This window comes from Protopterus annectens, chromosome 14.part0 (assembly GCF_019279795.1).
Source record: "Protopterus annectens isolate FY-2018-M chromosome 14.part0, PAN1.0, whole genome shotgun sequence".
In the NCBI taxonomy this organism is placed as follows: Eukaryota; Metazoa; Chordata; order Ceratodontiformes; family Protopteridae; genus Protopterus; species Protopterus annectens.
Genome location: NC_056748.1, coordinates 990,763,108 through 990,835,196, shown reverse-complemented (window position 1 = coordinate 990,835,196; position 72,089 = coordinate 990,763,108). Strand labels below are relative to the sequence as shown.

General features: G+C 38.4%; 1 protein-coding gene across 1 annotated transcript; it reads left to right on the top strand.

Annotated features, from left to right (window-relative positions):
- The first annotated feature begins 14,347 nt into the window (after window positions 1-14,347).
- LOC122789380 (homeobox protein MSH-C-like) lies at window positions 14,348-40,163 on the top strand. The gene is made up of 2 exons (XM_044056783.1): window positions 14,348-14,886; window positions 37,922-40,163. Exons 1-2 carry the CDS (start codon window positions 14,427-14,429, stop codon window positions 38,335-38,337), a joined length of 876 nt encoding a protein of 291 aa, XP_043912718.1. The 5' UTR covers window positions 14,348-14,426; the 3' UTR covers window positions 38,338-40,163.
- The last annotated feature ends 31,926 nt before the right edge of the window (window positions 40,164-72,089 follow it).

Genomic DNA, 72,089 nt, shown 5'->3' with positions numbered 1-72,089 from the left:
CTGTATAGTTAACTATTAAACTGTATTCTTCTTGTTTTAATAAAGTATTCTTTATTTAACTTTATGTATTTTAATCACCCATTAGCTTTTTAAAATTTAATTAATGTTTTAATTGATATAAGGGTACTTACTGTGAATAGTTTCTTAGTCAGACTGCCGTGTTATACATTACCGTTATTTTTAACAGTTTATTTTTCTTATTTTCAAAGCACAGAATAGTAACTCGAGGTTTCCGGTCATGATCTGGAACAGTGAAGGGTATTACTTGACTACACTTGAAAATATTGTATATGTGAGGGACTGTAAAAGTTTAATCATATTACAGCTGCTATAAATAAGCACTTTAAGGCACATACCTCAGAGTGAGATGAGAGGAGGGCCTAGGAAGTTTGGGCCTAAAACGGTTCTCCTCAGTGTTTCTTCAGGGGCCATGGGTAACACTGTATATTTCCTATGTGCCCTTAAGGCCAAGCTTCACTATTAATGAATTACATTTAACATAATACAGGAACCTATTTTTACATCATCAGGAAGCACTTGCCTTAAAGAAAAATACTTGCAGCAGAAAAAAAATGTCAAATGCTACAGATAAAAGGCCATTAACAGAGCAGAGCAGAACAAAACATTACTTAGATAAACAAAAATTAGACCATCCAGGAAAATGCAATAGGGAAGGTGTTACAAGAAAAAGAACAAAACACAAGGCTATCAAAATGCCTAAAAAAAGAAGCATGGAATTGTGGGAAGAAAACAAGATGTGATATGGTGCAGTGTTTATGCAGAAAAGAAAGCTATACTAAGCAATACAACAACTGTGGCTTCAAAAATATTTAAAAGTATATACAGGCAAAGACATATGGATATGGTGCATTTTATAAAGAAGAGAATATCAACACAAAAGTGGAATGCATAAAGAAGGAAACAATTTAGTGGTGTGGAAAGGCAGCAGATTTAAACTGAGCTGGCAGACCAAATGAGAAGTGAAGGATTTAGTGTGGAGACACTGATACAGATAATATCCCAACATAAGTCAATAGGTCCTCAGGAAACAGTACAATGGACAGAGCAGAACACTTTTACTAATGATATAAACTTTCTGAATCTTAATCAAGAGAGTTAGCTGATAGTCCAGTTAGGATTACACAGAAAGGGTAAAAAAATGAGAAAGAACAAAAAGGATGCTGTAAGTCTAAAAGAGAAAGAATTAAGAGAAGACCTGATTGATCTACTAGAAATGGATGGACATATTAATATAGGTGACACAGAGAGACTACAAAAGGTGTTTAAGACCCAGAGACTTAGAAGACTGATAAAACAGCGTGTGACCATTAAGAGAGATCCATGTGATGTAACATAAACAAAATACACTATCGTATCTAAGCTAATAACATATAAAAGCATTATTAGAAATTGCAGAACAAAAGAAAAGAATAAAAAAAGGTAGAATGCCACCATGGACATATTGATTAGATAGAACTATAAAGCAACTATGTCAAGAAGCAACGATATTAGGAGAATATAAAAAGGAATAGGTAATCAACACTCCTAGAAGGATAGACATGATTAAAGCAGCACATAACATCGAAACAGCTGAGCAGCTGACTTGTACCATCTCATATAACAAACTAAAAACATCAGCACAAGCAGTAAAACTCAGAATGTATACAGAAAATATAAAGGAAAAGTACAAAACAAACAATTTATTGATGAACCAAAAAAGTTTTAAAGGGAAATGAGAAAACAGAACAACATCAATAGTAACCCCACCTAAAAATCAATACATTGTGGAAATGTATTTATGAAAATTCTGTTAAATATAACAAAGATGCTGAATGAATATAAGAGGTAAAAGAAAGAGTAAGAACTATTAACACAGACAATATAAAATGAAGTGAAGCAACAGCCATCAGAATTGACACAAAATAAAAAAAAAGTCTCCTAAGTGGAAACCTCCTGGTCCAAATACTGTACAAATCTTCTGGCTAAATGTATTGGCATCTTTGTACAATGACTTAGACTTGATTATTACCATATTATATACAGACACATACCCCTAACTGACACAAATCTGGCTAACAATTGCAAAAACTGTTCTACTCCCCAAAAGCAAAACTTGCAAATCATCCTTGGAATGATAAACCAATAACTTGCCTCATAACATATAAATTATATACTGGAATTGATAAAGATGGTGTTTGTAGCCATTTAGAAATAAATGTAATCATAGTTATAGAACAGAAGGGTAATAGAACATTGTATGGGACAAAGGATCATGTTTTACTAAATAAAGCCATAATACAGAACAATAAAAAGGGGCAACACCTGTGCATGGTACTGATTAAAAAACAAACATTTGACAGTATCCCATATGCAAGTATTATAGGATGCTTACAGACACATACATATTATATATATATATATATATATATATATATATATATATATATATATATATATATATATATGGGTCTACTTCATTTGATCGAAAGACCATTTGACCTAAACCCATTTGACTGAAATTTCATTTGATCAAAAACCAGTATTCAAGGCAAATAACAGGGATTTGACCCCCTCCCCAATGTTGTGCAACCCTGGAGTTGGTATATATAGTTAGGGGGTGTGGGGGGCACACAATCTGTACTTTTTGTGTTATTTTCTTCTTTTAAAGGAAACTAGGTGGGGGGCTTTGCCACCCACTTCCTTCCAATGTGGGGGCTGTGCCTCCCACGCCCCCCTAACTATATATACCAACTCCAGGGTCGCACGAGATTGGGAAGGAGGACAAATCCCAGTTTTATGCCTTGAATACTGGTTTTCGGTCAAATTCAATTTCGATCAAATGGGTTTAGGTCAAATGGTCTTTCGATCAAATGAAGTAGACCCATATATATGTATATATATATATATGTGTGTGTGTGTGTGTGTGTGTGTGTGTGTGTGTGTGTGTGTGTGTGTGTGTGTGTGTGTTATATATATATATATATATATATATATAAAATCACAAAAGGTTTCTCATCCAGAAAAAAAGAGGTCATTGTTCCCCTCTACTCATCACTCATTAGACCCATTATAGAGTACAATGCCCCTTTTGGTATGTACCTCACAAGACATCTACAATAACTGGAAAGGCCACAGAAATACCTCAGAAAGAGGATTGCTGGTGTCAAACAGATGCCCTATGCAGACCGTCTCAAAAAACTCCAGCTTTACTCTGTCGCATATCGCCTACTCAGAGGCGATCTCTGCCTAACATACAAAGCTATGTCAAACCCAGAGCTGTTGGAGATGCTCCACTTAAAGAAATCCCAATCCCTCCAAGCTACATGCTCTAGAGACCTAAACCTTGTCACCACAATAAACAGAACATGCTCTTCATTAGCACTCTTCAAGAAAAATCTTGATGATTGGATGGGAAATAGGAAATTCACCCCAGGGATCACTTCTGTGGCTCTGCTCGACAGGGGCACAGGAAAATAAATTTTCTTGGGTAGTGAAAGCCAGGGTACATTTTTGTCTAGGCTTATATAGGCCCTAGGACCAATAGTCTAGTACCCACCAATGAACCTACAGATATATAAAATACAGTACAATAGCTGTATAAAATACATTATAACAGTGATAGAAATCAACAAAGGGACATCCAGTGTGACTCTTTTCATCACTTCTTTTTTGACTTCCCTTAAACCATTACACTGTTTACTTAACAGATTAAGTTAGGTCTACAACTTGGCTACCAGAAAACAACCTTCATCATAATTGTGACAAAAGGAGATACTGCCAGCCCAGCTAGCTAGAATTTTGTAAATAATTATATGTCATTGGTGAATATTGAAATTATTTATACAAGATGCTTGCGTTACAAATGTATTAGGAAATGTATGTCATGTGTATATCAAACTGTTTGTACAGATACATCTGTTGAAAAGGGTATTGCATAGTGCTGTTTGAAATGTAGCCACAGAGTGCCCTACTGGAAGAGAACAGAAATGTACATGCACTATTGTAACTATTTAAATGTATATATTTTATTTTAACAGTGGAAACTGGAATACAGGAGGTTAACTTCATAAAAATAATTGAAATTAAATTACTTTATGGCTAGGTCATAAAATATGGCATATTTCAGTTTTTAATACAGCAAGAGACACAATATCTGTACTAGAAAACATTCTGTATTGTCTTAAGGGTGAAGTAATTACTAGTCTTGAAAGCATGAAGGGATGCAATTGTTTTATGACTTCCAGCATCTGCCAGAGATCTGAGAAGAAGCTCTTGTCTGTATATTTTTACAAGTAGATGCTAAATACTGCCAGTTTCATCAGTGGTTGTTTTGCCTATGAACTAGCAGTCAGATGACAAGAAATGATGTTATTCTGCAAATTATCCCAGCAGTAATATTTGAAATATTAATTTGAGAAATCTCTTAGTGAGAGAGAATATTCTGCATTCTTAGTCCTGACAACAACTACAAGATCCATTCACCATGTCTTCCTTGCTCTATTAGTAAGTTCCTAGATTATAGTATAATTCTCTTAGATTCAGTCAGGAATATAGTAAAGCTTAGTTTAGATATTTTTCTTTATTTACTTGAGACTGTCCTACAATGTATATCTGCCATGGCTTAGTGGTAAATTACTTTGTGTATGGTATGCAGGGTCCTGGGTTTGAGCATTGCAGAGGCTGTTTATTTTCTAGGTTTATATAGGCCCTAGGGGCAATAGCCTAGTACCTACCTTTGAACCTATACCTATCTATATCAAACAAAGCTCCTCATTAGCACTCTTCAAGAAAAATCTTGATGATTGGATGGGTGATAGGAAATTCACCCCAGGGATCACTTCTGTGACTCTGCTTGACAGGGGCACAGGAAAATAATTTTCTTGGCTGGCAAAAGCCCGGGTACCATTTGGCTAGGCTTATATAGGCCCTAGGGCCAATAGCCTAGTACCTACCTATGTTGTTTTAAATATTTCCTGTGGTTTTGAACTCTGATGTCACTGTGAATATATGTTTAGTATTGTCTTGTTCTTTTATTATTTATTAGTAAATATATGTAAACGTTTCGTTGTGGCCGATCTGTGCAGAGATATTTACGTTTTGACAGTACTTGCATATTTATTTGGTGACACTGTGTGGGGCACTCCTAATAGCTTTGCTCTTGGTCAAACTACCATTTGTGATTATATTAATATTACACAGTAAGATTGGACACACTTTGTTAAGGGCCTCAAAGTAGCTGATAAGGAGTTGACTGGTGGCAGTGGTAACTACCTTATAGTCTGGGCAGAAGGGGGCATAGCTAGTAAACATGTGCCAGTGTTTCCCAAAGAGTGTGTGTGTGTGTGTGTGTGTGTGTGTGTGTGTGTGTGTGTGTGTGTGTGTGTGTGTGTCAGCTACTACTTGGGCAAGGGCACGAAGCACTGGTTGGACACAGAGGGTGCTGGAGGTTTTAGCTTGGTTACTCAGCTGAGATCTCAACTATATAGCTGTGCCAGTGGGGAGTCTTATTGGGGATCTGGAGAAAGAGTAAGAAACTAGCCCCAGACTGACTGGGATCTGTGTGTGCTCTTAAGAGAAACTACACTTGATGCAGAGAGCTGCATCTGGAAATACTGTGTGTGTACTTGCTATCCTCCCAGTGTACGTCCCCCACTGGTGCCAGTGGTGAGGATTGAGGCTCCTTGATGGTGGGTCACCAACATGGTCATCCTATTTGTTAGCAGGTAGGCCCACTGGACACACAGTCCCTTTTCAGGGCCGACCCAGGAGCAATGTCTTGCTAAGCAACTTGCTCAAAGTCACAAAGGAAGCAAATGAGAGCTAAAGGAATCAAACCCTGTACCACAGGAACTACATCTTCCAACCTTAACCTCTTTACCTATTCACATCTCACCTACTTTTTTTGTGGATGATTTAAAATTGCATAGCTCATCAGACATGATACTGAAAGTGTAATTATGCATAGTTTAAAAGTTTTCAAATTGCATGAGAATGCAATTTAGCATTGAAAATGTGTGAAAGCAACATTTATAGCAGGGAAAAACTAAATTGTTAAGAAAATACCAACCTTGTGGAAGAATATAATGTAATATAAAATAACATGAACTAAAAGGATTTTACATATATATTGGAAAAGATGAAGGGTTGGCAGCACAACATGAACAAATAAGAACAAATGTTAGTAAAAAAATATTTATTTTAGATGACTAAAACTAATACTGAATTCACCCTTGACATCTACAAATAATGTTCAAGCCATAAATTGTATTGTTGTTCCTTCTATAGAAAAAATGGAAGATACGAGAACTATAGCTGCAAATCTCGTTGCTGGTTGTGATGCACTTATGGCCGAGGATCTGAACACTGAAAAGCACAGTAATGTGGCAAGATTGTACATTGAGGGTTGTGCAAAACCTACAGCATGCAGATAGCCGAGTAGTGCTGGAAGCATGAATTACATAAAATGAGTAAGGGAGAGTCATAAGGGACCATCCGATTCAAACAGCTAAAAGAGTAAAAAGCAAAAACAGATACTGTAGCAAAAGAAAAAAGGGGACAAAAATGGCATGTATTATATGAAAAGTAATTCCCTGTAATACCTTGCAACTGTACTGCCTTACCTACTGAGAGACAAAGTCATAAAATGCAGGGATATACAAACAGTGAATATAATACTGTGAATAGGGATGCTCATTCCCAATGATAGCAGGAGCAGCGGGACTAATTAAAAAGAATGTTCACGGTACAGAAGGAATATGGGGTCCACGTCTAGCAGAGTTTTAGAAACATTAAGCAAACCGATAAATTAAAAAGCACTCAGAAAGCCAGTACCTCGTCAGGATGTAAGTTGCCTTATTATTGCCAGCATCCCAACCATATTTAACAACGATGGACCTAACCTATCTGTGGTTTGTTTAAACGCTAATATATTTTATCTTACACTGTGATTAATTCATCAAACAGTTCGTCAGTCTGCTTCAAAATATTAAACTAGTATTGCACAACAGGAGTTTCGTGATTTAAAAGCCAGATAATCAGTGTTGTTGAATATCGGCCTTTCTGCTAACATTTTCAAGAACCTTAGGAGGGAAACACCTAACCCCTTACAAGAGTGTAACTCGATTAACACCTGCTCATCGACCTGATTTTTAAAGCAATACTTAGGCTCCTCAAACATACTTCTCGTCCCCTTTTAACCAAAACGTGTGACAAGTGGAGACTGTGTGCGGTACTTGATAAAACTTGTGCGTGAGAATACGAAGTATAGTAGAATTAAATGTATCAGAGAGGGGCCTGCAGAGCATCCGACATTTTTGTGAATTTATGACAGTGTCACCGGGGACTGTGCAAAATCGCTAAAAGCTAAAATGAGCGACATACCTCATAATATGTATCACTTGAGAATTATTCAAGTATTATAAACGATTTCTGCCCTTTCAGAAGTATGTGGCACATTAACGTGTGTGTGTGTGTGTGTGTGTGTGTGTGTGTGTGTGTGTGTGTGTGTGTGTGTATAAACATTGGTTCTAGATGATTTGGTATTGACTGATAATGAGATGACACCCCGATCCTATGTAAATGGAAAACGTGGGTTGTTTATGATTATGATGGTGGATTATGTATAATATGTTTTGTGTGTGTAATATGTTTTGTGTGTTTACATTACACACACACACACACACACACACACACACACAAAGAGAGAGAGAGTAGAGAAGAAACAGAGCGCAACCGGAAGATGAAGAAACCTCATCATCACTGGTCCATGAGTCGCAGGAGAGGAAATCTAAAGCACGGAAGCGACAGGGTAACAACCATTAAGAAAATGTGTATTTTAAAGTGGGTTGGTGCTCCATTTGGAAACACTAAATACAGAACCAAACTTACTGCTTACCCCTTGCGCTTTGCTAACTTTACCTTCCCAGATATTACTGTTCAACTGGTCCCAAATCGGTATAGTGAAAATGTAAGAAGGGGAACCGTATCTGATCATCTTCTTTGACTTTACATAATTGTTTAAGATGAAAGGATTAATACTAAATTCCCCTTTAAACGGTTTTACTAGTCTCAAGCACAGGTATGATCGTTTTAAGACGAGAAAAACTTTAAAACGAAGGAAAACTGGGTTTACTCGAGATGTGAGTCTGCATTAAGTACTGTCCCAAAAACAAAACCTACCCGATTAAAAACATGTTGAAATAGGGTTGCCACCTTTTCAAATGGCCAAAGTGGGACATTTTCGGGACAAACATCAGATTTTACAGGCCGACACATACCCACGGTCAGTACAAAGGATAGAACTTAACTTTTTTGCCTAAATAATAGCTTATTATTGTAGCATTTTAGTTGCTTATTCTGTTTCTTATAACATTTAGGTATTTTAGATACAGAATAACTGTTTTATGCAACTATTACATACAATATCGGACATAATTATGTCCTACAATCTCAGGACATTTGCCATTTTTAATATTTTTTGTCAGGACACAACTGCCCAAAGAGGGACTGTCCCTCGCAAAGTGGGACAGGTGGTAACCCTATGCTGAAATGTTTAGAGGGCTACCCTTATGGTTTCTGTAAAACAATGGAATTAACTGAAAATGTTGATTCTATTTCCTTGCTTAATGAAATTATAAGTCAATCTGGTTTATACTTTGTGTTTCTCTTACTATATGCACCGGTCCTTTTCCCCCGACTTTCAGTCGTTGAACCCCCAACTCCTTTCATTGCTTAGTTTTATTTTATCCACGCACTGTTCAATCCCAACCCAGCTGCTCTCTGCTTTATTAACATTCTTTGTAACCAGGTAAAGTAAATGAAACGTGTGGGACAAGGGCTGCCACCTTTTCCAATGCCTGAAGTTGGACAATTTTGTTTGGAAGTGTAAGTTTACTAGGCAGGTCATACCAATAACTATTAAAAAGAACTAGACTTCACTTTGTTGCTGAAATAAAAACTCACTTCTATAGCATTTGAGTTGTATATGTTGTTTAGTATCATAGTAGTGTTTCAGATAAAAAAAATAATTGTTTTATGCAACTATCAGAAGAAATTTGAGAAATATTTTTTGTTTTAAAAGCGCAGAATATTGTCCAATTGTCATGTTTGTTAAGAGCTTAAACAGAGTAAAAAGGGGCATGTGGTAACCCTGCTTCATGAAAGGAAATATAGAATTACTAAAGAGATCGTCATTATCAAACACGTGTAATTTGCTACATACAAGTTGAATGCAGCGCGTGTTTTACTGCTTGCTAACACGACTATTTTTGACTGAGAAATAGAAAAACTTTGCTTTAGAAAAAGTTTGCAAATACTCCTTATAAATTTCCTGTGTGGGTGGAAATGAGCATTACCTTTCGGTCCTCTTACATTTTATATGTATTTTTTAACATTTATCTTTTAATGCAACTTGGCTAGGTTCTTGTTTTGTGTATACTTCATTCACACAAAGTGTGTCCATTGTTGTTATACAAGTGACCTATTTGCCTTAACGGCCAACTCGGTTCCTGCTGAAAGTGCATCGTCCGCAAATGTGATCCCCCAGAAAGCAAGACTGAAAGTGCAATGGTGAGTACTAAATGGGGCATTGCCTGTATCTTGCAATATATTCCTTACTCTCAGTATAAGTTCTAGTATTATCGGGATGTGACCGGGCAAATAACCCAAACCTCAGAGCACTAAAAACCATAGCGCTGGCTTCAAAAAATCATAGCAGGAAGTCCAAAACAGGAACATTTTCTATTCTTTCTCTCTCTTCCTTTCTTTCTTTTTTTTAAAGAATAGAATACATTTTCAGATGAAACCCTTATAATACATGCACCCCAAACATGTCAAACTTTATAAAGAAAATCAATGACTACAGCAGGAGTTGTAGACAGCATCTTAAATTCCGTAATTTCATGTCGACAAAATAAATATAGCTTGTTTTGTTTATTTAATTGCATGTGCTGGCAGTCACTCAACATAACTGCAGAATTAAAACACACACACACGCACGCACAAGCACACACACACTGGATTTATCACAAGTGTCAATCCATATATTGAGGGTTTCCAGTCTTACTGCATCCGTCTTGTAGCTGAGTCCTGCCAGGTGCTATTAGCGTAATTTTATTAATCCAGTGGAAGCAACATAACCTGCTAAATTCGGACTTTTAATGACACAAGTCCATACCTGCACTATCCCAACATACACACGTTGTGTACCTTTTGAAACCGTTCGGGTACGTGCAGAATGCACTACAAATCAATTAATTGTTTCCAAGGTAGTGAAAAGGGTCGGTTACCAGAGGTGTAGCTAGGCATACTCCCTGTACTCAACCGAGTACATTTTTTCTGAGCATCCCTCCAAAACGTTATAGCTCAAATAAGCACAGAATGTTTAGAACTGTCTAAACTAGTGCTCACTGTATAAAGCTATACAAAATACACTTACCTGACAGGAGTACTCCTACAACACTAGGTTTTGTATGGTTACAAGTGCAACCGTTGACAATTTGTTCCTTTCCAAAGTATATAAGGACAGCATTTTGAGGGTTAAGTACATTTTGAAATGGGTTATGGATGGCAGGGGCAACTGCATGAAGTCTGAGTATAAAATATAAATTTCTGGCTGCATCCTTGTCTGCTACAAGTACTTTACTAAACTACAATCTAGTTTATGAGATAGAGTCAGCTGCTAACAAGCAAAGATCATTCCCAAATAAGATTTCTCTTTTGGGGCATTATACAACAGTGGTTATGATCACTACTATCTCAACCTTTATGATTGCGTTACAAACTGCAGAGAACTATGAGAAACCACAATCTAAGTATTTCCACTGAATTGCTAAAACTTGGATCATACCTTTAAAGTGTTCATCGTTAATCCTCATCTTGAGTCTTAAAAGTCCATGTTTCATGCAGCTCCACACTGACTATGCAGGGTTAAGATTTTTTTAGCTGATATTCATGGTAAGTACATAATGTTGAGTCACAGAAATATTTTTATAACTATAAAGACGCACATTGAACCATCCCGAGAGCTTTCAAGTATTAAAGTTCAAGTATTCAAAAAAAGTAACTTAAAAGGTAAAGTATTCAAGTTGATACTAAGTTGAGTAGGCGTTCCACATTGTGTCTATTTGCACCACTTCGTTAGAGAAAGTGTTCCACGTTTTGGAGATGTAAGGTTTAGAGGTATGGTTTGGATGTATGCAGAAAGTAAACTTTCTTCTTAGGTTGTTTTAACCCTATTAATAAATATATTCACGGCGTGTCTACTATAGGGCATGCATAGTGCCAGATGCGCAGTTAACAGTTCTTTGCCATGGACCATAGTAAATGCCAACGGACCCAGCCCAGAATGGTGTTGGTATCGGCGTTAATGTGATCTTAGCCCCGATCCACACACAGAGCATGGTCATCTGCATCACTAGCTGGCTTACAATGGTCATTAACCTGTCACTGTTACATTGAGACCTATATTAAAAAACTTTGCCTACCTGTCAAAACCCAGTTTACAAAAACATTTTTAACAAAAAAATTATAGTAAAGAAACGTCACAAACGTTTGAAAGACAAAAAGAAAATATTTCAGCAACGATGGCCTAAAAAGTTGTGTGTGTGTGTGTGTGGGAGAGAGAGAGAGACTGTGTGTCTTTACTATTTCAAACCCTGGTGCAGAAAATAGAATCTGAAATATGTCATTCTGTAGTACTGAAAAAGCTGCTTTAAAGCCAAAATAAAAATCCGAAAAGTAGTAAAACCGGCACGTGTGTGTTTATAAAAAGCGTATTAATACGTTATTTTTTCAATGACCCCCATTACTAATTTTCAAAAAACAGAAAAAAAGCCAAGAAAATTTGACTAAGACTGCGTTGTCTTCCCAGTATTGTAATGCCTGCATTTACTGGACAGTGCACAGCACTAAAGGCCACTAGTACAGTTGTTTTCAGATTCTGTCTTGTCCTAAGAAGGGCATGCAAAATATTACTGAAGCCACGCAGATGACTGATGAAACAGTTGTTCTTTTATATACTCTTTTTGAATTTTGTATCGAAACATTAACATATAAAACCATCTTGTTGCTTACATATTTTTGTACAAAACAGCCACAGGAATGAATGCTGTTATTGTAAGCTGCATTGTGATCTGGTGATTGTGCTACAGATGGGTCTGTGTTGATTCTATCAAACTTTACCAACACATTGGCATATATGTGCATTGTGCTGTTCTGATTAATGGAAAGTTATGGGGGGAATGAAAGCAGACCCAAAGTCTGGGGGACAATAGTTAACACACAATATGCATAAAAACACTGACCTGCCGTAACTACTTTCTTATTCGAGGAGCACTTCAGCATATGCGATTTGATATATAACGATGTTGTCTGATACAAATAACTGGAATATTTTTGTGTTGCAATCCCACACGTGGCTGTTGATATCAGTAGTAAAGTTTACTTGTTTTATGGTTGTTGAAGTTGAATAGTCCTGTAAATGTACTTTTGAATTTTTGTTAATTCATCTCTTCACTCTCATTTTCTGCAGTACGTCTGCCTATTTTATGTAGTTTAATACGTGTAAATGGCTTTTAAATGTTTGGTAAATCAATGATTATTACAATAAGGCGGTGGTGGGGTGGTTAAAATAATACCAAAGTTGTCATTACACCTATCTAAACATGAATTGTCACACGAAGAGGCCTCTGGGTCAGAAAGTGTACGCGTATAATATTATATAATAACACACAACATACTTACTATTTGACAACGATGTCCATGTATTTAAGATATTAGAGACAATATAAGCTCAAAGTACTAAGCATACATATTTCTGGTACATTTAAAAAGTGAAGTGTAATACGGCATATAAATTGTTTGTTGAAATGTGCATTTTCTGCGTTGTTTCGTCTGGACAAAATTGCTGTCACTGTTTTTGATTAATGCGGTTATACGTGTTCTTTGGTAAATGTGACATAAAAGCTCCGTTTTTTTTTTCTGAAAAGATAACTCGGCGTCTTGTTTAACAGCACTTCCCTGGGCGATTTGTGACCTAGGTACGTTTTTCTAGAGCTCTGTGGGCAATAGACCCAGAGGGTGTTAAAATTAACATTCGTTAACATTCAGTGCCACCTTGGACGTTTGGGTAAAGACGCTCCTTTTTTTGCCTCCCACCGTCCCATTAGGAAAGTAAGCTGATGTGAAGTGCTTGGTTAGGTTTTGGACCATTTTATATAGCGGATTCAGTATTCCTTGGCAACATGACAGTGTGTAAAGGAGTGAAACAGTTAAGTGGTCATTCTGAAGAGACTGTGGAAACCTCCCACCCCCACCCAGACACCCACCCACCCCTGCATCAGACGTGAAACTTTGCGGGGACAATTGGTTAAGTCGAGTTAACTGTTTCTCCCCGAGGTAGCTTCCTTTTTGATCCTGCCGAGGCTGGCGCCTTGCATAACATAACTTGTCTGCTTTATTAAACAGAAGAAGGAGGCTTGTCTGGTGTTTTTCAATTAAAGTGGTAGCCGTCTTAAAAGTCTATATAGACCTGAGGAGAAAGAAGGTGCAAGTTGCAACTAAATATTAGTCAACATGTAATAGGTGAAAGAGAAATAAAATGCTAGGAAATAATTTTGTTAAATCACCTTTCAACAAGACAGGAAGAGAAAGGTCGACAAAGGTTTTGTTAGCCATGTCTTTGATTCACTAAAATTCGTATACTATTTGCACTGAATAATGTAAAGAAATGTAATTTAAAAATGTCAATATGCTTTAAAGCAGAACAGCAGTGTGTGAGTGTGTGTGACTTATTTAACTTTTGCAATTTCTGGACCTTTTCGCACATTATTCTAAGCAAGACGCAACTAGGTATACTAAATACAGTTAAAGTAAGCCATGCAAAGTCAAGCAAATTAAAAAAAAAAACGACGGGGTGATTTTGGAAAAGGAGACTACTGAAGTATGCAATATTTGAAAGGATTCGTTAGTAAACTTTTCTGGGGGAACTTTTTTAGCATCAGAGTGAGGTGTTCCCCCTGCTGTCTGGTTTCAATAAGCGCCCCAAGTATGGAAATAAGTTGTCTCTTCTATAAGCCCCCCCAACTGTGTAATTGCACCAAAATTGCTCTGGTGTCTCTGGACTCCTCCAGGGACTGCAGTCTTGCAGCTAGTCATAAAGGTCCCCCAGCAAGACACTAGCATTAACTACTCAACTCGGGATTTCAAAAGCAAGCCAAGTAGAGGCCTTCTGGGGAAGGAGGTGGTCTTTGCAGTAGCATCACCAATTGGATATTAGATACCATTGGAAGGCGGCACCATTAAAGGAAAGGGGCACCACTTTTATAGCTAGAATTGGGGTATGAAGCTTCTAGCGCATATCAGAACTTTATTCATGCTACGAGAAAGCGAGAAACATCGTTAGTTGCAGCAGTTGTGTTGTGCTGTGTATGCGCTTACGTCTAATTGGAGGTGGGGTGGCGGCTATTGGTCTGAACTGTATGGCCCCTTCTGCAGAAATGAATTCTTGCCAGGGATCTCTCACACAAGAGGCGCACAGAGAGAGCACAGAAAGCCAAGGCGCTGGATCTTTGACTTCAGATCCCAAGGGATGTAAGAGGAACTCATCCTGTACCAGTCTACCCTTCAGCGTGGAAGCTCTGCTAGTTCAGGACAGAAAGCCCTGCCGAAAGCAGCACCCTCATCTTCTTCAAGATCCGAGCAGGGTCACAGTTAATCCACTGAAAGCTACTGAGCAGCCCCCCTCACCTAGGACATCTTATGTAGAAAAGGGTTACTGCGGGGAAGAGTTTCAAAACTTGGCTGAACGATCCAAGACAAACTGTGAAAGTGGAGATGAAAAACAGCCAAACGTTTGGTTACAGAAAGCAAGTTACTCCTCCCCCCCGAGTAAGTACTTTAAAATATTAGAGGCAATAAAAGTGAACTGCGCTCTTTTGTTACAGACCCGTTATGCCTCAGTGACAGTAAGCTCCACCACCAAAAAAGTGTTTGTGTCTGCTAATTTATATTCATACTTAAAAGTTTGCCATCATCTAACGTGTGCCGGGAATTGTGACCCCATTCCGTAGGCGCGTTTTTTTTTTCTTTTCCTGTCTTTTGAGGTGGCGTGTCCTTTCCTCAAAGTGCAATGCACTTAAAGCCAAAAAATGTAAACTCATCCGATGACATCTATCGATTTATCTACCACAGATTTTAGGGTGCACCTTTGTAAGTAAATGCAACTGGTATCTTCAGAGGGAATATGGGTGGCGGGTGTTATTAGGCTGAGGTTATAGATGTTGTGGGGCTTTTTATGCATTCTACCGGCATTCGCTACAAGCTGCTGCACATGACTGGTGTATTCAGGTTATGGAAAACTAGGCTTAATGCAATAACTGTGTGATATTATAAATGTATAGGAATTGTTGTACTTAATTATGTTAACGTTATGCTGAAGTCACAAAACAAATAGTTTTATAAATATTACTGCGGAGAATCAAATAACATATGACAACCGACATTTACCTGCCTCCACCCCCAATTCATGTATCACCTTAGAAAAGGATGCACTTGCCCCAGTACAGGCATTGGAAACTTTACTAGGCAATATTACAGAATATTTAGAACTAAATTACAGGTAGAACGAGAGTAGTTACAGTCATGTAACTAGACTGCATAAAAAGCCCCACAACATCTATAACCTCAGCCTAATAACTCTACGAACATATGTTTCGCTTATGTGAGATGATGGTAATTTTTAAGTGATGGCTGAAAACAATGCATCTCTTTTCTAGATTTATTTTGAGTACATTTTTAATGACAGTAGCATTAATTTTGTATGCATTTCCGACTACACCCTGATCTTGGAAGTCTTGGAAGCGCTGCAATAGTAACATAAAATCATCCTTTACAGGCTCACAGTACCTCTCACAGTACCTTGTCTTGCAATGGCTATTCTGTCAAAATTCGGCCTTACTTCACTCGACCAAAATGACATGTCACCCAATATCACTCACATGTTATGATTGTAACAGTAATATGTGTGATCAGAGTTCTGTGGGTTGTTTGAACACTGTCAGAAAACTATGCGTGTTGTGGAATTGTCTTTAGAAAGCCAAACAAAAGTTGGAGAACGGTTCTATTCATGGGATTTGTGACTACATATATAACGGGAAATTACAAGCCAAATTTTAAATCAACATTGAAGTTTAACTTGCTCTTTTGAGTTTAACTTGTTCTTTTTCCTGCTTACACTGACTATGGAAACGCCACATTGTTAGACCATGAATTACTATTCAGCACCACAGAAACATTAAACATTTAATTAGGGCAATGGTTCAAATTAGGGGCACTTTTAAATGTATGCACTATTAATTTATTACATTTGGAGGGATGGAACTAAGTTTTGAGAAAACATTAAGGGCATCCTTGCAATACGGAGACAGTGTAAAGGCATTCCTGTTCTTTACTAACCTGCTGAGTTGTATGTCACATTAGCTTTTTGCTCAGGTGTGTGTGTGTGTAAACCTATTTGTTTAAGCTAAACAGTCTGGTTTATTCCAAGTGAAAGAAGAACGCCGATGACATTAATTATTTCTTTAAAACCAGACTTTACTTACACACACACACACACACACACACACACACACACACACACACACACACTTTTGAAGATGCCTCTGAACCACTGCGTATTTTATTTATCTGATGTGGCAGTGGTGCAGCCAGTTTGGTTTTGTACTCGTAGCATTACACTGTTGTCCTCAAATCCACCTCACATTTATTAATGTATATATCTCCTCACATTTATTAATGTATATTGCAAGATTGTCTCTAATATCTAAGCAAGGTCTTTGCACAACTATTTTACATACGTGGCACAGCTATTTTACTTAAGTGGCTTTAGACCGTTGTAAACACATCCTAACATCAGTAAATCATAATACTTGTAAAGGACGGTCAGGAAAAGAAAAGAAAAAAAAATGTTCCAAGCAGAACACAAATGTCTGGCAATATCCTTTTGATGAATATGCATACATTTTTTTGAATGATGCTCATTCGGTACTGGCCTCCTACTTAAAACATATTTATTACTAATATTTTTATATTGCATTTATTTATCATACTTCTACATTGTAAGAGTTTTTTTCATGTGGTATGGTTTATTTTTATTGTTTATTGTCTTTCAGGATTTATAAAGATTTCTTTAATGTGTATATTATGTATAATTACTTGTGGATTAATCCTACAAGGGTACATTTTTATTTTATTTGTATTCCGGGTTAGAGCACTGATCTCCATGGACCTTTTTTGGGAACAGTATCCTGTTAAGTGACTTGCTTAGAGTCACACAGTTAGGCAATGCAGGCTGAGGGAATCAAACCTTATCCCACTGGACCCTAGGAAACATCTCGTAGACAGCTCCTTAATCCTTTTATCCATCTTCCAGAGATTTGTAATAATTATTTTTAGGAAATAGTCTAGTAGTTACACTTCTCAAAATTTTGTGAACTGATTTATTTTAAGTCTGAAAATGTTTATGGACAAAAGAAGTTCAAATGAAACCCTGTCAGGTTTAAACACTGGTCGATGCTCCATTATCTCAGCATCACTTTTCAGTTTGGGGCAGGTTTGGGCGTGGTTTCTGTGATTGACAGGTAATTTTGCCAGGTCGAACTTCGGATTCACTCAGTGTTATACTGAGATGCAGAGCTTTTTGGAAGCGTAACCCTACCTGTTGTTTTTAATTCTTAGCAGTGTGTATTCGCATTCGCAATGGCATGTCTCTTGTGTGCATTTTTTTCTTTAATGAGCTCTTTCAACTACATTCGTGCATCCATTTGCATCAGCTGTAAATTTCATACATCTCAACTTCTTAGAGCAATAGAGCTGGACAAAGACGTATAGTGGGGCAAAAGCACAAAAATAGGGACAATTTTTTAAAATTGCTCTTACAAACGTAGAAAGTTGACAGACTAACAGGTTTTGCATTAGCATGAATTTTCTGAAGGGTATGACGTTTGAAACTCAAATGTGTGTCATTATTTTCTAACTTCACTTTTTAATGATTTACCAATTTGCCAGAAAACCACAATTTTACGAAAAATGGACCAACGATAGGAGGCAAAACTCTGGACATGCTGCAACAATCTGTACAGTTGAGATATAGGGAACCTGTAATAAAAATGCAATTTCTTTAAAACTCTTTGAAATAAATGAAATATAAATTAAGCTAATCGCACAGACGTCAGATCACGGGACAACATGCCAGATATTTTGCATGTTAATAAGAGCGGCAACATGTTTACCGTTATACATACCTACACAGAAGTCTGCAGAATGTACAAACTTTTTTTGTCTCATATGTTTGGCCTGTTTTTCATAAAATATGCGTTTTCTGGAAAATCAGGACTGAAGTCACTAAATAATTACAGACAAGTTTCAGACTTCATAGCCTTCAGAAAATCCATGGTAACGCAAAGCATATTATTCTTACAATGTTCTACGTTTGTAAGACCAGCATTTAAAATATGCACCTGTTTTTTTTTTTTTTTGGGGGGGGGGGTCTTCGTCCCCTTACCCATTATTTTTAGCTTTGTCCAGAATACTTGCGCTAAGAGAGTGAGAGGTACAGTATGCAACATTTTTTTAAATTGCAGGTACTAAATATATTACTGGGGGGGGGGGTCAAGAAAAGCATGCTTTAAAAAGTTATAAGGTAGCCGACTTTAAGCTTATCTAACAACCTAGAGATGTTTCAGGAAGAGCTACGTTTCATCCTCACAACATTCCTTTCCACGCTACTTTTATTCACATCACTCCCACCCCTTTTATAAATGCCGGATATTAATGCACAATTGTTTCTCAGTCACAATAAAATGTGTGTATAACATCGTTTAGTTAAAAGTCAGATAGCATGGGGGTGCTGCTGCTACCCCCTGCACTGGAGCATTTTAAGTAAAACAAGAGCTTACATACATGCACATACACACCACACACAAGCACAAGGTTCATAGGTTCATAGATTAGTACTAGGCTAACTGCCCTTGCGAGACATTTTAAGCCTAGCCAATTATCCCTATGAGACACTCTGCACCTTGTGTTTGTAAGGCAAACCCTCAAAACCTCGGCTTTAAGCTTACTCTCTGGGTGTTAACAAGGACTTTGAGGAGTTCTGTATTGGCCCGCAGGTGTGCCTGCCTGCATCTGAAACAGCTGGAGAAGGTCGCCAATGCACTGCTACTGTGCTCTGCATAGCTTCCTTTCATTTCTTGTGGAACATTTATTTGCTTTCAGTTTTATGTCTATGAAAGTCTAAACAAGGTGGGCACACTTCTAAAACTGCTCCATTTGCCACATATTATTTTATGTGGATTTTTCAGCAGCTGCGGACCAGGCACTTGCTTGCTGGACCGATGAGCAGAAAGAGGTGGGTTAGAGACCTGATCAGACTTTATTAAATAATTAGCTGTAAGAAACTACAGTTTTTTTTATTGTGCAGCATTTTGAGTACCGCAGGGCAAATGCATTTTCCCCCAAGGTTCCGTTTGCATATGCCTTACTTACACAGGCAAGGTTTATCCCCCTAGTTACGTAGAACTTGATTCAATTTGCTTGAGAGCAGTTTTCTAGTGAGTTTTGTTATCCTACACACAGGATTAAGACTTTTTTAAGGCTGGTTGTAAAATAGAATCCCGACTTCACTCGATACTAAACAGCAATTATAGACAGGCGATGCAATACAAAGCAAGGAACTTGGTTAGGCTGCGGGCTCTTTAAATGACATAGCACTGAGAGATAAACACACTTCCATAAATTAACTTAACCTCTTTCAAACAATAACTGCTCCAACCCCTAAGAGAAGAGGTACATTTTTGGATCTTCCTAAGCAGAATACTGGTAACATTTCCGTATGTTACAGACATTTAGCGTGTAAATAGTCTTGACCACACCTCTCAAATGTCCAGAATTTTACAAAATGTCTAGATTTTACCTCATATTTGAACTATTCCAAAAACAAAATGTGGTTTTATGGCAAATCATTGAGGATGGAAGTCACTAAATAATTACAGATAGTTGACTTTCAGACTTCATATCATTCAGCAAATGCGTGCTAATAAATATCTGTTGTTCTAAACCTTCTAAATTAGATATATATTTTTTAGATAGAGCAATATCTAAAATCTGTCCTTAGTTTTCAGCCTTTGTCCCCCATTATTTTTGTTTTGTCCAGAATTCTGGCGTTATTGTTTTTATGGGCTTGACAGTTTAGTGTATTCTAGGCAGTGCTGTAAGAGTAAACTGGCTTAACATTTTGCTGTGCCCCAATTAGGGCACAATCGTAATTCACATCTCTCCACTTTTTATCCACTCTGATTGCATAATTTCCGTTTTATTCCTGTAATGATCTACATAATAAGTTATTTTTTATAAGGAATTTAATCACTTTCCTAGCAGTTGCCTTTCGAAATTCCGGAAAATTTCAAGGTATAATGCATTAAGATAGCTGAAATATATATTCATTATACAGCCTCGTTTAATCTGGTTATGTTTCGAATCTCTCTTGAAAAGTTAATTAATGAAAATTTCCCAATTTTGACATTTTCTTGATTATCTCGCATGTTCTAAAATAATAGTCTAAATTTCCTTTCCTTTATTGCTCTATATTGTTGTGCATGCCTTTAAAATGCATACTAGACTTTTCCAGTGTTCATTAATTAACAAATATTCACTGTTTATACAGTGATTTGATGTTTATTTTCATTTTTCATTTTAACCAACCCATTTCTGCTTTCAGAAGTAGAGGGGAGAGCCCCTCAAGTTAACCTTTAACCATAATAGGACTGAGATAGAACAAGTAGCTAAAGTAGAAAAACATAACAGAGATAGTGAATTTAATTTTGAATTATCATTTTGGAGAAAGAGAGCATATTAAATTCTCATTTAATTATTGGACTCTCGCGTTACACAAAAATGGGTCACACAATCGAGTCCGAGCTGTTATTACAGAATATTTTGGAAAAGTGTAACATGGAGTCAGTTTATTATTATTTTTATTCATGACTGTTAATTTAACTGTTTATTTAGTTGTTTTGGTGTATTTTCTCTTATCGCTGTTCCACTCTTCTTGATTTCGTGGTAGTGCATAATGACATAGGCAGCTAAAATAATTCATTGGCCCAATTAAATGTAGACCCTTTTCATTTGGTTCTCTAAGACAGAGCAAGCTGTTCTTCTTACACTGTGATTGATGTAAAATATTACCACACACACATATAAATATATATATATATATATATATATATATATATATATATATATATATATATATATATATATATATATATATATATATACATATATATATATATATATATATACATATATATATATATATATATATATATATATATATATATATACATATATATATATATATATATATATATATATATATATATATATGTGTGTGTACACATACATACACATATATATATATATATATATGTGTGTACACATACATACATACAATGTATATCACACACACACACACACACGTAGGACTAGAACATTCTCAGCGGGAGAACATGAAGGGTATCACGAACTTGAAACAGTTTTCAAGTGCAAGATGTGAGCTTACGTGGAGTGAGGACAGCCTAAGTAAAATTTCTGCTGTAGCACAACTCTCCACTAACCCCGATTTGGTAGAAAATCCCTTGGTTTTGCCTCATATTTATGCTCTGCCCTTTTCTGTTAACTCACCGAATACTGCAGTCAGGCGCTAGAGTTTCATAATTCTTATTCCTCAGAAGACGATTCGTGTTAATGCAAAACCTGTTGTGTTAACTTTCGCGAATTAGAGTGTCACAAATTGTTCTGATCTGGGGAATTTTCATCTCCCACACTCCCCTCTTTCGTTATTTTTGACTTTGTCAATGATTTTTGAACAAATAACTGTCGAGAAAGATGTGCGTTCGAGGTACAAAAATCAAGAAAGTTTACAGCCGAGGAATTATTTATTTTCGGTTTACTGCTTTCAGAAGACACGTCCAGTATTTTGGGCTGTATGCATTATATCTGTATAAGTGAACCAGTAGGCCTTAAAATGAAACAGTGCCTTTGATGCCAAATAGGAATTGTTCGAGCCACCTTTCCTGTTGTTTGCCTACTTGAGAGAGGTTGCATGCACATGATATCTGACCAGCAACTTATTCTGTCACTGTATTTGATTGTACTACATCCACAGGAAAAGCCACTCAAATCACACAGGACCTTCTCTGTTAAATAAACTGATTTGTATCTTGCTAGACGTCTGCTTTATTATTAATTATTATTATTGCTGTATTTCTTCTTTTTATTTAAGATGAAACCTGTTGATTTCAATAGGGTACTGTCTCTTTCTTGTCTCAATTTTCCTTCCTTTCATTAAGATTATAAGCATGCTGCTCTTATCCACTTCTTGATTCTCCTAAATAGTTTCTGATGCAGATCCTGTGTCATTTTGATAGCCTGCTCTGGGTAGCCTCTGCTCTGTGTTCTTCTAAAGGTGATGTTTCCAGAACTGCACACAATATAAGGGAGTCTTACAGTCTATGATGAAATAACAGTTTGTGTTTGGTAATACATCATGACTTCCATTTCAATCACCTTGTGTTCTGGTGATACCTCATTTCCTGTACCACACTGCATCAAACATTTTGTGTTCTGGTTGTATACATCATCTCCTGCATCTGTACGCAATTCAAAAATACTTTATGTTCTGGTGATACTTCATTTCATGTATTTTTGTGTATAAAGAGCCTGCCCAGAGCCTTGTTGCTGTTCTGCTCTGCTTACTTGCATATCTTTTAAGTCTAGAGTTGTGACTATTTCCATGTCCCTCTGCAGTATTGTTGTTGCTGTTTCTTTTGCATTGTGCACTGTTTTTCTTAAGCTTGCTTTGTACAAAGTAGCAATCTACCAGAAATCAAACATAAATGGAGTTTTCCCAACTGTCATGCTTCATTTATGCAATTGTTGTCTGTATCTATGTAACAAAAAAAAAATGGAGTAGAGATGGAGTCTTGAGAGAGATTTCATCCAGGTGAAGCCAGTCTAGGCAGCATATGATCTGAACTGCCAAGAAGGCCACAGTGGTGATGTTGGTAGTAGTAGTTACAACTCCCCAACAATGATCTATATTTCACCATTTTGTTTAATGGCACATATTGGTAGGCAGTATCATGGTGGAACTTTTCAGTTATTTTAAGCTTACAAACCTTACACCTTAGTTCATTTTAATACTCAAGACTGTATGGTGGCAGACATATTTGCTCAGTTTAACATAGGATTGCATTCTAGACATATTTGCTCAGTTTAACAAAGGATTGTATACTTTTAATAAGTTTTATCTAGCAGTTCTACAGTGGCCAGACAGTGCTCCCAAGGTCTCATCTGAAAAAAAGGTAACCGTCTAATGGGTTTACCTAGTTAACAAACAAAGAAGCAAGCAAATAACTTCAACATAAAATTTTACTTTTCTTAAGTAAGTCCTAAATAACAGACAGTTGGACAAAGAGACAGGAGTAAAAGCAAGACTTATGTGCAGGAGGTAGGCAAGTAATATTACTGAACCGTTCCGAATAAATATCTTTATATGCAAGTTTATTTATTTATTTAGTTTTATAGTAAAGTGGTCATCCTTTGGTCTGCCTTAACACCCATACCTTACACAGCTGCAGCTTCTATCCTAGAAGACCTTTAAACCAAGATCGTCTGTAAAGGAAATGTGAATTATTTGGAAACTGTGCAATGAAAAAGTCCAATTTATAAGGAATAATTTAAACAGAAAATTAAAACTCAAATGTCTGCTCTGAGTTCTGGAAACAGGTTGCTAAACTTGTTCTACTTGGAATAGTTACCTGCTGGCTTCTCTTACCTATACATTTGTATTTTAGGTGATGTACATCTTTTCTGTTGTATTTTGCTTGTTAAATTAATGCTGCATTTCTAACATAAGTACACTGTTGTGGCATATTATCTTGTCATTTGCTTTATACTTGCTCTGGCCTATGATAGGTCAGGGTCTTACCTCGCATGCTTGTGCTCATGATAACTTTGCCCCAGCCCCATCACCAAACACAGACGCACGAGCACACACCCACACATGCATATGTTCACACGCATGCATATACACAGTGTTTGTTCTGGCATTCTCAACATTTGATCTTCCAATGATGGTAATCCATTATTACATCCAGAATAGCTATTACCTTTGCAATCAAATAAAAGAAGATGCCACTAAATGTAGTGTGCGGAAATCCTTAGACTACATTAAACTGCAATGTATGGCAGTACACAACACACCCATGGCAAGTAAAAATTTTAGCTATTGGTGGGAAGCTATTGTTTGTTTACAACTTCATAACCTAAGTGGTCTAATTAGGCCTACTGTCCCTCACTGTGGATTACTCAAAACCCTGCCACAGTGAATTCTTGGTCTACAATGTCAGTATTTATCATTTTAAAATAATTCTATTGTATAAAGCTAACATGATTTCTGTCTTTACTGTTTGCAGATGCATTTCAGTGCAGATGGTTTTAAGATGCACTTTGCTTGTATGTAGCAAAGCATTTGCAGTACATCAAAATATAGTTGTTTCTACTGTAATCAAAGCAGCAGAAATTAAACAGAAAATATGTTTTTGTGTGTACAATGGACATATTTTACTTTTTAAAAAAGAGAGAAGTGGCTAATGTTTTATTCATTTGGTTACTTTCAAAGGAGGCATGCTTCTAATTGTGAAATTCATTGCTTAGTGGTAAGTTTCAGTAATCAGATGTTTTATTGCAGCTACTGAAATTGGTGTGGGATACTAGTTTTACTTCCAGACTGGAAAGTAATGCACTTCAGTGATAGAAAACATTCCTTCCATCTAAAACACTACACTGTACTTCATTACAGGTATTACATGTAATACTGTACACAACATTACGGTATACCACACTGTGTTACACTAACTGTACTATGTTTAATTGCACTGAACTACATACACTACACAAACTAACTGTAGGGCACTATGCTTCACTGTACTAAACTATAGCATATTGCTGTTTAAGGCTGTAGCCCATAAGCAACAGTGGCATCAGATTTTAAGCATCCTGAGGTCGTGTTAATTTGTTTATATGTTATTTGATGGGATTATGTAAGTGATCAATGGTGATGGTATTAACGCCCATTCTGTTGATTGCTGATCACTGAAACCTGAACCATTAAATCACTACAAACTCTTAAGATCATACTACAGTGAGGAAACTCTTAAGATCATACTACACTGAGGAAAAGGGGACATTTACTAACCCCATTGTTACACAATCTTACTGTTTAACATGGTCAGTGAGTGGGGTGAGCAATCATTAATGCCTTGATGATTTGTCCATTGACAAAATGGTAACTGACAGAGCATGCTAGTTCTGTTGAGAGGACACATGTAATACTGACCTGCAATATAATCATTTGGGTTAGATATTATGGCAGTGATACCTGCACCCTTACAGAGGTAGGTTTGATTCCTGTAATTTCCATTTACGTACTGTATAACTCTGAGTCAGTTACTTCATAGGTTCATAGGTTCATACTAGGCTATCTGCCATTTACAAAGTATTTAAAGTACTTAAATAAACTAAAGTTCCCAGATCACTCCCCAAATACAGTAAAACTGTATTTCTTTTAGCTCTTATCTGGTTAGTGAAAACTAACTAAAAAAGTACCACAATGTTGCACTGTAATGATTTCCTGTCTGTTTACCTTTCTGAATCAACAACAAAGGGTTTTGTGTCATTTCCAAGATTCTGAAACTTCTTGCCAAATTTTGATCCATACTAATAAGAAACTTAAATCAATGCAAAAAAAAAATCTGAGGAATAAGGATTAACTGCAACAGTCATTACATTAGAATAATGAAGAAGTGGTTAACAGTAAAACACGTGAAGGCAAGGTAGAAGAGATGTGATCTGATTCTCAAACTGGTAATGTAGGTGATAAAAAATATTTTCTGGAAGTACACAACCAGGATTCTGAGCCTCCACTTTTTCAGCTGCTCTTCTTCCTAGGTTTTTTTACCCCACATCTTTCGTTGCTAACTCTGCACCTCCTTCTCATGTTTTGGAATGCTGTTGTACACAGACATGAGCGTAAGCCTGCAGTGTATGAGAGCAGTGAGTTTTACATATTAATTTAATATTATCTTGTGCACCACAACACAAACGTCTGCTGGTCTTCCTGTCACATTGATGCTGTTTTTCTTCCACATAGATTAAGTCTTCTTTTATCAAGACAGCTGCTTCACATTGGTTTGCTAGCTTCTGCTGTTTGCCTGTGCAATGACTGATGGGGCTTTGAATGCTGGGAAACTATAGTCCAGCTGCCTAATGCTTTCTTTTTGTCTTAAATCACTTGTTTGAAAGGTCTTCTCTTGCACTCCTTTGCCTTGTCGTTTTGTAATGTGTGCCTTCAGTTTATTATAGAATTATTGACCTCAACTGTTTCAGTCCCTTACTTGGTGTTATAAGTTTGTCCCACTTCCATCTTGAATGTAATTATTTTTTGGCATGAACTGTACACACAGAGCCTTCATCTGATTTATTGGTTTTGTATTCTAATGGAGTAAATGCTAAATCTTTTTGGTTGATATTTTAAGTTGTTTTATAATTTGTGTGGCTCTTTTATATTTTGGTTTTTATATCACCTTTAGAAGATTTCCCAGAAGAGACACCAGGCTTAATTAATAAAATACATATTTCACTGTACACCTTTGCAGTGCTGTTTCTGCCTGACACTAGTTAGAGATGAGCAGTCTATTTCTGTATTGTTCGCTTGTTTGCTTCTTTTTTTTTTGTTTATCTGCTGCTAGCCCTAATGAGTTTAGCCATATTCTCCTCAATTGACCCTTGAATTGCTTCTCTGATGTTGCAAGCCATGGTTAACTTGTCGGTGTACAGCACACTTCTCGGCACTAATCTGTCCTCAGACATGCTCAGCCCTCAGATTACTGCATTTGCATAACTTCATCCTCTTTTTCTTTCTATCATTTAGCCATGTTCAGTGATGTATTCAGGCATTCGTTAAACTGTCTTGTGGCAATGTCCAGGATTAATACTAGAGTATATAGTCTGCAAACAAGCTAGCCCAGCTGTTTTAGATTTTTTTGTTCTGTTTTTCACATGATAATTGTGCCCAGACAGAGATATGCCTGTACAGTCAGGTGCCCTTGTATGCATCTGTAACAAAGGGTCTTAACTACAAACACAACAAAGTTATCTGTGCCACACTTTACCTGCATGCTGAATGCATAGCTCTTGTGTTGACCATTTGCATGTAAACTTCATCAACATGTTTGAACATGCTACTACCATGCCATAGTAGGAAGGAAGGAAGTATCCATTGTCATCTCGCTTGTCAGTCAAAATTTATAGCATCTTTCAAGTAAAGGAGCCCTTTGCACTACTGAAGTTTGCTTATTGTAACCTGGGTCTGTATGACTTGTACAATGTTTAGTATGTTTTCTTAAGACAGGCTGTAATGTAGCACACTTACATTTTATGGCAGTAATTGGAATCGATCACACTGCATCTTTAGAATATTTACATCTACCACTGGTCAATTGCACAGAACAATTAATTGCCTTGTCATTAACACAGGTCATTCTTTCTGGGGATGCTCACTCTAATTTTCTGACCCTCAGAGTATTAACAAAATGTGTGCAGGCACAGCTGTGAAGACCTGTGGAACTAAGTTAGGACAAAACTAAAGCCAAGCAAAGTGCACACATCTTTTTCTCAGTGCAAAAGATCTGGGCAAACATAAAAATATGCATGGTAATATTCATTAGTCCTTAGTTTTTTTGGGTGTTTTGTTTTTTTATGCCACTGAGTAGGTCTTACAATAGATTTCTTCCTAAATCAGCTTGCTTTCATTACATAAGCTCTACTGCACATTTATTAGCAATAGAAGTCCTGCTGTTGCACTCAAAAATGTTGACATTATCTTTTAACCAGCTGTATATGCTTGTGTGTGTGTGTTAATATGGGTAAGTGTACAAGGACCACAGTGTTATGCCACCAGGCTGAGGTGAGGCTGCTGAGTAGGGGTCTGACCTGCTACTCCCTAAATCTGCATTTGTCCAGCTGATTGATGTGCTACACATCTAGTTCTTCTCACTAAGAATCTGGCAGTGAGAAGAGCCCAATGTTAACTAAGCAAACCTCAAAGTTATATTTTTCATGGTAAGTCAGAAACACCTGCTTGAAGTGGTTACCTAAGATACTGTAACCCTGAAGGCTGAGTGGATATTTAAGAGTGGCAGTAAACGTGACTCTTAACAAACTGCTACAAGTCAGTTGTGGTCTGTAACTAGCAGTATTGACGGAGTTCCACCAAGAAAAAAATGCTCTGTTTTGAATTAATGCTTACATGCTATGTCAATATGCAAGCTTTCAGCTTGGGCCCAAAACTGTTATTCTTTCAAGTGCTTAACTTTTTGTGTTACAGTTCCGAGTATCATCAGTTGAAGGGACAGCTACTGAGGGTAAAGTCAATGAATAGCTGGCAGAGCAAGTATGAACAGAAAGTTTGGAAGGGGACAAATATGGCCTCAGGTGTGCACATCTGTGTTTCCAGCCCATAGGGAAAAACAAAAACATGGGCTACGACCATACCTCTCAACCTCTTAGACCAAGAAATCTGGACAAAGCTATAAACAATGGGGGGACAAAGGGCCAAAAATAGGGACACTTTTTAAATGCTGCTCTTACAAACTTAGAAAGTTGATAGAATGACAGGTTTTTGCATTAGCATGAATTTTCTGAAGGGTTTAAGGTCTGAAACTAAAATGTCTGGCAATATTTTCTGACTTCAACCCTCAACAATCTGCTAGTGATTTGACAGATAGTCACAGTTTTATGAGAAATTGACCAAAAATAAGAGGCAAAAATCTGGACATTCTGTGAAAATCTGTACAGTTGAGACATATGGTACGACTTCTAAGTCCGGATTTGTAAAGTAGTGACATTGTGCACAGCCAGGTACAAAGAATTGCTCTGTGACATGAACATAATTCTAGGAAGTTGTTTACTTCCACTTTGCAAATAAATACAAATATCATAGAATGAAATATGGTAAGGAGTACTGCACCAAAATTTACACTTACACACACACACACACACACACACACACACACACACACACACACACACACACACACACACAGTTGGTCCAGCATCATCAAGATCTCATTCATACTTTACCATCATCATCTTGCTGAACTAAAACCTATACTGTTTTTGCTATAGTAATGTAGGTGTCCTCTCAGTAGCCAAGATATTAATAAAAAAACAACTCTGTTTCAAGTCTGCATGTCAGTGGATAATTTTAGGGCCATAGGAATAAAATTAGGCAACTGATGATAGAAACCATAAGGAGATAGTTGTATACATTTTTAAGCAGACGTTCTTCAAAGTTCTTGTCTTCCTTTACAAGCAAGTACTAGTGCTTACCTGCAAACTGAGCAAGGACATGCATGATGATCAGTGTTAAGAACAATCATCTGCAAGCCTGAAAAATGTTTTTCATTTTTCATCATAACTTTATATTCTCAACAGGAGTAATACCCCTGGGTCATATCATTTTCTAATTTATTTTATTTAAAACTGGCTTGACGAGGGTCTATATGTAATTGTATGTACACACAGAGTACACTGCAGTGAAACAAATCACTGATCCTACTGTACCAATTTGGAATGAAGCCCTTTGATTTCCTATATTTTATGACTGCCTCTGGCAGGAGCATCACTCTTTATTTTGAAGTAATGTGCTTTGAATTTTTTTTTGTTTTATTTTACTTTATTTTAATTTATTTATTTTGCTTGTTGCAATCTCTTCATTGCATTTGAATTTTTGCTATCTATCTATCTATCTATCTATCTATCTATCTATCTATCTATCTATCTATCTATCTATCTATCTATCTATCTATCTATCTATCTAATCAGCTAGCTATCCTACTGGTATAAAATTCTGGTTCTGCCCTGGTAAGACTTCTCACTGTGTGAATAAAGGTTGCAACCGTTGACAGCAGGCAGCAATTCACTTGATTTCTGTTCACCCACATTTTAAGTCACAAGTCACTTCATTTAAATATAATGGAACTTAGCTCATATTTCTTTATTGCCTTTTGTTCTTTCAAAAGAATCTTTATCTCAGGCTAAGTGTTACTTTGTGTGTGAAGTTCGGTTCTCGACTGTATTGCTGTAGCATTTTACTTATTTGGATCCTTTGTTTTTTTATGGTCTCCCACACTCAGTTCTTTCCTTTTTCTTTCCACTTCCTGACATATTTTAAAGGCGCATGTGCTCTCTGATATTATATACTTACCTGCAGCTTATGGTCTAGAATAGATCCCCACCCATCTTTTTCATGGGTTTTCTTTATTTACCTGTACATTCACTTTCTGTCCGTAGCGGAGATGTATGTTCTTTTGTCAGTTTCACCATCATGAATAAAATATGCAGTCAGATGTTGAACTCACCTTTCCTTATATTTTTTACTGTTATTTTATTTTACATTTGGTTACTGGTCGGTACACTGACCACAAGTGATCATTTACAGGTATTGCACAGGTGCTTTTGTTTTCTTTTATATAAAGTCCTTCTATAAGCATATAAAGTGACCACAGCATTTTTAAATAACGAGCATATAATCACCCTGTTCTTTATTAGTTATTTATTTTCTGTTTTACAGGGTACGTCACGTACTTTGTAAATTCCTTTTTGCATAATCATGTCTAGCTGTGCAGTACATAATCTAGTTCCTGCACCGGTGTTGTCTCTTTATCACTCACCACTCTCTCCATGGCCTTCTGTGTCTGAAAGGTATTCATCCTATTTGCAGTACTTTCGTTATATTGTCCGAATGTTGTGCTTAATGTTAAAACACCATCTATTATTAAACTGGGTGGAGAGACACAGCTGCTGTAACAGTGTCGACACCAGTGTTCTAGAACTATGTTATACTGATTTCCTTCCTCCTGCAGCATGTCTGAAAGGGAAGTCCGACTGTCCACCTTTTCTTAGGGAATTGGTATATTACATCTTGATATCAAATACAATCCAAAACAAACCAAGACGAGACAGCTTATGCTTCAGAAAAGCAGACACTTCAATTACTGTAGTAGGAGTGAAGTTCTGATATACCAAAGCTGGATAGAAAAATGTAGCTGGACAGATGCAGTTTAGACAGATACTGGTGGACAAATGCCGAGTGTCCTGATGCTAGTGGGCTCACCTTCAAGCATACAGATGCCAGTGTGGCTAACACTGACTATACCAATGTCTGTTGGATCAGTGCCAGGTAACCCAGTGTCAGTGGGACAATTGTTGATCTATCCAACACTGGTACTGGTGATGATCTGTAGGCAGAAAAGGCCAGCATCAGTTGGACTGTTTGTCTGGACTGGTGTCAGAGGGACTGATACCAATGTCACTGCTGCAGGTGAAAAAATCCCTACAAACACAGGACAACTCTGAAGCCAGGGGCAGAGGTTTGGGGGTCGGAAGGAGTTTTATGTTCAAGCAATTTAACAGCTGCAGCCAACTGATGATAATCTATCTACAATGTGTTTGGAGATCTACAGGCTGAAGGGGATGAAGAAAAGGTTTTGCTCTATGACAGTTCCCCATTAGTAATTTCAAAAACAATTAAAGTTATCAATTTCATCATGACCCCCCATACCACCCAACTTTTCATAATTTGAAGAATGCCCAGATTTTAACTTACACTTTGGTCTCTTCTGCAAAAAAAATGTTTTCTGGCAAGTCATTGAGAATTAAAATAATTATATAATGACAAATATTTTAGTTACAGATATCATATCTTTCAGAAAATGCATAGTAATGCAAAACCTGTTATTCTATCAATGTTCTAAGTTTATAAGAACAACATTTAAAATAACCCCCCATTGTTTTTGGCTTTGTCAAGAATTCTTGTATCAAGAGGTTGAGATATGTGTTCTCCTCTCGAAAATGAGACTGAGGAAAATTCAGAGTTCCCTTATATTTATCCAGTTTTGGTATGACTATAAGTCCTTTTTAGATTATTTCAGAGATGATGTCTTTGGCAGTACAGTTTTTGATGAGGAAGGAATAAGTCTTATTTCCATAAACCATGATCTCTAGACATCTCACTACGTTTTGGGGATTATCACTGTACCTGGAAGTAAAAGGCAAAGCTGTTACTTTAGTGGACTTGGACAGCTTTGAGGTTCGGGGTTCTAGATCAGTCTTTTTAAGGTGCCATTTAGTGGTATGGTTGAATCCTATACAAAGTAAGCAAAAAGCTTTCATGACTCCTCTCAAATATTTATACATATTTATATTTTTTTCAAATGGGCAAGCCCTCTCATACACTTCACACAGCCTACAAAGTATTATAATTGACTGCAAGGTCACAATACCGTTATGCAATCAGGACACTTCAGTGTCCTGCAAAAGGTCAGTTATTTCCATTTAAGGAGATCTGAATTATGAGACTTGGGGTCAAAAGACGGTAGGATGCTGTATGATATAACCATATCTATGTAAGTATAGAACATGAAACTATGTACAAAGGGATGGCTTAGAAACCAATTAGTGTATTCCTGAAAGTAAACAAACAAAGGGGTTCATCAGAAGACCACATGGGTCTTGTTTTCTAATAAAAGATTCATGCTTTCAGCTGCATTTTATTACATTAACTGATCATTGCACTTTTTTGTGGTTAATACTTGCATGTCAACTTATACTAGTACATACAGAATTTTCAGGCACATACATATAGGAAATGTAGGGTCTATATTGAATGATCGAACTTTCAAAAATTCGACTGTCATATGGTTGACACAATATGATCGAATTTTTGAAAGTTCGAACATTTTAACAGAGATCTCTGTACAGAGCTGAATGGGAAGATTTCCCTTTTCTGCACTGTAGTGCGATCTCAGAGTTAGTATATTTAAAGAGCGGGTGGTGTGGGGGTGTAGGTTATTTGTGTAGTTTATTTATTTTTTATTAGATTTTAGAACTTTTAAAAGTTCAAACGTATGGTGTCGACCATATGACACTTAAACAGTTGAAAGTTTGATTATTTAATATAGACCCAGAAATGTACATCTTGTGTACCTCTGCTATGAGACAATTTCTTGTTTCAAAATGAAAGATTCCTTTTAAATGGCTTTATGATCTATGATATTTGGTTATAGCAGTCTGTTAAGGAGAACACAGTTACCATTGCTTTCTAATCATCACATTAGAGAGTGTAAGATTGCATTTGTGGTCTTATGAAGTATTTTGGTCAGTGATAGCAGTGCAGTGGATAGAAACAGAAATACCAGTCTGATTGGAAAAAAAGACTCTAAATACGTGTTGTTATTTTCTTTCTTATGTTATTCTTTGATACCGCTGTATCTACATTATTTGTCCTGCATTTCTCTCGTGACCTGACATTTGTAATTTCATTTAGGCTGCATTTGTGTGGTCCAAAATGACAATAAAGTTTCTTTGAATCTTTGAATTCCCTCAAACTGCAAAAACTTGCTTTTATTTTGGGTGCTTTGCCCTTGTACCTCTAAACTTAATAATAATCAACTGTGGGGTTATTGCATCTCACAAAGGAAGGAGCTTCACCCGCTGCAGCACACATCATAATGTATCTCACCATGTATAAGAATGTTTTAGTTGAACCGGTGGTAGCCAAAATGGACCACTGTCTTACACCTTAAATTTGAATGATTTACATTGCAACACTGTTACTTTTTTAATAAATACATGTATACTGCTTAGGTGTAACCATTTTAACAAGTACAGTAATTCATTCATTCCACACTTTAACCCATATATGATTCTCTCTGTTTGTGAATTATTTTTCCCAGCAGTACATGATGTGTCATGCAGAGCATACATTGAGCAACAACTGACATGTAATTCTTGTAGGTCTTCAGTAATGTAACATCACAGGTGACCATAGCAGAGCAAGTAGCCTGGCATGTTGCAGCAAGTAAAGTCATTACAGAGTAATACCAAATGGACAAAGTAATGGTCCTATAAATAAATGTGATCGATAATAAATGCTACTTATCCAAGACCTCACACTTAACACCGATTCTGCAAAGAAAAACACACTACCTCACACTAAAGTGGCGCATGAAAAACTAACATGCGGTTTTAAAGAAGCTTCATTCTTACAATGACTAAGTAATTAATAGACAAGATTATAAATTTAGAAATTGTAAGGCTGTTGACATCTTCTGTTGGGAAGTATAAAGGCGCTGTTCACAGATCATTTCCCGCCCTCATGAAGATGCCACTCCTGCATCTGTATCGTATGGAATATTCTCCATCCCATCTGTGACTATGCACTTGCAGCAAGATTACAGGCGAGTTCAACAAACACAACACATGAACATCACACCAACCATAAGTCAGTATAATAGACCAAAAATGTTGTTTTCCAAAAAATGTTATTTCTGAAGCAAGCCATCAAATTTGTTTTTGCTCTGCAAGAAGCAAAGCCTCCCTTCCATAGCGGTTGTTACTCCTTCCCATCCAACTAACATAGCTGACAGTCTTGAAAGAAAATACTACCTTTAATTTTTTAGTAGTGTGTAGTGAAATGCTATTTTGTTTATGATTATGCAGGGTCGCTTATTGTGGAATTCTACTCTACTTGTTTCAAACAATTAATAAACTGATTTTAATGTAGTCTATGAACTCCAGCATGTTACCATCAGTAAATGCAGTCTTAACATTTACCGCTCAACTTTTTAGCACAAGAAACCTGCATAAATTCAAAAATAATGTGGAGGCAAAGGCCCACAATCACAAACAGATTTTAAATATTGCTCTTAGAAATGTAAAAAGTTGTTGGAATAACCAGTTTTCCATAATATGTATTTTCTGAAGGGTATGAAGTCAAATCATTATTCAGTGGCTTCAATCTTCAATGGTGTCTTACAAAACCACAAATTTTAGGAGGTGTAGTCCAAAATATGAGGCAAAAATGTGGACATTCTGCACAATTCAGGACATTTAAGAAGACACCTAACAACATTGTGACTATCCCTGCATGGACCTTGCAAGGTTAAACAATGTGTTTCAAAGGTTTTAGAGTCAGAACACCTCACCGTACAAATGAAATTTGTGGTGTCGTCTTCCTCAGATATGATACGTATTTGCTGTCTGCTGCAGCAGAGTTGGTCCGGTTTGAGTAAGAATTATATGATCTCCAAAGAAATGTGCCCCTAGTTTTCTTGGAATGTCTGCTGTTGATGTCTCACTGAAACTTAGTTCTGTGTCATTAGTCAATGCTGCTTCTAGTCATCAGTGTCTAGTGTGACAGATTTCTTATCACAGAAGCTACTTTATGTGGCAGCATCACATGGCATTAATTAAAACAACGCTCAACTGCACTTGTTAAATCTGATGGGCAGCATCTAGTCATCATTTTTGTTTGCTTCAGTGATAAATTAAGTTTAGAAATGGATTTAACTTTGCTGGTACACTGCTGCAGGAACAGTGTCTTAACCTCTCTAAATGATTGCCTGGAGGGATCGAGTACAGACAGAGCTCCTAGGCTGCCCTCCTAATCTAGGGAGATGAGAGGGATCAGTCAGTGCACTATCACTACTCGGTGTCGTCTGTGTGGCAATATGGGGGGGGGGCATGAATGAAGAGATACTATGCGATCAGTACATGTCTGTCTCTTGTGAAGAGACAACACACTGAGACAAAAAGTCTCTCAAGTCACCAAAAGGCACTTTGGAATGATGCTGGTTTTGGTTTCCAAATTTCTCTGTTCCAGATGTTTGCACCAAAAAGAGATATTGTACTAGGCTATTTAGCTACACTGTATCTAGATAGCATAAGTCAGACACCCAGACACTGGCAATAGCTGGAGCTGTAGAGGTCAGACCAATGGTAGATGTTCAGAGAAGTCCAAGGGCAGCTCAGAGAAAGCTGGTCTAATAAGAAAAAAGTGGACGTGTGCTGTTGAATGTGACTAGGAAAACAAGATTCCCAAGCATAGTATGTCTTCTCTTCTGTGTATGGGGGTTGCCCATTAAAGTATCTTCTACAAGCCTTCTTACTGTTCCATACTGTTTAAAACCCATATCTCTGTATCTCTGTCTGTCCCCCCCCATCTCTCTATCTTAAGCTGTATTTATGTTTTCCTGTTTACATTCTCCTCTCCGATCTACTGTCTTTGCTCTTCCAGTTTATTAAATTTAATTATTAAATATAGAGAGTGCATTTACATTTATTTAAGGTTTAATACTTTGCATTTAACTTAACCATCTGATTAGTTATGGCAGTTCAACAGTTCTCTGCTGTACCTAATGGCAGGCTGCATCATATCCATGTACTATTGTTTTCACTTTTTGCTTTGCATAGCGGTAGAATCTTTGGTGAAAGAGAGTCCAGTAGGAGTATTTAACTTGCCCAGATAACAAACAAACAAATACAAATGGTGTGTAAGCTCAGTGATGCACCATGCTTGCAATGGCATACTAGATAAATGATAATTAGGAGCACTCAGCAGTAATAAACCATTATCTGGTTTAAAAATGTAAACTTCCGAACAACAAAATAGCACAAATCGAGTGCCTGTCTACAGTATTAGTATGAATCAGAGAGAGACAGAGAAGCAGGAATTGAGCAATTTATGAAACGTTGGACTTATGATAATTATATAAAAGCATGTATGTCATGTATAATGTTTGTAACTGAACATTAACATGGTTTGTTTTCTTTTACATAAATGTATGTTTGCCTATGTCTTAAGTGATAATTTAATAAAGATGTTAAAAAATATGAGTCAGAGAGAACATAGCAGCGTCTTAGAGGAGGGTAGATAATTTAATGGAAAGGCTGACTAGCATCTATGAGAGTTCATGGGAAGTGGTTGAATTAACGTTCAAACTGTACTAAGCTGACTGTGAAAAGAAGAAAAAAATAGTCGTGCAGGAAAAGCCTTACATTAGAGTAAAAGAAACAGAAGTGTGTTCTTGTAAGAATGCATCAGAACTTCCAGTAACATTAATACCCTTACATTAGAGTAAAAGAAACAGAAGTGTGTTCTTGTAAGAATGCATCAGAACTTCCAGTAACATTAATACTTTGGTGAACATCAAAAACATACAGCTTAGAGCATCCAGGCTATGGAAGCAAGGTGCTTTACACAATATGTTTTTCCTCTAATTTTCAATTTTTTATACTGCAGTTACATATGTCCTATTGTATTTACATTTTGCTTTGTATAGAGTTAGAATTTTGGGTGAAAAAGAGTCCAGTAGGATCAGTTAACTTGCCCAGATAAAAAAAACAAGCAAGCAAACAAAGACAAATGCCAGAAAAGGCTTTCTGGTTTATACCAGCAAAAATGACATCTCCTCGTCTTTAGACTGTAATAAATTAAGTAGCAACTGAAGATATCATTTGTTGTATACTTATATGATGGGTAACACAACACTTTGTTCATCTCGTACATTTCCCATGGTATGTTTTTTTTGGTTGATTACTGAAATTGCAAAATGGGGATTAACTTGCAGCTTCTCGTAATGTGAAGGAAAGGTTTCATTTAGGGTGCATGTACTGATCACCCTAGGTACTTTTTCATTTTTGTTCTACACGTTCAGCACACCCATCTGCAGCACAAATGACAATGGAAAGTGTGTACCATATAACATTAAAATAATGTCAGCCAATCAGACACGGTTTCAGACATCAGACTTCAATGACCAGCAACATTAGTTTATGCTATAGCTACAGTGTGATCATTCATGAAATGCTAGCTGTTTTTTAAAATCCAGCATGCATAAGAATTAGAGCACTAAAATTCTGCTTTCCTTTTTTTTTTTTTTTTTTCCTTTCTTTGCAGGACACCCAAGCCCACCTCCTTGCACTTTGAGGAAGCACAAGAACAACCGGAAACCAAGGACTCCCTTTACCACTTCACAGCTGTTGGCTCTGGAAAGAAAGTTCCGACAGAAGCAATACCTCTCCATAGCAGAGAGGGCTGAGTTTTCCAGCTCTCTGAATCTTACAGAGACTCAGGTAAAAATCTGGTTCCAGAATCGCAGGGCTAAAGCCAAGAGACTTCAAGAGGCTGAGTTGGAGAAGCTAAAACTAGCTGCAAAGCCCTTGTTGCCATCATTTGCTCTACCTTTCCCACTGAACACCCACCTTGGGTCTCCATCTCTGTATGGACCTGCAAGTTCATTTCAAAGACCTGGTTTGCCTGTGCCTGGACTATTCACAGCACCAGTCACATATGGAATGTATTATTTATCATAGTGCACAAAAGGACTTACAGATACCAGTAAGTGATGGACCCTACTTCACAAGTGGCATTTTAGACTATGTTCCTTGGTATACAACTCCATGGAAGGCAGAGAACAAGATCATTATGTGGAAACAAAAACTTGGAATTCTTTTTCAGTAATTTAACATGGACATTAAGTGCTCTGATGCATATTTCTCTGTTATTCTACCATTTGTTTTTAAGGACTGGTGAACATTAGTTGTTTTTAGAAAATGGTGAACATTAGTGTCTGCCACTAATGAACATGGCACATCTGACACTGTGAGATGCAACTTCCTTCACATGTCAAAACTAAAATGTTTGTGACACAACTATGCCTGTGACAAGGATGTGGACTGCAGTTTTAAGCTCACAAATGTGTTATGGCGTAGCTTCATAGAACATATATACTGCTCTGAAGCTGAATAACAAACTAGCTCTGTCACACTAGTACACAAATATATTTTGTATATTTTTACCTAGAACTTGAGAAATAAATGTTGTAAAGTCCATATGAACTTTTAAGTGGCAAGACATGCAACTGTAGCACTATGGAGGAACAGAATATATTAACCGTCTTATTACACACCAAGGCAAAGTGAATCACAGATCTCAGCAATGACTTTGCCAAGGTGCAATCCCATTGCACCTGCAATGCAGCCTGATTTCTTTTCTAGCATTAAAACTGCTTTACATTCATGTCTCCTATTTCATTGTTGCTGCAACTTCAGAAACGTAGCTTCTAAGGCAAGGTTTGCCAGATGGTGTTGACTACATAAGACCTCATACACTCCCTTTTGCTGCAGTTTCAAATGACTCCTAATTGGACAGCAACACAAAAGGGCACTCACAAAGTCTGTAGTTCCTGTGGCAGTAGTTTGCATTGTAGTCTGGCAGTAGCATAAACGCTGGTCAGCAGGTGACCTCTGCCAGCTTATATGATTTGTTTTCTTTGCTTATTTGTATTCCCTGTGATCCATTTCTCAAACAGAATTCCAAGGTGCCTTAATCTGGTTGGGTCATAGTTTACTGCTTTAGCCTTATTCTTGTCACATTTTACCAATATTGACCAATGGACATGGACTGTACTGCTTAGCTAGTTCTGGGGTTAGGTTTGGTACCTCAGAATGCTAAATTCCTCCATTTTCAGTGCGTTTTCCATTGCTCTTCCCAATCTCTAGCTTAGGTAAAGACTTCAAGCTGGTAAGCAGAAACATGATCCCTCATTACCGTTCATGTCTTACCAAACCCAGTGTACTTCTACAATCACAGACAGCTATGCAAGGCACAGCACAACTTACATGGTATGGTGTTAGCCTCATTATTTACACAGTAATTATCAGCAGTGCCAGGATCATATTCCCTCTGTCTGTATCATCTACCTTCATGTCAGCTGTTTGGATTTCACATCATTCATTTTTATACTTCCTATAGTATTTGCTGATACAATGTAAAAAAAAACTCGTGTTACTTCAGTCCTTTATTACTGCTAGGTATTCCTTGGATTCCAACCACAACTTCCAGACATGTTTTTTAATTCCCATGGAAATCTTTGTTCCTCATAGGATCTTATTACCCATTCAGTATTTCAAGTTCATTTACATAGTAGGCTGCTCTGTTTTCTGTTTGACAGTGTTGAGTGGAAGGGGGCACTGTACAATGCGGTTTTAAATAATATGCAGTGGGGGATGGTGACTCTCTTCCTTTTTAGTGTGGTCTCAGCATGGCAGGGCAGTTTAGAAAAAAAGTCTGCATGGTGCATTGTGTGTGTCCGTGTGTGTGTGTCTATATATATATATATATATATATATATATATATATATATATATATATATATATATATCTCCACACACACACACACACACACACACACACACACACACACACACACACACACACACACACACACACACACACACACACACACACACACACACAAATGCAGGCACACATGCACCTTAGAGTAAACCATCTACCTTGTTTTTCAGAATTCCTAACAGCCCCATAAGTATGCAGGAATGTGTACAATATGGCAATGCATGTTTATATATCTGATATCATACAGTCCATCATAGGATTCCTCTAGCACTTAATAAAACTGATAAAACAAAGTTCTGTGTTTAAGCTTTTTGAATGTTTCAGAGCCTTCCAATAAGTGGGCAACACTAATCAAACAGTGACCACCAGCATTCAACTCTCCAGTTCCAGCTTTAGAGTGGATTTGTGTATGAAGTCTTCACTAATGTCATGGGCTCATGCTAGTGACACTGGAAGGTTTGTTAAGACATTTGAACAGCTTCATCCAAAGAGCTCTATATGGTATCCATTTTAAAGAATACATTTTCAAGTCATTTAATTCTTGAAACAAGAGGAACTGAACCAGATTATGTCAGTCTAACACTGTTGCGATGCATCAAAGTCACAATTTATTTACTGAAACATCATTTCAGTCCATAGGTATTCTCTTTGCTAATAGTGACTGAGCAGTGGGCACATATGTTTTGCATTGTACATGCCAGGATGATATGTATCCCTGAAGAAGCTTGTTTTTCACTTCACCTTATCAGATGTTATTTTTTTATTATTCTGATTCAGAGCCATAAAGTAGTCATATGTGTATCTGTATGGGCAGCATGGTGACTTAGTGATGAGATCTTGGGCTTATAGCTGCAGACTTCAGGATTCACTCCTGACTTCCATTTACTGTCTGTGTGGAATTTTGCATGTTCTTTTCATGTCAGCAAAACTTTCCTCCAACCTCACAAAAATATGTTGGCTGACAGATTACATTATTATATGTGTTACAATACATGCTCGGCCTTGTGACCTAGACTATGGTTGAAAAGATATTAAGATGGACCAGTTTACTCGTCTAAGTAATACATAAGTAAACTAAATTAAGATTAAAGCTTAGATGTTGTGGTAACAATATACTAAATTGAAATTAAAAGTTTGATGTTATATTAACAGCCACAAAGCATAACAGTGACGTACCTTGGCCTTCTTACTGCATCAATTTTTCATCAGAAGTTGTATCTATAAAACACATTTCAGCTACTCAAGGTGCTGTAAATACGAAACAATATCCTAACTGTCTGGTGGAAGTGGTGTGCATTAAATTCTGGTTCTTTGCAAATAACAACATTTTTGTCTGAAACTGCCTGAAGGGTCTGTTTGCTCAAAAACAGTCTTTTCAGTCCAAGACCACTTTAAAGTTCATTTTTTTTCCATCCAAGATGAAGAAGAGATCTAAGCATTTTTTTATTTAAAGATACTGTCCTTCACAAGGCAGATGTCACCAAAAATATTTGTTTCCCCAGGTACTTTGTTTTGTTTTGGAAAAACAAAAGGTTTTGGTAAAACATCTCTGTAGATTCCTGTTTCATTTAATTGTACAATATCTTCGTGATCTACACACAAGTGAAACCGAATACATAGTATAGGGTTTTCAAAGCTCACAAAACTTATCATTCCAATAATGGGTTTCTGCATTTCACGATGACATTTGTCCAGAGATTGCATCATGCCTCCTTATTTTCTTCAGAATGAGGAAATCTATGCATTTTGCAATTTGTGGTCTATCTTATCAAAGTGAAACTGGCTGGAACTCAAAACAGACTGTTTGGGTCATTCATTTAATGCTGTAAATACAGAGTTTTAAGCATATTTTATATTTAGTTTATTTTCAAATTTCCTGAAAGAACTAGATAAATGTCTGGCTTACAGTGTTTACTTGTATTTAAATATATATTTTAAAACTATTTGCATATTGGAAATTTGTAAAATCTGTTTACTGTTTTGCAGTAATGTACATATGTTACATATGTTTACTGTACAGAGTCTTCAGAAAGACTGGAACTAAAAGATCTTCCTGTTTTGTACAAAGCACTCAATAAAGTCTTTTAAATTATGAAGGAAATGAGTCTCAGGTTTTTTTTTTTTTTGTAATCTGATATCTTTTGTAATGGAAAACAGCTGGGAATGTCTATGAAGGGCAGTGACCTAGCAATAGGATACATGGTTTACTATTTAAGTTATTGAAGTATTAAGTAACAATGTGTTTTACTGAGGTACAAATAAATAATGTGAAACAGCAGTAACTTCCAGACTGTACTTTTTCATTCAACTTTACACTGGTCTACTGACAATACATATCTGTTTTTAAATATTTACTATACATCACAACTCGTTCTTTAGTCGTAATTATAAACACACATTTTTATGACCTTTTACAATATTCTTTAGCATTTCACATTGCTGTTTGAGCATTTTCATTCTGAAATAGTTGCTTTTCTACCTGTAATACAAAAGCATCTTGCAAGCACAGCGTCCATATGTCATAGAATGGCCAATATAAAAATATGACAAAAGATTTCATCAGGCTGTTTTACCATGCTGAAAAGAAATACTGTTTAAACTAACAAAAATGCTTTCTTTAACTATATATTTTATCCAATGTATGTTCAGAGATGTAGGAGTCAACACATTTTGTCAAAAGTCATAAATAGTCTTTCTTTTCAACATCCAACTGTTCTGAGTAATGCTAGGTAAAGTTCCAGTTATAGAAAAGTATATAACTTGTGATACAAGCATTAAGAATGTTCAGTCAAAAAAATTTCCCAAGCTGCAAACCCCACCTCCCTGTCCCATAACTCTGCTCCCTTGAGCCTCTCAAGTTCTGAACCTAACGAAAGAGTGCAGCTGAGGTCACAGCTCAGCAGCAAATAAATGGGAAAAGATATGCTGGTTATGTCTTGCAGTCAGAGTCCGGATCAAGCATTTTTATATCTAAAATCGTAGAGCTATTGCTGCAGGAATGTACAGGACAAAGTCTCAAGCTGAACGTCAGTAGTGGCTGCTCCAAAGGAATGTACCCTTAATTAGTGTGGCCCCAAAAGAAGCCTTAACCTAGAGCCAAAATCCAGGTTGCAATGCTTTGCAAAGTTGCTCAGTGATGACCAAGTAGCCAGTACATGAATGTCATCCAAAGCCAGCCATGAAGGCAGAATTGTGGCAGAGACTAAAAACAACCACAAAGCCCTCTATAGTTATATCAAGAATCTCCATGGTAATACCCAGGTTTGCCCTGAGTTACTGCACAATGGTATCTCCTATACTGGGCCAACAGATATTGCCAACATACTGGCCGACAGATTCAGGTCGAACTTTACCTCCCCCCCCCCCCCAAAGGACCAATCACAATACCGGAGGAATGTCAGGCACCCAGCATTACTACAGCACAGGTTAAAGGTGCATTGTCCAAGGCCAAGAATACAGCTTCCATGGGACCTGACAATATCCCTGGATGTGTTCTACATGAACTACAAAGTGAACTGGCACCACATCTGTGTGCCCTGTTCAATCACAGCCTCACCTCAGGCTTTGTCCCTACCGAATGGCGCACTGCTACAGTCATCCCTCTCCTTAAAGGGGGAGCGACTACAGACCCTGGGAATTATTGCCCCATTAGCCTGATGAGTCTGCTATGTAAGGCTATGGAGCACATTGTCATGGACCTAATTAACAAGGATACAGGCAACCTCCGAACTCTAGATTCCACACAATTTGGTTTTGTGAAAGGTAGATCATGCCTGCTCAACCTGGTTGACTTCTGGTTGACCGACTTTCCAGGTAAACAAATGTTAAAAAAAAAGAAAAAAAGAAATAAAAATATGCCAAGGTTAGAGGTAGATGAGGCTCATTTACTAATGGTTAGGATAGGAGGAGATGAGGTAATTGTGATGTATAACCAGTCTACAGGAAAGTCCCCAGGAACAGATGGCATTCCTGTGGAAGTTTGAAATCCAGGAGGGGAAAAAAAATGATAAAGATCTAGAAGGTTTTGTTTAACAGTATTTTAAGAGGAGGAGAAGTACCAACATCCTGGAAGAAAGCAGTGGTAGCTGTAATACCTAAAGAGGGTAAAGATCCATCGGACCCAGCTTCATACAGGCCCATTTCGATAATAAATGATTATAAAGTATTCATGTCTATAATGGCTAAGAGAAAGACAAAAGTAATGCCAAAATTGATAGATACGGGTCAATGTGGTTTTGTGGAGGACAGGCAAACTTTTGACAACATTAAAAGAACACTGATGATCCAGAGGGAAGCAGAATGTAAGAAAATACCTGTTCCCCCAAAGGCCCTTTCAGCATCTCCGATACTTGTCCCACACCTCACATCTCCATAGATCAAGTGTTAAAGGCCTATCCAAGGCAAATAACACAGCTTAACCACAGGCAAACAAACAAATTGTACTTTAAATCACTTGAAAGATGACCAAGGTGCTCCAGAACAAAGGTTTTATTTCATTTGAGCACTTTCATCTGTTACAAGATCTAGACTTCATCGGAACAACATCAGTTAATTACACTTCCCTTATATACCCTTAGCAATCAATCAATTAATCACATTTCATTGCACCATTACATTTAAAAACACATCGCTTAAATTTAATATAAAATAGTTAAAATGCTATGTAGTGTTTGTTTAAAATTACAAATATATAAATATCTAAATAAATTAATTTGTTATAATAATATATTTAATATTTGTAAAAAGCAACCGTGCCTTTTCATTTTTAATATACTCAATATACTAGTGCATTCATTTAAACCTGGAAAAACAGTGCACATAATACACACAATAGAGATACTGTGGATGTATGTGCAATTAAGAAAAATTGGGCTTTATTGACCTCTGATATGCTATGTTATATGGGTTGGAGACGATGGCATTGACAAAAAGGCAGGAATCAGAGCTGGATGTGGCAGAGTTAAAGATGTTAAGATTTGCACTGGGTGTGACTAGGATGGACAGGATTAGGAATCAGTATATTAGAGGGTCAGCTCAGTTTGGACAGTTTGGCGACAAAGCAAGAGAGGCGAGATTGCGTTGGTTTGGACATGTGCTGAGGAGGGATGCTGGGTATATTGGGAAAAGGATGCTAAGGATGGAGCTGCCAGATAAGAGGAAGGCCTAAGATAAGGTTTATGGATGTGGTGAGAGAGGACATGCAGGCGGTTGGTGTGAAAGAGCATGATGCAGAGGACAGGAAGAAATAGAAACAGATGATCGCTGTGGCGACCCCTAATGGGAACAGCCGAAAGAAGATTATGATGGGCTTTATTGACCTCTGATCAGGACTTGTTAGATAGGTTTGGATACACCTGCCTTCACATTTAAAAGATATCTTAACCTTAAAAACCTTTTGGAAAGAGGGTGGGGTCGAGTGAAGGATATGCAATCGAACCTTAAAAAAGGTAATTTTAAATGTGGGAGGAGAAATCAATGCACATATTTACTTGAAACTAACCATTTGTTTGTGTCGAACTGTTTCAAAATACACATTCATTCACATTACAATTGTTGTTCCAGGAATATAGTATATTTAGCCAAGTGTTTGGACTGCCCTGCCTTTTATGTGGGTAAAACTGCTAGGGTTTTTAAAACCAGAATATACGAACATACATCTGATATTTCTAAAATGGTGAAAGCAAATGCACTAAGTAGGTACATTGAGAGATACAGTGGTAATAAGTTTCGATTTTTAGTGATTCAACAAGTAACTAATGATATACAGGGCAGGGTGACACCAGAACAGTTGGAGGCATGTGAGTTACGATGGCAGTTGAGGCTAAATGCCACTGTTTTTCCAGGTTTAAATGAATGCACTAGTATATTGAGTTTATTAAAAATGAAAAGGCACAGTTGCTTTTATAAATATTAAATATATTATTATAATAAATTAATTTAGATATTTATATATTTGTATTTTTAAACAAACACTACATAACATTTTAACTATTTTATATTAAAGTTAGGCGATGTGTTTTTAAATGTAATGGTGCAATGAAATGTGATTAATTGATTGACTGGTGAGGGTATATAAGGGAAGTGTAATTAACTGATGTTGTTCTAATGAAGTTTAGTTCTTGTAACAGATGGAAGTGCTCAACTGAAATAAAACCTTTGTTCTGGAGCACCTTGGTCATCTTTCTGGTGGTTTAAAGTACAAAGAACACAGCTTACATGGGACCTGATAGTATCCCAGGCTGTATTCTGCACCACCTGCAGCAAGAACTAGCTTTGCCATTGAACACCCTATTCAACCACAGCCTACGTACAGGCTTCATTCCAGAAGAGTGGAGAACTGCCATTGTCATCCCTTTGCACAAAGGTGGTGCCACTACTGACCCTGGAAACTATCGCCCCATTAGCTTGACATGTCTGATCTGTAAAGCCATGGAGCATATTATTATGGATCTCATAAACAAGGACATAGGCAATCTCCAAGCACTTGACCCCACCCAGTTTGGATTCATCAAGGGCAGATCTTGCCTGTTGAACTTGGTTGGCTTTTTTTGAGACTTGTCACCAAGGCCCTGGATGAGGGAAATTCAGTACATACACCTTACCCTGAATTGGCCAACGCCTTTGACACAATACCCCACTTGAGCATCATCAAAAAGCTAACACAACTTAGAGTAAATCCCTATCTCATCAGGTGGGTGACCAACTGGCTCATCAACAAGACCCACAAGGTCAAAATAGGTGCCTTCATCTCCGCTAGCAGACATGTCACTAGGGGTGCTCCCCAGGGATATCTCCTGGGACCCCTAGTGCTTGGCATCTGCTTCTCAGAGGTCCAGACAAAGACAAAAGGCCTGTGGCTGACCCAAGTTTGTGGACGACTGTAAGTTGGGTGCTGTTATTGACTCCCCAGATGATGTTAACATACCGCAAGATGGTCTCACAGCAACAAATGACTAGTGCCAAAGTCATGGCTTCAAGTTAAATTAAAAAAATATATATCATACCATTCGGCAAAAACAAGGCCCCTACTGATTACCATATCAACATCAACCCCCTAAGCACACAACCTGTGGTGAGAGACCTGGGTACTCAGGTTGACAACAATCTCACATTTGACCATCATGTAGAGGCAGTGGTCAGAAAAGCATTTTACTTGGTATATCTCATAAGTAAAGGGATTGCATCCAGAAAAAAGGAGGTTATTACCTCTCTATACTCCTCCCTTATTAGACTAATAATTGAGTATAACACCCCGTTTGGTATGTACCTCTCCAAACATATGCACCAACTGGAAAGGCCACAGAAATACCTCACAAAGAGTATCCATGGCCTCCAACTGTACTATGCAGACAGACTCAAATCACTATCACTCTACTCGGTATCTTACAGACTGCTCAGAAGTGATCGGTATCTCACCTACAAGGCAATCTCAGACCCTGCCCTACTAGAGATGCTCCATATCCGTAAGTCTTAACTCCTTGCGCATTACCCGCTCAAAAGGCCTGAATCTAATATGCGACATCAAAAAAACCTGCTGGAGAGACAGGTTGGTCTCCCAGAAGCTGCCCCATCTCTGGAACAGACTTCCCATACACGTCAAACAGAGTACCTCCCTGACCGTCTTCGAGCACAACCTTGATGAGTGGTTGGCAACCACAAATTTGTTCCAGGGGTTCCACCTCTATCCCTCACTGACAGGGGTGACAGGTGCTGACTGAGGTTTCTTTTTTGGGGGATAAACTGTTGGCTAGGCTTGTAATGGCCCCTTGGCCATTAGCCTGGTAACCTCCTATGATCCTATGAGCCAGTCACCAGAGCTGTGGATGACAGCAAGGCAGTTCATACAGCCTAAATCGATCTGGCCAAGGCCTTTGATACCATTCTCCACTCAGGAATTATTGATAAACTCACCAAGCTAGTCATCAACCCCTATATCACTAGGTGGGTTGCAAGTTGGCTCACAGATAAAACCCACACTGTGAAAGTAGTGGACTCCCAAGTCAGACTGCTGACCAGTCATGAGTGGAGTCCACAGGGATCGGTCCTGGATCTTCTCCTGTTTGGCATCTACTTCTCCTGTTTGGCATCTACGTCTCAGAAGTCCAGGCCAACACAGAGGGACTCTGGCTGACCAAGTTCGCAGATGACTGCAAGCTGGGAGCCATTATTAATTCCCCAAGTGATGTACACATCCTACTGAAAGGCCTCACTGAGACTAATGACTGGTGTCAAAACCATGGCCTTAAGCTTAATGCCAAAAAATACATTGTCATCCCCTTTGGGAAAAACTCAGTTACCACTAATTACTACATCGATGGGAGCCCACTGAACACTAAAGACATTATAAGAGATCTGGGGACACAGGTTGACAGCAACCTCTCCTTCGACCACCACATTGCCACTGTGGTCAGAAAGTCCTTCTGTGTGGCACATTTCATTACCAAGGGTTTTGCATTCAGGAAGAAAGCAGTCATCATCTCTCTCTACTCTTCCCTCATTAGGCTAGTCATAGAGTATAATGCCCCATTTGGCATGTACCACACTAGACACATGCAACAGCTGGAAAGGCTACAAAAGTACCTTATAAAGAGGATCCTAGGCCTTAAACACATGTCCTACATGAAGAGACTTAAAAAAACTCCAGCTATTATCTGTCTTACATCACCTACTAAGAGGCAATCTCTGCTTGACTTACAAAGCCATGTCTGACCTAGCTCGGTTAGAAATGCTACATCTAAAGAAATCCCAATCCCTCCACACCACACGCTCCAGACACCTCAACCTCATTACCACAATCAACAGAACATGCTGGAGGGACAGGTTCATAACCCAGAAACTGCCCATGCTCTGGAATAGACTTCCCATACATGTCAAGCAAAGCACCTCTCTGGCCCTCTTCAAGAGAAATCTTGATGAGTGGATGGGAAATGGAAAGTTCACCCCAGAGATCACTCCAGTGGCTCTACTTGACAGTGGCACTGGGAACTAATGTCAGGCGGCACAATGCCAGGGCATTTCTATGGGCTAGGCTTGTAAAGGCTCCAAGGCCATTAGCCTAGTACGTACCTATGAACCTATGGAAGAAGACACTGGACAGAGAGGGATTTCCCTGGCATGATGTGCTTTATGAGGAACTTGCAAAATCCTAATGTAGTCATCATTACAGAAAATAATGTAATTCAAAAAAGGTTTGATAAAACATTGCTTGGTGTGTGTGTGTGTGTGTGTGTGTGTGTGTGTGTGTGTGTGTGTGTGTGTGTGTGTGTGTGAGCGCATGTGCGTGAGTGTGCGTGTGTGCGTATATATATATATATATATATATATATATATATATATATATATATATGTGTGTGTGTGTGTGTGTGTGTGTGTGATTGTGTGTGTTGTCCAGCAAGGGCAACAGACAATTGCTCATCTTTTTTCCTTAGGCTTTGTTTATCAGCATAGTACCTGAGCTGTGTCCATCAATGGAGGGAAGGAGATTTATTTATTTATTTATTTATTTATAGTTGATTTACCAGGATTGTCCATTGGGTCCGAAGTACCCGTTTTCAATGGAGTCCTGGGGAGAAAAGCTCCAATAATAAAGATACAAAGATTACAAAAGTTCACATTTAACACTTACAATCATGTTAAAACATATTATCAAAAGTAACAGTAAGCAAAACTATAACAAGGTTTACACTTTAATCATTTACAATCATGTTTAAACAGGTTGTCAGAAGCAATAGTAACAAATACTAAAACAGTGGCTGACAAAGGTAGTAGATTGTGGGTTCATGACAAAAACAATGGAACAGGTGGTTACAAGGCAAATAATCTAAGGTTTAAGCAGCTGCATGAAGAATACTTTAGTTACATTATGTGTGACAAGCATAGCATCGCTGTAGTAAAATATGTAGTATCTTGAATGGAATAGAAGAATCTAAGAATTACTAGGTGTTATTACATTTGTTTATTTATAGTATTTGGTTGCATCTGATGTGGCTGTCTTATAAGGGGCTGGCTAGACTAGGAGGGATGAGAGCAGGAGCATTCCCAGGAGGTTGTTAAGTATGTGTGCAGGGATTTTTTAAAAGCTGGGAGGTTAGTAGTGGTGCGGATGGAGGGGGGAAGGGAATTCCATTGCCCTGCCAGGGCAAAGGATAGCAGGCTTTTTCCAGGAGACTGAAGTGGTTTGTAAAGTTCTATCAGATTTTGGTTATTGGATCTTAGGAGTCTTTGTGGCATATGCATTTTGAAGGTGGAGCTGAGTGAGGGACAGAGGGATGGATGGAAAATGAGTTTGTGGGCAAAGGTGAGCTGAGTGAAGGTGAGATAGTTAGGAAGCTCGAGCCAGTTTAGCTTGTGGAGAGATACACAGTGGTGGGTTGATGCTTTGTGGCTAGCTGCAAATTTGGCAATTTTATTATAACATGAGGACAGTTTTGTTTTAAGGGATAATTGGAAGTTTGTTAGAAGAGGGGCGCCGTATAAAAGGGAAGGAATAAGGAATGTTGTAGCAAGAGTGAGCTTAGTAGATGTAGAGAGGAACTGATTTTGTCGATAAAGCATGCCAAGTTTGTAGTGGGTTTTTTTATGTTTAGTAGTAGATGGCTATTGAATTTGAGCTGGTCATCTATGAGGACCCCTAGTAGCTTGCTTTCAGATACTAGTTCAAGAGGTGTGTTGTTTTGGCTGATAATAGAGAGTAAATTTTTGTCTATGGTTGTGTTTTTTGAGGGGGTAAATATCATAAGTTTGGTGTTGGATGCATTGAGTACTAGATGGTTATTTTTCATCCACTGTTCAGTAGTAGAGAAGGCATCTTGGGTTAATTTTAAGAGAGTAGGAATGGATGCGGCTGAACAGATTATGGTAGAATCATCTGCATATTGAATGAGTTTGGCATGGGGAATTGAGTGGATGAAGTCATTTATAAATATATTGAAGAGGAGAGGACCCAAGATGGAACCTTGGGGGACCCCAGTGGGTGTGTTCTGGAAGGAGGAGGTGGCTGTTTTCCATTTGACAGCTTGTTGTCTATGGGAGAGATAGCCGGTGAACCAATTGATAGAGGCAGGTGATAGGTTTAGGTTAGAAAGCTTGGTAAGGAGAAGACTGTGAGATATAGTATCAAAGGCTTTAGAGAGGTCGAGCGGGAGGGTGGATACAATAGAGCCAGAATCTCGAGCTGTATTTACTGTTTCCAGGAAGGAAAGGAGGGCAGTCATGGTGCTGTGGCTGGGTCTGAAGCCATGTTGTGTGGAGGTTAATAAGTTATTATCTAGAAGATAGGGAAGGAGTTGGAGATGGATACATTTTTCTGAGAGTTTTGATATAGGAGAAAGGATGAAGGGGTATAATTGGTGGAGAGGAAGTAGGTGTGGTTGGCATAGTTTGGGAGGAAGTGGGAGTGGTTTGGGTGGTATAAGTGTAGATGCAGTGGGGGTGGGTGGGATATGGGGGTAGGGTAGGGAGCGGAGTGAGCCCGCAGGGCGAACGGAGCGGGATACACCTAAGGAAGTTTGGCAGCAGGACAGTGTGAAAAACAATCAGTTGGTGGAGGTAAGAACTGAGGAAGGTAAGCAAGGTGGTCAACGTGACTCTTGGAGTGCAGTATAAGGAAAAAAAAGGAGAAGACAGAAAGTAGGGGAAGAATGAATAGAGCTGAAGTTTAGCAGCTAGTATAGGGAGGGATGTTAAAACATGGTTCTGAAGTGCAAGGAAAGGAGTGATGGAGGATGATTAGGTAGATGGATAAACACTGTGAGTGTTTATCTATCACTGTGAGAGATACTCTTCTTGACTGGAGTATTATGGGAAAAAGTTTGACAAGTGAACCACTAGTTTATTTTACATGTTGTTAACCTGGTAGGTTGATTGCATTTGCCATGTGGCCCAGGTCACATATGAAAATGATTGTTAGTCCAGAGTATGTAACAAACTTGCAAAATTTACTCTATATGACAACAGATTAACAGAATGCAGATAAATACTAGCAATAAAAATAAACATACTGGACCACCTCTATAGAATACACAGATAAACCTATATATCACAGGTGGCCCTAGTTCAACTAGCAACTCATGCACCAGTACTAGCTGCCCGGGGTGGGGGGAACAGGAGTAATCAGATTCTGCTGGTTCTCCCATCCTAGGGGGAGGGTGTCAACTCTGGCTCACTGCAAGGGTGACACCTAACAGAAGTAGTAGGTGAAGCACTAGGTTTTACTCAGAGAAAAATCAAGCCAACTGAGTTCATGTTATCATTCAGCATGTAATAGCACACTTCACCTCAGCAGAAACTAACACCATTCTGTGAAGAGCTGTTGAGGGAGAGAAGGGTGTTCTCAATGGGGAGAAAGTAGAGCACCTCCCAGGATCATCAAGCTGGTTTGATCCTTACACACCTGACTCTCACTGGGGAACAGAAGGGTTGATTAGGACTCCTAAATAGAAACAAATGGGCCATAGAGCTTCCACCCACCTCAATAACACCCAGCCCTAATTTCCTCAGAACAAATGAAATGGAAGGATGAAAAAATTAATTGATTGAATGATTGATTAATTAAGCAAATATATTTTATTTCAAGGCAGCACTACAAGTGTCCATAGTCTGTCAATCTACAGTGAATTAATACCTTGTATTTTACAATGAACGACTCAGTAAGCATAAAATACAAGTCTGCCACAGAGACAGTAAAATAGAGTAAAGAAGCTCATGCTAGTAGCATAGCAATTCTTGTGCAGCTATATACCCCCTATCAAGCTAGGTACATTTTACAAATATTAACAATAATCCACTGGGCCGAGAAGAGCCCATTTTCAATGGAGTCCCGGGGAGAAAAGCTCCATTAAAGACATTATACAATGTAAACAAATCATAGGCATTTGAGTGATGCAGTAATACAGGTGGTCAATATACAATAGGAATTTTAAAAGAAAAGAAAATTTTAAGAAAAACATTAGTCAGTATTTACAAATATTTACAAATACATTTGTTCATACAAAGGAGACTTAACAGTAGAAGCAATGGCAATTCATACAGGTATCATATGAGAGTAATAGAAGGATAAGTAGGGCAGGAGGAGTTTAATGTAGAAGTAAGAAAAAGGGGAATAATAGAAGTAGTAGAATAAAGAGTTGAGGGCTGGAGAGAAAGGTGGATTAGGTGTCATATTAGGTTACAGTGAGGTATGAGATGAGGCAGAGTGTAATGCTGAGGGAGTTATATGGGGTGAGAGCAGGAAAATTCCCAGAGGGAATAAGATGAGATTGGAGCAAGGTCTTAAAGGTAGAGTGGTTATAGGTGGTATGAATAAGAGGTGGTAGGGAGTTCTGGAGGCATGCTAGAAAAAAGATAATAGATGTTTGCCTGATGGATGGGAATTATGTGGGGTGAGAGCAGGAACATTCCCAGAGGGATATCAGATGAGAATGAAGCAAGTTCTTAAAGGAAGAGTGGTTATGGGTGGTACGAATAAGACTTTGGAGTGCTGTACCCCAGGGTTTGATACTGGCTTTTTTATTATTCACCATGTACATGTTTCCCCTGTGAGACATCATTACAAGGAAGGGGAATCTCTTATCAGTATTATGTTGATGACACACACCTATACCATTCCCTCTTTCTGAGCTCATTGTTTGACTTTACCATTCTAGAAGACTGCTTGAAGTCTGCTCTTGACTGTGCATGCTTTACTTAAAATGACTAAAATGTAACCCAAGCAAGACCAAAGTTCTACCTCTGTATGCTCCATCCATCCAGCCAATTTCCTGTTATCACCTTTGGTAATCTATGATGATAAGTTGGAAATGTACATGCACAATTGTAACTGTTTAAATGTATATATTGTAACAGTGGAAACTGGAATATAGAAAGTTAACTTCAGAAAAATAGCTGAAATTAAATTATGTTATAGGCTAGGCCGGAGACATAATGTCTGTACTAGGGAGATTTCTGTATTGTTTCAGAGTGAAATAATTACTACCTCTGAAAGTATGAAGGAATGCAATTGTTTTATGACTTCCAGCAGCTGCCAAAGATCTGAGGTCTATGTATTTTCACAGGTAGATGCTAAATATTTCCAGATTCCAGCAATGGGGGTTTCACCTGGGATAGAGTCAGATGACAAGAAATTATGTCATTCTGCAAGCTATCCCAGCAGTAATATTTGAGATATTAATTTTATGAAGTCTCTTAGAGAGACAGAGCATTCTGTATTCTGTCTTGGACCTGACAAGAATCATTCACCACAACTTCTGCCTTGTTCTGATGAAGTAAGTTACTAGGGAACAGTGTAATCCTCTTGGATATAGTCAGGAATATAGCAAAGCTTAGTTTAGATATTTTTCTTTATTTATTTGAGACTGCCCTGCAATGTCATTTTAAATATTTCCCGTGGTTTTGAACTCTGATGTCACTGTGAATATTAGTATTGTCTTGTTTTTTTATTTATTATTAAATATATTTAAACCTTTCATTGTGGTTGATCTGTCTATAGATATTGAAGTTTTGAGAGTACTTGCATATTTATTTCGTAATAGCCTTGCTCTTGGTCAAGGTACCATTTGTATTAATATTAATATTACACAATAAGTTTGAACACCCTTTGTTAAGGGCTCTAAAATAGCTGATAAGCAGTTGGCTGGTGACTACGATAACTACCTTATAGTCTGGGCAAAAGGGGGCATAGCTAGTAAAATTTGTGCCAGCCTTTCCCAGGTGAGTGTGTGTGTGTGTGTGTGTGTGTGTGTGTGTGTGTGTGTGTGTGTGTGTGTGTGTGTGTGTGTGTGTGTGTGTGTGTGTGTGTGAATCAAATCTCAAAGAGTGTGAAGAGTGTGTGTTAGCTACTTGGGCAGGGACATGTAACACTGGTTGGTGCTGGAGGTCTTGGCTTGGCCACTCAGCTGAGATCTCAACTCTAGCTGTGCCAGTGGGGAGTCTTACTGGGGGTCTGGAAAAAGAGGGGGAAACCAGCCCCAGACTGACTGTAGTCTCTGTGTGCTCTTAAGGGAAATTGCACTTGATACAGAGAGCTGCATCTGGAAATACTGTGGGTGTACTTGTTATATTCCCAGTGTACGCCCACTAGTCATCTACTACAGGGCCGTTACCCATTCCTGTGGCATGGATAGAAATATTAGGTGGAGACCTTGATCCCCCTCTCTGGAATATGTTGCCATCTCACATTTGCATATAGGAGATGATGTCTACCTTACAGCAGCCTCTGAGATTCCATCTTTTTGGAAGAGTCTATGGTAAAGGAATTTATACCAGTTTCAATTTCTTAATTTTTGTCACTCTCTGATAATAACTATTTTTTATTAATATCATCTTAATTTTTATTCTTCAAGTGTCATCTTTTGAGATTTGTTTAGCTCACATGGTTGTTTAAAAATAGTGATTTAATTGTCATTGATCACTGTTTTACTGGAAATGTTTAGCGAAAAGCATTAAATCCTAAAAATAATTTTTTGCAATCCAGTTTTATGCATTTATTTATTTAAATATATTTACATATGCACATTAGCTTATTAAATCCAAATGTTGTTTATTGAGAACTATAAGCACTGTTAACTGAACAGAAATCAATTTTACCATCAAGGTAACCAGATGTCTCTCTCACTGAAACACCCACAATATACTTGCTTTTTCAAATGGACTTTTAGGTTTTTCCTTAAACACTAAGTGGTTCGAGTGCTTTCAGTCAATTTGGCATTATATTCCATGGAGCTAGGATAGTTTTGTCAAATATTTCTGTGCAAGTAAATATAAAGTTGGGTCTTTCAAACTGTGTAGCATCAAGACTGTACAGGTCATAGTTTGTGTTGCGTACTGTAAACATATTCTTTAAAGCAGACAGTACTTTTTATTCAGCAATCTAAAGATAGTTGTTTACTACAAGGTTGCTCTGGCTGTTTGAGGTAACCATTTGGCCTTATTTAATGTTAAACAGTGATGCTCAGTAGGCATTGATGAATAAAGCTGAAAATTTTGTTTTTAGTAGTTTGTAGTAAACTGGTCCTATGTACAGATAGAAAGGCCTATAATAGAATATGCTTGGTGCAGTCTGGGTGGTAGAACATTAACATGAAACAGCCTTCTTGCACGACTAGTGACCAGTTTTAATACTTGGTAGCATACCTTAAATTGGTTTAAAATTTTGCATGATTGCAGTGCAACATGAAAATTGAAAGAAAGGTTTTGATCTAAAATGAGGCCAAGGAATTTTTGGTGTGCGATATATAGTAAGGGAATAGCAAAAGAAAGACCCCACATAGGTGATATATAGTAAGGGAATAGCAAAAGAAAGTCCCCACATAGGTGATGTATAGTAAGGGAATAGCAAAAGACAGACGCCACATAGGTGATATATATTAAGGGAATAGCAAAAGACAGATGCCACATAGGTGATATATAGTAAGGGAATAGCAAAAGACAGACCCCACATAGGTGATATATAGTAAGGGAATAGCAAAAGACAGATGCCACATAGGTGATATATAGTAAGGGAATAGCAAAAGACACACCCCACATAAGTGATATATAGTAAGGGAATAGCAAAAGACAGACACCACATAGGTGATATATAGTAAGGGAATAGCAAAAGACACACCCCATATAGGTGATATATAGTAAGGGAATAGCAAAAGACACACCCCACATATGTGATATATAGTAAGGGAATAGCAAAAGACAGACCCCACATAGTTGCGCTGCAGGAGCCTCATCAGAAAGTAGGAAAGTAACCACTAGTTTCCCTCACAGCTTGGTGCTGGGACCTCTCCTTTTTGGTGTTTACTTCTCAGATTTCCAAGTAGAGAGCCAAGACCTCTGGCTAAGAAAGCTTGCAGACAACTGGGAGTTGTTAATAAGTCACCCCGAACACACAAACCATCCAGAATTAACTCTCCATAGTAAACTCTTTAGGATATTAACATGGGCTCAAGCTAAATGCTAAAAAGTGTTGTATCACTTTGGTTGGCAAACCTTTTCTTTCACCCTAGTGTAAAGACAGCACACCAATACAAAAAAATGCAGTCAGGGAAATAGATACCTGGGTTGATAGCTTCCTGTCTTTTGACCATCAGGTGACAATGGTTATCAAGAAATCCTTTTATTTAACCCAGCCTACTGAAAAATAACATTGTTAAGGTCTAAAGAGGCAATCACTCACTTGCATTTAACATTGATCAGGCCAGTTACTGAGTACAATGCCCCCTGTGAGATGGATCTCACTAAACATATCAAGACAGTTTGAAAGATTCCTAACCAAAATGATCACAGGTCTAATACCCCTGAGCTACCAAGAAAGAATTGAAGCTCTATCCCTTTATTTAGGGTTTTACAGACTTTTGAGAGGGAATCTCTCTCTCTCACTTACCATGCCATTAGATATCCTGTTGTCCTCAACTTCCTGTATCTGTGCAAATCCAATATCTCCACCAATTCTAGAACCAGAGACCTACATCTTCACTGACAAACAAAACGCAGAGTATGGACATGTTTTTAACCCAGTACCTCCCAAGGCACTGGAATACATTTACCTTGCATTTTAAGCAGTGTGACTCACTGTCTTCCTTTGCATAACCTATATAACTAGATGGATATCCTCAAATTTAATTTAGGATTGACTAGTATGACTGTTATTGAAAGGGGGTGCAACCCGAGGAAAGGTACTGAAAATGTGTTAATGGAAATAAGACCCAATGCTCTTGAAATATCTAAGAATCTGTAAATAAAAGATGAGTCTTCAATAAAGGGGAGGGGTGAGGTGGCACCTCTCTCAATTGTGCCATCCAGCTCAGATCAGATTCTGTAGCAACTGTAGGCATGAAATAATGAAGACTATGTAAAGAAACCCTATTATGAAAGTCAAGCTAAAGGAGGACTGACACTAAGCACTTGCAAATGATCAAGCTGTTCTGCCAGAAGTAACAGCCACCAAATACAATGTTTTCAGTGACAGAAACTTCATCTCTGCTAAGAGACTGGCTCAAATGGTGGAAGAGTTATTTTTTCCAACTTAAATTAAATGTCCCAAGGTATAACCAGGTCCTGAACATGAGGCCTGAGAAGAAAGTAGTTCCTAAGAATGCCTTATAGACAATAAGGAGGCAAAGGATTTAATAGTTCTGGACCACAAGTGAATTGCAAACAGCTGCCAGATAGTCTTTTATGGAGAGGAAACTAAGACCAGAATCAAACAGCTCTAAAACATAACATGACAGCAAGAACCAGGAGTAAGATCATATTTATCCTATTTGCAGCTGGATCAGCCCATAAAGAAAATGATTTCCCCTTAGTCCTTAACGGGTATGTTTCATACAATACTGATACTACCCTAGCAGAGATGTCTCCTGTACCCTAGCAGAGATGTCTCCTGACATTATAATTAGGGAATTGCAGTAGTCATTTAATCAGTCTGAAAACATGGAGCTTCAGATGAAATTTCCTTAAGGGGTGAATCAGAAAACATCTGTGAAGAGGAATCCAGAATGGAGCTGCCATTAGAAACTATTAAAGTATGGGTAAGCAGCTCTGGCTTGGCCCCATAAGGAGGCGCCAAAGTTAGTTTTTCCGTGGAACTTTTCACATTGAGCAGAAACTTGATTATTGGGCTAACAGGCAAAATAATAAAACAGACTTCCAGGTCATGACAGCACAAAGGCATTATGAATCTTTTAGCTGAAGAATGGAATCCAGAAGGATAACTTGAGATATCTGCTATTGCAGAGGGATAGAAAGAGGATGACCCTGTCTTTGGGAAATAATTGTATCTGTAGAAGGACTCAATGACTATTTGTGAGGGTCAGAATATACTGACTGAGCCTCCCTGCAAGACAGTTGGCTCCCCCAAGATCTGGACCACCAACAGAAAGTAAATGATATTGAAGGCCCACTGCCAAACACTCATGACATCACTGCATAGGTTATATGCCCCCAACTCTCATGCATGATACACACACACACTTTGTGATGTGTCAGACCACTGCCATGTTGTCTGACCAAATAAAGATGCAAACTCGGAAAAGATGTGGCTGAAGGACCTGTAAAGAAAGAGCTGCTGTCATCTAATTGATATTTAGTTCAAACTCCTGATAGGGCCAAAGGCTTTGTGCTGCTTATCCCAGGTGTGATTGTGTGATTACCCAGAACAAGGCTGAGCAGGTTTGGTTAACAGTGCAGCTGAAGCTAGTGGAACAGGCTTCTCTACTTGAAGGTTGCTGGGATAGGTCAACTAGAGCAGATATTTTAGCTTGATAAACAAATCCTAATGGAATCTATCAAGATTACTTCTGTTGCATTAACAATGCGCTTAACATTTACTACAAAATTCTCACTGAGCATCTGTCATGAGCCACCATCACAAACACAGTTGTCATCAGACCTAGTGCCCTGAGGTATAGGTTGGCTGTTGGAATTTGCCCAGATTAAAGAGCATGGATCACTGAAAGTATGTCCTGAAATCACTACCTAGGGTAAGATACCCAACAAATCCTCATTATCTGTGTAGCAACCTATGAATGCTGAGATCTAAAAGGAAGTGAGGGAGGAATTTGCAACATTCACAGTGATCTTGAGGACAGAAATATGTAAAACAGGTACTGCAACTGCTTAAAGAATCTGTCCCTAGAACTGACCACTAGCAACCATTTGTCTAAACTGAAAAAAAAAACACTCTGGTACCCTGCAACCTTACATGGATAACTAGGACCAAAATACATTTTTAAATATGCTTGTTGCAGTAATAAGGCTGAATGGAAGAGAGTGACACTGCAAGTGACTAGCTCCTATCCAAAAATGCAGGAACTCACTGAAATGATTTGCTGTCATGTGCAGGAAAGTATCTTCCAGGTTCAAAAAGCAAACTCAGTCTCCTTGCGTAGACATGGAAGGAGAAATTGAAAGGTGACACATATGAAAGGATGCTTTTGGAATAAATGTAATGAAGATTCAAGTCTAAAATTAAACCAAGGATTATGGTCTTTTTTTTTTTTTTGAACTACAAAAAAAATATGAATATTCATCTGGAGACTTGCTGGTTCTGTGAGACTTCACCAATGGCTCCTTTTTTTTGAAGATTTTATGCTTCCTTGTTTACCAGTGTTTTTTTTCCCATGGGGGGGGGTCTGTTAAGGGCTGAAAGGGGTCAAGAAAAGAATGTTAAGTCACAGCCATAGGCCACAGCCTCCCTTGACCGTGACTAGTCTGTAATAATATCAAGCCACCTGGGGTGTGGAGGAAGCACCTTCCTTTAACCATCTGACAAACTCACTCTGGGAGTCAGAACTGCAGCAAGCTTACCTTGGGCTGCTCGCAGCTACTATGAAGCCACCAAGGGACCAGATATCTGAGCCAACATCCCTATGGGATTCCACCTGTGGTGATTTGCTGGGACCCAGCCAAGTCCTGTTGTTTGATGAGGCTGGGAGTTTCTCTTGAAGTAATGCCTTTGCTGATTTCTCTGCTTCCTGCTGTGGGGGCATGGCATGGAAAGCTGAATCTCATGCTCATAGCTGCAAGACCTCATCATTTCCAGTGTTCAGTTGCAGATGATTGCAGAATACAAGATCAAAAATGGAAGCCTTAGTGGTCCTTGGCAAAGGGTGACAGATGAAGCTAGGAGTATCCATGGATGACAAATTCCAGATCATTACATTGTAAAGCCCTGAAACCATTTGTTTGCCATTGATGCTTGGCTCTTAGGTGTCTCCTTCAAAGGATTATCAGGTATTGCCTCCATAGCATGTTCCACTTCAACCAAGTCTTTCTTAAAATATAATGTTTTAAATGCTTCATTATTCTCAAAGGTAGAGGGCAGGATATGGACATATACTACCAAACTGGCCCAAAGTCAAAGGTTCTTTATAAGGGGATGTAAAATGTGTGAATGAGGTCTCAGATTCCTCTGAAGGCTGCTGCAGAAACAGTCACATCAAGCTTGAAAGCAACACCCCACAAGGAACAATCCCTGGTAAGAGACAGCATGGGGTTGGCTTTCCTGGGAGTGGTGTCCATTGTCCCTGTTGTTCTCTCAGGCATAAAAGATGGCATCCTTCAGAATGTCAGCCAAGGAAGGAACCTTGAAGGATGAATGTTCCACTGCCCTACAAATTTTGCAGCCTCCACTGAGGTATGAAACTGCCTTATGTGGCTAACACCCCTTCCTCCTGCAAAATATTTCCAAATGTATGGTCAAAAAAAAGTCAGAGAAGAGGGGGTGTTTTCTTCTCATCCACATTCTCAAAGATCAGATTAGGTTTTAATGTTGGCTCTAAGTGCCTTGTCGTACCTAGGCAATTTATGTACCTCTTGGATTTAGGGGAGTCCAGAATAGATGACTCAGCGTACTTCTTTGTGCGACATCATTCTAGCTTATGGAGAAAGCACAAGGAAAACAGTGAAGCTTACAGCAGACTGAGTAGATAGAAGTAGAAGAGGTGGGATTTGATAATACCAGCTAGGAGCTCTCAAGAAAATGTACTGACATTCTGACATCTCCAAAATTCTTTCCCTTAGCAGCCTTAGGTCATTCATCACACTAGAATCTTTTGCAGTTGCAAGAAAAAAATAAAGCAATATGGGAAAGAGAAGGAAGGATTAGCAAACTGGGAAAAATTGACATGCTAAGCAGTCTTATTGCCTGTGGTTTAAGTCCTGTCAGCTCACGCAGAATTTTTTATTTGAATTTATATTTTATTTTTTACTGTTTGTAAGAAAGAATGGATAGTTTTGTAGACAAGAATATTTACTTTGATTTATATTTTGTTGTTTTATCTTTAGTTTTCCCTGTTAGTTATTAGAAAGGGATAAGTTTTAGGCAAGCAAACTCTAGCCATCCCAAGGGGCCTAGTCAGCAATAAATTCAGAGAGACTGCAGAGAGGACAATCCAGAGCTTAAACAATCGTCTCTTGGTTTGTGATTTACTGATCTTTACTGTTTTAAAAGTGTGACTGTGAGCAATAGTGAGCAGAAGCTACTGTACACATTTGCCCACGATATAAAGGAATTCCAGGTTTTGACTTTCACAATTTATAAGGTCAGAACAACAACTTTAGTGCACTTAATTTAATATTTAGTTGTATACTGTTTGTGTGACTTTTCTCTTGGAAAATGATTTAAGTTCTCTTTGAAATTCTGTGGTAACTGACTTTGATTATTCTTTTCTTTTAGAATATATTTATTTATTTGCAGATAAATATAGATTGCTTAAATGAATTTGCCATTAAATGATTTGCTAAAGCACAAGTATTTTGTACAGTGTAATAAATGCTATGTATATAGTTAAAGGTAATGCCTGATAACATTGGTGATCTGAGTTCCTCATGTCAAAAGTTAGATGATTTGCTTGTCATTATTAGTAGTAAATTCAGTCTTACTGATGATGATTGCACTTGTGCAATTGCCACGGCTTGGAAAACTGTTGTTACATATATTAATGACTGGACTGATGAGACAAATAATATTAGAAAAAGAGCAAACAGAACACATTTAGGAAAGGATGTGTCTATGGTCTTTAAAGATCACTCAACCCCTAAAAAATAACAAAATGCCACTGACAACTCTGGAATTCTGGATATATTGGGCAATCTGAGGATTCAAAGTGTATAGAAGTAAATAAAACAAGAAAGAAAGGAAGGAGTTCACAGTGATCAGCACTAGTAGAAAGCTATGTTCTCTCATAAAAACTTCCAAGGCCAACTTTGAGAGAAAAATCGCCAAGGACACTAAAGATAACCACAAGGCATTCTTCAGTTATGTTAGAAACCTGGGCAGAAACCCTCAGATATGCTCAGAGTTAGTACACAACGACAAAAAATTTACCGAACCCACAGATATTGCCAACATTCAGGCAGACAGGTTCAGTGCAAATTTCTCCCCTCCCTCACCTCCAAAAGAAGAAATACTTATCCCAGCTGAATGTAACCTCCCTGTCATCTCTGATGTCCAGGTGAGAACCGCTCTCAGCAAAGCAAAAAAACACAGCATCAATGGGACCTGATGGTATCCCCGGCTGCGTGATACATGAACTCCAAGAGGAGCTAAACCCGAATATAAAAATGCTATTTAACCTTAGCCTTACTACAGGATATGTACATGAACACTGGCGTACAGCAACAGTGGTCCCACTCCACAAGGGAGGCTCCACTACAGACCCTGGGAACTACCGCCCCATAAGCTTAACCAGCCTGGTCTGCAAAGCCATGGAAAGAATTATTATGGAACTCATAAACAACGACATTGGGGACCTACAGACACTCAGTCCCACCCAGTTTGGCTTTGTAAAGGGCAGATCCTGCCTTTTGAACCTGGTTGACTTTTTCAAAACAGTCACTAGAGCCATTGATGAGGGCAAGGCAGTCCATACAGCCTACCTGGACTTGGCTAAAGCCTTTGACACAATACCCCACTCTGGCATCATAGACAAGCTAAACAGCTTAAATGTAAATCCATATGTCACACGATGGGTTGCAAACTTGCTAAAGAACAGAACACATAAAGTCAAAATTGTGGGAGCCATGTCAGACTCAAAGCCAGTCACAAGTGGTGTCCCACAGGGCTCTGTCCTGGGACCCCTCTTGTTCAGCATTTACTTCTCAGATGTGAAAGCAAACATGGGAGGGTTGTGGCTGACAAAGTTCACAGATGACTGCAAACTAGGCGCCATAGTCGATACACCAGCTGACACATACGTCCTACAGAAAGGCCTCTCCGAAATGGACAACTGGTGCCGGAATCATGGCCTTAAACTGAATGCCAAGAAATGTATAGTCATCCCCTTTGGGAAAAACAAAGTACCCACAAATTATCACATAGACAGTAACCCACTGAGTACGGAAAAAGTAATCAGAGACCTGGGGACCCAAGTTGATAGTGACCTCTCATTTGACACCCACGTTGCCAAAGTGGTTAGAAAGACTTTCTACCTTGCCCACCTTATCATGAAGGGGTTCACATCCAGATCAAAGGAGGTCATCGTACCCCTATACTCCTCCCTTATCAGGCCTATGATTGAGTACAATGCCCCATTTGGTATGTACCTCACCTGGCACTTGCAGCAGCTGGAGAGATCCCAGAAGTACCTCACCAAGAGGATCAAGGGTCTCCAACATATGTCATATGCTACCAGGCTAAAGAAACTCCAGCTCTATTCAGTAGCATACTGCCTGCTCAGAGGTGATCTGTGCCTGACATACAAGGCTATGTCCAACCAGGAATTGATGGACATGCTCCACCTCAAAAAATCCAAATCCATTAGAACCACGAGAGCCAAAGATTTAAACCTCAGTACAAATATGAATAGAACATGCTGGAGGGACAGATTCATAACTCAGAGGCTTCCTATACTCTGGAACAGAATCCCAGTTTATGTTAGGCAGAGCCCCTCACTGACTCTCTTCAAGAGAAATCTTGACGAGTGGATGGGAGATCGTAGGTTTACCCCGGGGGTCACCCCTGTGTCGCTACTTGACAGAGGCACAGTAAACTAATTTTAATAAGTAAGGAGGTCTTCATTGTGTCACTACTAGACAAAGGCACAGTATTCTAAATTTATTCTGTACACCTTAGTACCACTACATGGGGTGGCGAAAGCCACATCTCTAGGGCTAGGCTTACAAATGCCCCAGGGCAGATAGCTTAGTACTAAACTATGAAACTATGAAACAGGTAACAAAGAAGAAAAAGAAACTGATAAATGTAAAGCAGAGAGAATACATACTAAAAAGGACACTGTTTTGTCATGTAACACACAGATTACAGAGAATTATAACATGTTTCTATCAAAAAAACTTCAGTCTACAGAAAAAAAGACACTTTTTCCAAAAAAGAAGGTAGAAAAAAAGAAACAAGGGGCTGGTGAAAAGGAAGAAATCAAAACTGAATATGGAAGGATTGAAAAATTTACTGTAAGAAAACAGAGGAGAAAGAGAGATGTTGACAACATGGCTCAAGCTGTGGATGTATAAAGCCAACTGGATGAGAATTGTTTGCTTGGAAATGAAATATGCAATGAAAACAGTGGGATTAACAGGACTAAAGGTGACCATCATTCCTTTGTAACTGATAGAGCAGATATTTCTGAAGGAGAAGTTGAAGATTTTTTCTGCTCTGGTCAGAAAAGATGTTCTTGCAATTGGAGATTCAATTATTAGCGGAATTTATATTTGCAGAGAAGATAATGAACATCAAATAGTGTTATGCTTGCCAGGAGCAAAATAGAGGATGAGAGGCAGGCCTTAGAATGCCTTAATGTAAGAAAACATGGATCTGTTTTGATTCATGTTGGTACAAATGATCTCATCTGTATGGATTCTTCAACTGATAGCAGGGAACTTCCAGCCCTCTTAGATAGCATAGCTTGTACAGGTGTTAAGACACATTTTCACAAATCACACTAGATTGGATACTATTATTTATTTATTTACTGACATTTATTAACCAGGTTTGTCCAACTGGGCTCGTGGCCCATTTTCAGTGGAGACCCGAGGAGAATAGCTCCAGTAGTACATTTTTAAACAAGTACAATTTTAAACAATATTAATATAATAGCAGTTATAGCAAAAAGATTCACATATGTTGGGTTAAATGCATAAAGTTAAAGTTGCATTAAAAAGAAGCTTAGTAACATCATTTTACATTGATATAGTTCAATAGGTCAACAATAACTTTTTTGTTTGTTTAAAATTATGCAAATGCATAGTAGACACATTGGAGAGAGAGGTGTAATGAGGTACTAAGTATGGTCTTTTTGAAGGTACATAAAGGGAAGGAAGACTAGGTGGGGTCATGGCAAGGACAGGTCCTGAAATTGAGAAAATAAGCTTTTAGTTCATTTTTAAAGTGTGAGGTGTGGGAGATTGAACATAAGTCAAGGGGAAGTTTGTTCCAAGCATTGGCAAGGGAGTGTTTGTAGAGTAGCTTGCCTACTGACCTTTTTGGGTGGTAGATATCAAGTAATTGTTGGTTAGAAGTACGGAGGGTCCAGGATGCAATGTAGATGGAGACTAAGGAAGATAGAGATGGACAGAAGGAGGTTTTGTAAAGAATAGAGTGTAGCATATGAAATTGATAAGATAGCAGACATTGGGGAAGTTCAAGCTTTTGAAGAGAGGTTAAAGAAATGCAGTGGTGTGATTTGTATGGGGAGTTAGTAATGAATCTGATTATTCTATGGTAAGTCTGTTGGAGTTTGTTTAGAGTGGAGGCCTGGATATTGGTAAGAACTGGGGCGGTGTATAAGAGGGAGGGGAGGAGGAGTGCCCGGCTCAGGGTAAGTCTAGATTTAGGGGTTAGGAATTTTTTGTTCCGATATAGCAGACCTAGTTTCTGGTTTGTTTTTTTTTTTATATACTGGAGTATGTGTAGGGTGAAATTTAGTTCGTCATCAATAATAACCCCTAGGAGTTTTGTGTGGGTGTCAGGTTAGATAGTTGTATTGTTAGAAGATTTAATAAAAAAGGAGGTTTTGTGATGAGAAAGAGAACGGGAAAGGAAAAGTAGGAGTTTGGTCTTTTTGGGATTTAGAATCAGTAGGTTGTGAGAGAGCCATTGTTCAGTGGATAGTAGGGCTTGTTGGGTCAGGGAGTGTAGTTCAGGAATGGTATTTGAGATGGATATAAGTGTGGAGTCGTCTACATACTGAATAAGGGAGGATTCTTTGCATGAGGTGTAAAGATCATTGGTGAAGATGTTAAACAAAAGGGGTCCCAAGATGGAGCCTTGTGGAACACCAGTGGAGATGGGAAGGAAAGGTGAGGAGGATGAGAGCCATTTGACAGAATGTTCCCTGCCAGATAGGTAACTATTAAACTAGGCAAGTGCGGAAGGGGATAGGTGGAGATGTGCGAGTTTGGATAGTAGTAGAGGATGAGAGACAGTAGGCTTTGGAGAGATTTAGGAAGAGACAGGAAATGAGTTTATTGTTGTCTAGGGCATCTGCAATGATATGAGTGAAGGAGAGGAGGGCAGTGGTGGTGCTGTGGTGAGGACAAAATCCATGTTGGGTAGGGGTAAGTAAGTGGTGCATGAGGAGGTGATTGAGAAGCTGCGAGTGAATACATTTTTCTAATATCTTGGAGAGGGGGGACAGAATGGCAATGGGTCAGTAGTTTGAGGGGTCAGTGGAGTTTCCACCTTTATGAAGAGATGAAGAGGGATAGTAAAGAAAGATTTCCAAAGGGTGGGGACAGTTGATTCCAGAATAGCTCGATTAATTAGTATAGATATAGGATAGGCAATTGAGTCAGCAGCAAGTTTGAGGAATGTAGGAGATAGATTGTCAGTAGAAGGAGAGCAAGGTTTTTAGCTTGAGTAGTAGATTTGATGTAATTAATGGGAACTGGCTCAAAAGAAAACAAAGTTGTGTTAGTGGGACTTGGAGGGGTGGGTGTTGAAGTAGAGTTTGGCTTAGAGGTTACCAGATTTTGGATGGAAGGGATAAAGTGTTTATTCAGGAGGGTAGCTGTTTCCTGAGAGAAAGAGTTAGGGTATGGGGAGAGATTAGAGGGCTTTCCAGGATAGAGGATGTTGTTGAGAGTTGGCCAAAATTTTCGAGGATTGGATTTGTTGTTAAGCTGAGCAGAGCTATAGTATAACTTTTTGTCATTATTTGTATGTTTTTTGCAAGGTTCCTCAGTTGACTGTATTTTTGAAGAAGAGGTGGTTGTTTAGTTTTAGTCCAGGTTTTCCAAGCACTATCTCTTTGTTTCATAAGGGACCTAGTCTCCTTGGAGAGCCAGGGAGCATGATTTGATTTTACTCTGATCTTCCTAGAGGGAGCTAAGGAGTTTAGAGTACTCATGAAGATGCTATTGAAAGTGCTTACAGCATCGTTTAGAGGGAGGTGTTTTAGGATGGACCAATCTATGTTGTGGAGAATGGAGTTAAATTGGGATGAATTGAAAGTTGATAGTTTTTGACAGTCGTTGATGAAATGGGGTTTAGGAATATGGGAGTAGTGTCTTAAGATGGTGGTAGGGAGATGATCACAGAGGGAGTCAGGTAAGGTGGTGGGATTGTGGTATTGGTGGGGGAAATTGGTAAGGATCCAGTCTATGATGGAGCTGGAGGTGGAATTTTTATGGAAGCGAGTGGGGATAAGTTGGTGGAAGCCGTGTAGGTGGATACTAAGTTGGGGGAGTCAGCTGTGAGTTTGGCCCAATCAATGTTGACATCACCAAGGATAAGCGTCTCATATGGTATGTTGTGGGAGAACCAGGATAGGAGGTTTTCAAGAATGGGCAGATTGTTACCAGGAGGAAGGTAGATAGAGGCAATTGCACGTTTTTTGTGGGGATTCAGATGGCAGTTAAGGATGATGGTTTCATCTGGGAGGAAGTCAGGAATTGGGGAAGGGTATGGTTTGAGGTTAAGGTTGTTTGAGTAGAGGATGGCCATGCCACCCCCTTTTTTTACAGGTCTATCAGATCGGAAGATACTACACCTAGTAGGAGTATTTCACTATTTGAGATTTGTGGCTTGAGCCTGGTTTCAGCTAGGGAGAGGATGTGAGGGGTATTGAGAGCTATCCATGAGTGCAGCTCAGTAACATTATTTGCTAGACTCTGAATATTCAATTAGTAAATAGTTAAGTATTTGGATGGAGATGATTGTTGTGACTTGAGGTTGGTGACTGTTAGAAGAGTAAGATGGGGGCAGTGTAGAGGTAGTTTTGGGGAGAGTGAGGGTGGGTAGAGAAGAAGAGGGGCCAGGGTTGGGATGGATATCTCCAGAACAAAGTAGGTTTCAGTGAGAAGAGAGTGTGTAGTAGATGCTAGATGGAGTTTGTATAGTTTTGACTTAGCTTTGTGGGAAGGTTTAAAAACCTGTATTATGGATAGTTTATATAGGCTTGAGGTAGTAAAGAGATTAAGGGAGATAGTAAAAGATGAAGTAGTTGGATATATGTTGTATGAGTGAGAAGATGGTGAACATAGGAGTGGGTCAGAGAGATTGGAGTGGTAAGAGGTGGAGATAGAGAGAATAAGGAGTAGTGTAGAAGATATTAGAAAATAATGCATGTTGGAATAAAATATGATCAGATAGAGTAGGTAGAGACAGTGGTATAGAGGAAGTGGTGTTGACAAGATTGACAGATTAGTAAGGTGGTTGTGGCAATAGACAGGAGGTGGAATTGTAGTGGCTAGTGGAAGAGGAAGGGGAGGGATAGTTAGGTATAAAGGTAATTGTAATGGGGGTAGGTGGGAATGGGAGTAGGGTAGGGGAGTAAAGTGAGCCCCAGCATAGCAAGGGAGAACGGAGCGGGGCTAGCACCCTGGTCAAGATGAAGTCAGAGAAACAATCAGAAAAATGATAGTGAAAAACTAGCTTGAGAGACAAGGACATAAAGTTTCTAAAGGTATAGTCACCAGAAATAAATAAAAAAGAAATAAAATATGAGCAGAAGTATGCTTACAATAGGACACTGGCCTCAAGCTACACAAGTAGATTTACTTGAAGCAAACCCAGTGCTGTAAGGTTAAAATAAGCTACAATAGAGAGGGGCTTTGGAGGGGGGGTGGTCTTACTAGCAGCTAAAAGCAGGGCAAAAAATAAAAAAAAACATTAATATGTAAGAGTCTGACTAAGAAACCCAATCTAGGTTATTTAGCAGGATGCCTTCCAGACTTCCTCAGTGACCACTCACCTACCTTCCTATACAGAAAATGAACTGAGACACAGGCCAACACAGTATATAAATTTATCAGGAATAAAAAAAAAAAAAAAAAAAAAAACTTTTCCCCCTCTACTTTCAACCATCTTCTTCAGCAAAGTAACTGGTCACCTCTTAGAAACCTCCCACTTAGTCAGGCAGTCCTTTACTTCAACAATTCTTTTCTTAAAATACTCAACAATCTTGCACCCACAAGAAAAATAAGAGCAAAAACTAGGCACATACCTTGGCTATCTAAAGATACCCTAGCACTGCTGTAGCAAAGAGGCAGGGCATGGTCCACTTACCGCACTACCAAAAATAACATAGACCACACAACATATAAACGGATAAAAATAGACAAGCAAAACTATTTCCTTTCAGATCAGCAAACCCACCAATTTAACCCCAGAAATTTTTGGCAAAACATTAATCTTTTCAACACAGGCCATACCCCCACCCCCCACCCACCAACTCCAAGGTTTCAGACCCAATAGCTACACAATTTAATACCCACTTCATTAACTCAATCACATCTCTTCTTGGTAATCCAACTAATCAACCGCTCACTATACCCCTTCCCTCTTCTGACTCTCCATCCCCTTCTCTTTCACCCCAATCCAAACAAACTACATAAAATCTCTCCTTTCCAAACTCAGACCCTGCTGTCTTGCAGCTGATAAATTACCTAATGAATTCCCTAAAATTGCTGCCCCCTCAATTGCCTATCCCATATCAGTCCTAATCAACCATTCTATCTCTGAACAATATGTACCCCATCTATGGAAAATATCCCACATCATTCCCCTACATAAAGGTGGCCCCTCTAAGGATCTAACTAACTACTGTCCCATAGCCATATTCTCCCCTCTAGCCAAAATCTTACAAAAATGCATTCACTCCCAACTCCTTGCCCTCCTCCTTAATCACAAACTCCTCTCCCCACACAACATGGCTTTAGGCCAAAACATAGCACCAGTACTGCCCGGCTATCTTTCACAAACACCATTCAAGATCTTATAAACAGAGGCCAAATGGTCTCCTCCATATTCCTTGACATGTCAAAAGCTTTTGACACAGTGTCCCACCAAATCCTACTAAATAAACTATCATCACATGACCTCAACACAACAGACCTGTCCTGGTTCCATAGTGGGCTCTCTAAATGTCAGCAACCCACCAAATGGGAGAACACCCTATCCCTTCTACCCATCACTCTTGGTGTACCCCAAGGATCCATACTTGGCCCCCTTCTCTTTACAATTTTTACTACCAACCTCAGCTCTTCAACCCAATCTAGCCTGAATTGTCCGATATGCTGATGACTCTCCATTAATCTACACAGTCCCCACCTGCCAGGACCTACAAACAAAAATGCAAAACTTTTTCCAGGACATAGAAAACTACCTCACTAGCTATCAACTCATACTTAACCCCAACAAAACCAAGTTAATTGTCGTCAATTACAATAAACCCAAAACATGTCTGAATCCACTTTCTATCCTTTCCACAAACTTAACCAAAATAGATCCCACCAGCCAAGCCAAACTTCTAGGTGCCACAATCGATGATAACCTAAGGTTTGACACCCACATCTCCCTCAACATCAAAAAAGTCCACTCCAAACTTGGCACCCTTTACAGAATTAAACCTTACCTTACAGACAACACCAGACTAGCCACTGTCTGTACACATCTACTCTCCACCCTCCTCTACGGCTCCCTAGTATTTACAAACATTCGTAAATCTGACCTAAATAATCTGGAATCACGCTACAACAAAATCGCCAAGTTTGCCACAGGCCACCCTTACAAAATGCACCACTGCTCTGTACTGTCCCAACTTAAATGGTTAGAACTACCAAACCTTCTAACATTTAACCAGCTGGCCATAGCCCACAATATAATTCACAAACCTAACAACTGCCCAGCACTCACCAATCTAGTCCAACCCAACAGCAATCCTAGAGCTCTAAGATCCTCAAATAAACTATTGTTAAAGATTACCCAAGCCCACAACACACAGGGCACCACCCTTTTTTCCCATAAAATTGCCAAACTGTGGAACATTCTTCCTCAACCTATGGCTAAAATCCTCAGCATTCATGAGTTTAAAAACCTCCTTAAGAAACATCTAGCAAAACACTGGCTCTGCTCCTGCCACACTGCTGGTTAAGCTACCTACTACTCACTTACATTACCCTAAACTAGTTCATTCTCACAGCTACAACTATTAACTGCTGAGGGCTATTTTGATTCTACACTCAGTTTCAGTTAGCAATATAT

What these genes read in the sequence shown, in the direction of transcription:
- LOC122789380 (XM_044056783.1), top strand. Translation starts at nt 14,427, where the DNA reads ATGCGCTTACGTCTAATTGGAGGTGGGGTGGCGGCTATTGGTCTGAAC. An exon ending in AAGTTACTCCTCCCCCCCGA is followed by an intron (nt 14,887 to 37,921) that starts GTAAGTACTTTA and finishes CTTTCTTTGCAG; the next exon opens with GACACCCAAGCCCACCTCCT.